The sequence below is a fragment of the Bidens hawaiensis genome, unplaced genomic scaffold (assembly GCF_021521415.1).
Source record: "Bidens hawaiensis isolate Kalapana, Puna unplaced genomic scaffold, B.hawaiensis_p1.1 tig00004839_1, whole genome shotgun sequence".
Classification (NCBI taxonomy): Eukaryota; Viridiplantae; Streptophyta; class Magnoliopsida; order Asterales; family Asteraceae; genus Bidens; species Bidens hawaiensis.
In genome coordinates, this window is record NW_027491303.1 from 626,628 (window position 1) to 698,716 (window position 72,089).

A 72,089-nucleotide genomic window follows, 5' to 3' on the forward strand; every position below is an offset into this window, starting at 1 on the left:
AAACTAGTATTTATAATTGTTTACAACCTAATGCATGTAAGGCCTCGTTACCGGTAGCCCTACTTTCGTGTTGGATTTACTCATAAACACAGTTCTAAATATCAGAGTTAATTAAAACATTCGCGGAATATAAAAGCTTTCATAAAACATTTCATAACAAAACACGTCTTGTCTTAAAACATCATTTTGTCTTTCAAAATGAACGAAACATTAAACTTAAACGTCTTGAGTCTTCCGATGCTAGCCTCTTATTCAGTGCCACGTGTCTCCTCAAGCGAGCTGCCTCATCCTACTCACCTGCGTGCATACTAAAAGTCAGCTACGCTGAGTGAGTTCTAGTTAATCATACACTATACAATACACATAAACTTATATTCTTTCATTCATACTTTCATACTTTCATACTTTCTTTTGTATTAACTTACTTTCATATCTTACGTTATAAAGAGCATTACGCCCTACATTCCTCGAGTATTATTAGGGCTCGGTACCCTCCTTCCTCGAGTATTATTAGGGCTCGGTACCCTTCTTCCTCGAGTATTATTAGGGCTCGGTACCCTCTTTCCTAAAGTATTATTAGGGCTCGGTACCCTCTTTCCTCGAATATTAGTAGGGTTCGGTTCCCTAGTTCTCGAATATTAGTAGGGTTCGATTTCCTCTTCGTTACCATACAACCATACATCATACCTCGAGTATTATTAGGGCTCGGTACCCTTTTCGTAACCATACAACCATACAACCATCATTTCCTTCTTTTATTAACTTTATCACGTTCATACACATAAGCATACATATCATACTTACCTTATACATAGCGTTACAACCTGACAGTACGTGCAATATCCGAAGATCGTTCACGTACCATCAAGCAATCATTCATACATTTCATATTATCCACATAAGGCATACACTTATTTCTTAGGATAAGCGTATTAACAAACATATTGAGTATGCACACAGCCCCGAAAACATAACACATAAATGGGGCTAGAAACTCACATGAATCCTGTTACGCTCTCCGTTAATAGTTATTCCCTTCTTGAGCTGTGCACGGCTAACTGTATAATATTTACACGTATCAATTAACTACTACTACTCATGTCATCTTTCTAGTCTTAACTACTACCCACAACGAACGGGGGTCCGGGGGCAGCGCCCCTGGCAGCGGGGTCTAGGGGCGGCAGCCCCTAGCAGGGTCCAAGGGGCAGAGCCCCTGGCTGGGGTCGAGATGCCAGGTCAGCTTGGAAAAATTTTATTTCCATTAACTGTCTTAACACATTTTTCATTAGGTTTTTAATTTATCTTCTAATCGAACTTGACTTAGCTTTAGGCGAACTTAGCTTTAGGCGAAGTTAAACCTTAGGCGAACTTAGCTTTAGGCGAAGTTATCAGTTAGGCGAACTTGGCCGTAGGCGAAGTTAAGCTTTGAAGGCGAAGTTAAGCTTTGAAGGCGAAGTTGCCCAGTTCACAGGCGAAGTTGCCCAGCTCAGCTACGGGTTTGGTTTTTATCAAGCATTTTGGCGATTTTAATACCCTTGTTATGGTTCGACATCACCCACTACGTTCCCTAACCATTTTCGGTCGTATATATATCCCGTATATACTATAAAGCTTGGATCTTTAAGTGAAAACGTTCAATACTACGTAAACTTTAAAGGTCAAGAACATACCTTTAGCGCTCGTTCGATCTTGGTTAGCTTGTTTATGCACTCTAGATCTCGTGTAATAAGATCTAATACCAACTAACGTTTACTCTCTCTCGGGTCTTGCTCGTTTATGGTGTGTGTGTGTGTTTGGAGTGTGTTAGAGAATAAGATGGAAATGAAATGAGGGTTTAGGGTTTTAGCTTGGTTTAGGGGATATTTATATCCCTTAAAGCCCATGGACCTAAGGCCCATTCTCATTTAACCCATCTCAATTAATCTAAGTCCATGATCCGTTCTTTACTCGATATTAATTAATTAATAACGCGAAATCACTAAACGTAACTTTCTTTATTCAACATTATAAATTTTAGGATGTTACAATGCAACGGGCCCAAAACCAGTGTTTATAATTATTTACACAACGGGTCGTGAACCGTTTTGTTTTCAATGAAGTAAATACAATGGGCCGTCTTATTATGTACAACGGGTACGTACAACCACAATATATATTATAATAAAAATATTTTTCCATCCACAAATGTACATTTCAATATACGTATTCTATTTACGTACAAAAACCTAATACGACCATATTAATATACACCAAATATAAAGCATGTTTTCATAATCTTGAATCGATGAAAGGGAAGTGTCTTCAAGTTCATCACCTATAATAAATAATGAAATAAATTACGTGATAAAAAATTCATAGACTAAAAATTAATTAAAGAACTATAATACTTATCTGATTTCGTAATGTTACATTTAATAGTTACATTGCTTATCCACTCACCAAAATCTGCTTTATAATAGATAATGAGATAAAGTTATAAAAAATTTGCTTTAAGTTCATCACCTATAATAGATAATGAGATAAAGTGCCTTATAACAAATTCATAAAGTATAAATTAATCAAAAAAATATAATAATTATCTGATTTCGTAGTGTTTCATATAAGGAAAATTGGAAATAAATAATCTCACCTTTTGTGTATTGACCGATAATAATCTCACCTTTAAAAATCACTAGCAATGGTCCCACCTTTTAACTATTTTTGTCTCACTGGTCCTCCGTTAAAAAATACTTAACGTCGTTACGTTTTTTCCCTAGTTTCAAACCAATGTTTTAGGGCTTTTGATTGGAAGAACGATACAAGTCGACTGATGTAAAACTTATCTCGAAATGGTGAACCAAATGACGAAACAATGTTTCAATTCGGGTGCTTAAATTTCCAATTAACAAAAATCAAACCATTTGAATCACTGTTTCGAAATAAGTTTATATTAGTCGACGCATATCGTTCTTCCGATCAAAAGCCCTAAAACATCAATTTGAAACTAGGGAAAAAACATAACGACGTTAAGTATTTTTTAACGGAGGACCGGTGAGACAAAAATTGTTAAAAGGTGGGACCATTGCTAGTGATTTTTAAAGGTGAGATTATTATCAACCAATACACAAAAGATGAGATTATTTATTTCCAATTTTCCTTCATATAATAGCTACATTTCTTGTCGATCCCCTCATCAAAATCCATATGTTGAAAAAGAATAATATTTTCTATACCAACTAAACATAATTAAAAAATGACATGTATAGTAATGAGTACCTGTAGCTTATAGAAACTGATGGAGATGTTTCATCATAATTTAAAACCTATATAAAAAAATAATTATATTTGTAAATAAACAAAGTATCTAGTAATATGGTATATATGCCTCAAACTCTTTGGATGTACGTAACTCTTCTCTTCAAATCAAATCATTCCATTGAACATAAATCTTTCAAGTATTCTTATCAATAAAGTTAAACTAAATAATTTACAAACATATATTTAACTTAAAAAAATTCTTAAACCTTAATTAATTATATCAATCTCATACGGTTTAGGCCAAAAGACGTACATGCACACAAACAAAGTTAATTTATAACTTATTTGAAATTAAAATGATCATGAAGACATTAATCTTGCATCATCATTATAATTCATAAAACAATTGAAAAAACTTCCCGCTTAGGTTTTGAAGAAACGGTGCCTGCGAATGGGAGGTAAGTGAGAAAACGAATGTGATTCTAAAAATGAATTCAAAATGTTTTTGGCGAAAATATAAACACTATGGCATTAAACATGGGTACAAAATTTAACAGGTGTGTATGATACAAATTATAAACAGCGGTCTCTAAACCGGTGTAAACTAAAAAGCTTTATAAAATAATCCACAACGGTTTCGTAAGTTTTAACATCAATTCCTTGTGTTAGTGAATAGTATGTTACTCGGATAATAATATTAAGAAATAAAAAAATTCATTGCATTAGTGAATAGCATCAAATAATATAAACAAATAGATGTGTTCTTTCAACATGCCACCGTATTCGGGCATTTTTACTCGGATAAATTCGCAACCAATAAGTGTGTCTTTTTGAACATGTCACTAGATTCAGACATGTCTATTCGGACAGTGTACGATCATACTATGAGAGTGGGGATGGGATACCAACCAACCATAAAGCAGTAAACACATAAATCAAATAGAAATCAATAATTTATCGAGCAACATCACAACCACGCATTAATGGAATTGTGTTTGAATGAAATAATAATGCAATAATAGTTTCTAGTACTCATAATGGCCCCCCCCCCCAAACAAAATAGAGAAAAAGGGGATGTGATTACTCAACTTAGAGAATAAGGTAAACATGGCGTAACGGGAAGGCGATTAAAGCGAACGCGTTTGTTAGTTCCACAAGGAGTCTCGACGATAAGCCCTAGTTTTAAAGATACAACTAAAATAAATATTCTAACGATATAAACGAATAAAACACAACATGATGATGGGTTTATAACGGATTTGGATATCGATAAAGCGTACATAGTTACAAATATTTTATATTAAATTTATAAAAGTTTGATTATAACATAAACAATCCAAATATTATTACAAATTTCTTTTTGGTTTTTTAAACAATAAATGTCAACTTAATATTACATATATTTATATATTAGACTAAAACTTGTTTTGAAAGCTTAACGGTGATTGGTTCGTTTAGACGAGTAAAACCACTTTAGTTTATTTAATTATTTATTTATTTACAAATTATATTAAGCTAAATAAAAAATGAAAGGAAACATAGATATACATATATATATGTGTATGTGTGTGTATGTGTATGTGTATGTGTGTGGAAACGCTTACACGATAAACTAATTTGAGGGACTAATGATGCTCGGCTCATTTAAACGATTAAGATAATATTAATTTTAATATATATGAAGTTTAAAATATAATAATAATACTAAAATAAAGAAAAATAAAAAGATAAAAACCAGGCCTGGGGGGACTCGAACTTGCGCCCCAGGCCGATTCACGGGTTTAACAAAGGTGCACCACCCAATTGCTCTAGCTTGTGTAATCAATGAAAACAGATTTATATAAACACAATATTGAATTACCCCTAAATCCTTATAAACCATAAATTCAACAAATCCAAAATTGAACTTATGATACCCTATGTCACCTAAAACTGATAGAGGGAATCAAAATCCGATAAAGAAGTACAAGTTAATTACCTTAATTGATTACAAATCGAAGGTGTTTGGCCACTTAGGGTTTCGGCTAAGACCTTGATCCAAAACTCGATAAAAAGTGGTTGCTAAGGTGAAATTGATTAGGGGTTTTGATTTGGGGTGTAGGAGTGTGTGGCGTAATTTAATTGCATACATCGTCTATTTATAGGGTAACAAGTCCAAATCAATTCGCATAAAAAGCTAATGAAATTTATTCAATACGATTCACACTATTTGTCAATTACCTAGAGTTTCCATGTCATTTGATCTCATGATGGACAAGAAACGCGTAAACGAATCAAATCTCGGGAATTTCGGCTTGATTTGATGCCAAAATTAATGAAATAGGGGGGGGGGGGTATGCTAATGGTGATGGTGGGAAGGAGGAAATGGAAAATTTTAAGCATTTTGCAATTAGGTCCATGGGGTTAGCTTGGTTAGTCGAGTTTGTTCAAAACATGGTTAAGGGTGGATTTTGTACATGAACGATAGTTATAATATTTTATAAAATAAACAAACTAAAACCGAGTGACTAGGGATGAGCAAAAATCGGTATGGTACCGACCGAACCGGCCGGTACCGAAATCGGTACCGATTTGGTAATGACAGTACCGAATCGGTACCAAGGTTTTGAGTTTTCGGGATCGGTATGGTACTGGTATCGGTACGATACGGTACGGTACCAATATTTCCCGAATTTTACCTTAAATACCGGTACCGTCCCAGTACCATACCGTGCCGGTACCGAACCGAACATTTCGGTACCGGTGCCAAAAATTTGCGATTTTTGGGATTGGGATTTTCGGTACCCGTAGCGGTACAGTATCGAGCTCATCCATACAAGTGACGCATAATAAAGTGAACAATAAATAACCACATAAAATATTAATTCGTCGATCTTATTTAATACGAATGTTTGAAAAATAAATGAAACAAAAGAAGAAGTAAACGGATCCGGTTTTTCGGGTTCAAAATTGACGAAAGCTACAGAGGTGGCTTTGGAAGAGGACATAGCATAATTGTTTTGGTCAAAAATTAACAACAGTGATTTCGTAACTAAATTAGTAATCGGGACTAGGTGCTTGTGTAAAATGAAAGTAAAAGTGCTTGAACACAAGGATTTGCTGCGCGGAAAAAACCCGTTATCCTTAGGATAACAAGTAAAAAACCCAGGGCGGTGAAAACTATCACCACCGGTTTATTAATAACAAAGGTGATTACAATTGTGGAGCTCAAACTTGATCGTGATTACAAAGAGTGCGAGTACTAGTAAGTTCTCGAGTGCTAGAGTGTGTGTTTTGATCGAAGTCTATCACTCTATTTATAACAAAAAAGAGTCTAACAAACTTTTCTATAATTAAAGAAACTATGGAGTGAGTCCAATTAGCCGTTAATCCCCTTAATCAACAAGTTTCCTTCCATGCCACAATCTATTAACTGCAGGTCCGGGTCTTTAGGCAATCATGGTGACATCTTTGACCTGGTAAACATGGAAAGGCTGCAAATAAATTGTTTCCCACGTTTCCTTTTTAACCATGCGCTAATAACTGCAGGTCCGAGTCTCCGGGAGATCATGACAACGTCCTTTGACCTGTTTAAACAAGGAAAATAGCGAACAAATTGCTAATTTATACAATATATTTTGGATACCTGTTACCTCAGAAGATATCATATCTTGAAGTTATCCTGAACATACTGCTGGCTGAGGATACCGAAAATCCAAGCCCTAACAATTGTCCCCAAATTTAACAGCTGTTGATGTGGATTACAGCTGTAAAATTTTTGAAGTTTGAATTCTACATGCTTGAAGGATCTCACTGAACGTGTCACTCATCTGCTACTATATTAAACCCTTGGATATCTTTATATTTATCCAAGATAAATATTTCCCAAATCATTCGGTTATCTTCATAGGTAATCCTCTTTCTCTCTTTGCTCTTCATCTTCAATCACCATGAGTAAAAAACTCAAGTTCTCCGTCATCAAGTTCAGGCTCAGGAGGCTAAGGCTGCTGGGTTGGAGACTCCCTTTTTGGATGTGGCAGCTTGGGAGAAGATTGTGGCGGAGCTGAATGGAAGAGCCGGGGCCGAGCACGGCGGATAAGGTGGCTGATGAGTCGGTGAAGGATCAACAGGGCAATGATGGCGATAAAGACAAGGCCTGAGCCCGGTTTTTATAAATGTTTGTTTGTGGTTTATGATGGTTGGTTGTAGGTTTGTGGTATTTTGAACAATTGGAACTTGTGTCTTGAACAGTTAGGCTTAAGATAACAGGATACATGGGTGGAGGGATCTTGACTTTTCAAGACGAAGCCCATGTTATCTTAACTTTTGAACATTTAGCAATGCGTGGGTGGAGGGATTTTTGCTTTTCAAGACGAAACCCGGGTGTTGTCTTTTTAATTTCCTGTGCTTATTGTTAGTAATAACATAATCTTTTGGCTTTAAACATTGTGTTCAGAAACTTTTAAGTTTTAGTTGGAATATTATATGTCTTCAATTTTTGAAATAAGTTACTGTTTCGAATAATGTATCTTCAAAACACGCTTCTTGAGTACTTTGAGAATTATAGTTTCAGAAAAAGTATCTTTTAAGACTTTGTATTGAAATATCCTGAGGATCATATATCCTGAACATAAAATACTTTTATATTTTTAGAAAACATAATCAAAAGACTTATTCGGAATTGATATAAAATATCTTAAGGACAATATATCCTTACGCCTTGTGTGAGTTATCACAATCAAACCAAAAGATCATATCTTGAAATATAAATTGAGTGATAGAACTTAGTGTAAGGAATACCTTCATGAAGATCATTTATAAATCTAGTTAGCTTACATATGATGTCCCCAATTGTTGAGCTTTTTGAAGTATCATGTTTCTGGAATTTTGCTAAGTTAAAACAACTTTGTAACATTCATAGATTTAGCGATCTGTCAAGACAAGTTAGATAATTCTAGTGACAAGGCCCATTAACTGGCGATAAAGCCTTTTTACTGGCGACTAGGCCTTTACTTGAGAGACATGAAAATGTCTAAGCTTGAGATAATACTAGGGAAGGTCCCAAACGCATGGGCATGATTATGCCAAGACTTTATATAACACGGACGTGTTATAAACCTTAGATAACATGAAAATGTTATAAACCATATGTGTGACACGTCTACCACTTATCTTAAGGATTCGGTATATAGCCAACAACAGACGGATTGTCAGCTGGTCTGGTCAGCATGCCTCGAACTATACCCGAATCATCGTGCGCTCCATGCGTCGTTAGAAAGGTGAAGACCTTTAAACCTTTTGAGATATCCAGGATATCATATTCGTGCTCCCCTGGCGTTTGTGGAAAGGTGAAGACCTTTAAACCTTGTGGGATATCAGGGATATCATATTCGTATGGGAGGTGATCAGCCTCTGACTGTTGTCGAGATAACGTATCCTTAGGATAACTGCAAAACACTAAGCTCTTGATGAAGGGTGGGTGTTAGCCTGGCTAACACCCCTCCGATGCTTAAGTCATAAACTTGATTTAGGGATAATAAAGTTAAAAAATGTAAGAATAGATAAGGGAACATACCTTCGTCTAGAGGATACAAACATACCAGTTAAGTACACTAACAAAAATACGCCTTGAGATGGATGGCATTCCAAGCCCTTGGTATAGGAACACCTTCCATAGTGATTAACCTGTAGGCCCCTTTTCCTGCCTCCGAATCAATCAGGTAAGGACCTTCCCACTTTGGAGCTAGCTTTCCATCTGCTGGGTTAGTGGTATTTTGAAATGCTTTTCTTAATACCATGTCTCCTAGTTGAAATCCTCGAATTCTGATATTCTTGTTGTATGACTTGGCTATTTTTTGTTGGTATGCAGCCATTCTGATTCTGGCGAGATCTCTGAGTTCATTAATGGTATCCAGATCTTCGGTAAGATTTTTGTTGTTGGACTCAGTATCCTGAATGCTGGTTCTTGTTGTGGGGATTGATGTGTTCTAAATTATACATATTATTATATAAATATTCCCTATACTTATAGATACTTTTGAGCCATATTTTTATTGAATATTATTATTATTTGATTCATATGTGAGTTTGATGATTTATAGATACAACGAACCAAACTGGAGCACTTTAACTAAACTTGAGACGAATGAGTAAATCAACTTAGCAACTATTAATCGATTTATTTACTTTGCTAATTGAAATATAAAGTTAACTTCATTAGTGAAAGTGTTTTACTTGTCTTTAAAGATAATTAATTTAATCATTTATGTGTGTCGTGAGTTTTTAAAGTTTTATTATGGTTGTAATTAACTAAATTCTCAAATTAATATAACTTTAATATTATTAATATGTAGAAATGTTAATGCAGGTACAAAATGCAAATTCTTAGAATTAAATGAGATGGGCCACCGATGTATGCAGCCCAAAAGTAATTGTTTATGAGTCCACTTATGAAGTTACATGGGCTTGAGTCGGTTAGGGAAAACAAGACGAGAAAAGAATAAATAGGAATTACTGGAGACAAGGGGTAGCGGATAAAAGGGACATAAGGCAGGAGAATTATTGAAAAGACTTTGGGAGCAGCCGTGAACGCAAGGAGAGAAAGAGAAAAGAAAAAGCCGTTGGTTCAAGCAAATAGCATCCGGGTTTAACACCGTCTCACCCAAACATTCTTATTATTTGGTTTGAATTTATTATTTTCGTCATGAATTTATTGTTTAAACCTATTTACTTTCTTTTGTTCTTGAATATGGTTGTTGGCTAAACCTTTAGACCGCCTAGGTTATGATGAACCTACTTTAATGTTTTGATTTGACTTGGGATTATTTATTGTTATGGTTTTTATGGTTTAGTAGAAGATTTATCTATACTAAATTGATGCGTATGGATGCTTAGGATTGTTTGATGAGTTTTATTCCATAGTTCTCATTGATTATTATTTGTCATATGATAGGTTGCTATTAGGTCAATTACTTTGTGTTCTTGATTATTTTATGGTTGATTTCATGATAAGATCATAGGAATAATATTGTCAAATAAACCTGAGTGTTCTGCTAACCTAAAATCTGTAAAGTGCTAGGTTATTGATAGATCTTTATTATTTAATTTTGCTAGATTTAGTTCTTCGTAAGGAGTCCGTCTAGGGTTGATTATTTATTATTGTCTATTAAGTCAATTAAATATTTTAAATTGCCTTTGATTTCCGCGCTGTAAGGTAGGATTTCGTTATGAAGGAACTAGATCATAATTAATTAGGTGACCGTAAGGGAACTTGATTTCTAATACTGGTGTGCGTTAAAACTTGTTAGAAACCCATAGGTGTCTCTTGAGAAGGGTCAGGGGTCCTGTTCGGGTTTTTTTTTAAGTATCTATTTTACGATCCCAGTCCATAACTAAATATTTTCCCGGGTTAAGTCATAACTGAAATTTAGGGGATTCTAGCCTAGGTAGTTTTCTCATCATCATCTTATTTTCACAACAAACTTTGTTTTCGTTTAAATTACTTATTTTTTTAATTAGTTTTTAATTATAGTATTAAATTAGTTTTTTAAATAAAAACCCCCCAAATAAATATAATTAATTAGTCGTGTTTTGTAGTCGAGTCTAATTAGCTAATAAACGTAATTTAGAGAGTCTCGTGGGTTCGATATCCGGACTTACTTAGCTTTAATAGAGTCGATCGGTTCACTTGCCGGTTAGTAGTTTAGTCGAGTTTTAGAGAGTCTAGAGTATTACTTAGTGTTTATTTTTAGTTAATTTAGTTAATAAATATTAAACTACTTTAAGCACATCAAGTTTTTGGCGCCATTGCCGGGATTTTTGGCGATTGCGTTATTAGCTTTGATTAGACTTTCTTGCTTTATACGTGCTATTTGCTTTATTTATTGCTTTGAGTCGTAGGAGTCTAATTTTAAGTGTTAGTTATTTTAATCTATTTTCAGTTTTTTATTTTCGAGTCTTTTATTAGAGTCTACCAATTTTGTTTTGTTTGTTTTTCAGGTACATGCCACATCTGCGTTCGCAAGGACCGCCGTTCGATTGTTTTGGACCTACTCCGTTGAAGTCCGAGGCAAGTTCGTCTGAAAAACAACCGATCACCATAGATATTTCACCGAAATCATCAACCACAAATTCACCACCACCAAGTCCCCATTCCCCATTTCATAAATGGCCATGGGGAGATAATAGGATATAATGGTTCAGCTGGTTGATGTAATATGCTGCTGTGTCTTTAGCAAGTATCAGACTTCTTGGAGAAATCCATTGCATCTCTTTTCATTGTGGCCAAAAGTAGCCTGTCCTTAGTATCTTGGATGCTAAGGCTCTGCCCCCAGTGTGGTTTCCACAATCGCGTTCATGTATGTCTTTGAGAACTTCTTGTGCTTTTTGTGCTTCCAAGCATCTCAAGTATGGACCTGCAAGTGATTTTTTATATAATACATTATTTAGGATAATATACCGGGTTACCTTCATTCGGAATGCTCTGGGATTTTCTCCTTCTGGGATCTCTGTAACATCCCGAAATTTCTAAAGTAATATTTATATATTATTTTGTCGGGTGAAATAAACGAGTTAGTGGAACGATAATAATAATAGCAAAATATGAAGACTTAGTAGGATAATTAGATGGGATTAGATATGGACCAAAAGGAAATATGGGCCTTCGGTCCATGGGCTTAAGGAAGTATAAATACCCCCTTAAACCCCAATCATTTCCATTCCATCCATTTATCCATCCTAATCTCTGCACACTCCGAAACACACACAACCCGAACCAAGATCCAAAGGCGAGGACCCGAGCTCGTTGGTGCTAGATCGTCGTGACGAACCAAAGCAACAAGACCAGCTCGTGTTCGTAGTTCGACTCATTTACGGTACGTTTATATCGAGAACTTGTTCGTTTAGGTTTGGATTAGTATAGAAATGATAGATCTGTGTTTGTATGGTAAAAACGAATCCAACAAAGCTAAACTTACTGAAAATGGATATGATTTGATGGGTTAATCGATTGATAAAAGAACCCGTAACCTATATGCCTAAATCGGACCCTTTAAACATCGATGTTAGGTCGATTTGATGGTTGGGGTTTGTAGGCGCTGGTCAGACGATTCCGTGGATACCTAAATCGAGTTATTTGGTTAAGAAACGAAGATGATTAAGGGATTTAAGGACGAACAGTACCTGCAGCTGGACAACTTCGCCTGCAAGCTAAGTCGCCTGATGAACTTCGCCTGCAAGCTAAGTTCGCTTGATGAACTTCGCCTGCAAAGCTAAGTTCGCCTGATGACAACTTCGCCTTCAAAGCTTAACTTCGCCTACGGCCAAGTTCGCCTAGCTGGTAACTTCGCCTAAAGCTAAGTTCGCCTAAGGTTTAACTTCGCCTAAAGCTAAGTTCGCCTAAGGTTTAACTTCGCCTAAAAGCTAAGTTCGCCTAAGGTTTAACTTCGCCTAAAGCTAAGTTCGCCTAAGGTTTAACTTCGCCTAAAGCTAAGTTCGCCTAAGGTTTAACTTCGCCTAAAAGCTAAGTTCGCCTAAGGTTTAACTTCGCCTAAAGTCAAGTTCGATTAGAAGGTAAATTAAAAACCTAATGGAAAATGTGTTAAGACAGTTAATGGAAATAAAATTTTTCCAAGCTGACCTGGCATCTCGACCCCAGCCAGGGGCTCTGCCCCTTGGACCCTGCTAGGGGCTGCCGCCCTTAGACCCCGCTGCCAGGGGCGCTGCCCCCGGACCCCCATTCGTTGTGGGTCATATAAAGATAGAAATACAACATGAGTAGTAGTAGTTAATTGATACGTGTAAATATTATACAGTTAGCCGTTCACAGCTCAAGAAGGGAATAACTATTAACGGAGAGCGTAACAGGATTCATGTGAGTTTCTAGCCCCATTTATGTGTTATGTTTTCGGGGCTGTGTGCATACTCAATATGTTTGTTAATACGCTTATCCTAAGAGATAAGTGTATTCCTCATGTAAATAATGTGAAATGTATGAATGATGGCTTGACGGTACGTGAACGATCTTCGGATATTGCACGTACTGTCAGGTTGTAACGCTAAGTATAAGGTAAGTATGATATGTATGCTTATGTGTATGAATGTGATAAAGTTAATAAAAGCAGAAAAGGATGGATGTACGGTAACGAAGAGGGAATCGAACCCTACTAATATTCGAGAACTAGGGAACCGAACCCTACTAATATTCGAGGAAAGAGGGAACCGAGCCCTAATAATACTCGAGGAAAGAGGGTACCGAGCCCTAATAATACTCGAGGAAGGAGGGTACCGAGCCCTAATAATACTCGAGGAATGTAGGGCGTAATGCTCTTTATAACGTAAGATATGAAAGTAAGTTAATACAAAAGAAAGTATGAAAGTAAGAAAGTATGAAAGTATGAAAGTATGAATGAAAGAATATAAGTTTATGTGTATTGCATAGTGTATGATTAACTAGAACTCACTCAGCGTAGCTGACTTTTAGTATGCACGCAGGTGAGTAGGATGAGGCAGCTCGCTTGAGGAGACACGTGGCACTGGATAAGAGGCTGGCATCCGAAGACTCAAGACGTTTAAGTCTAATGTTTGTTTATTTTGAAAGACAAAATGATGTTTTAAGACAAGATGTGTTTTGTTATGAAATGTTTGATGAAAGCTTTTATATTCCGCGAATGTTTTAATTAACTCTAATATTTAGAACTGCGTTTATGAGTAAATCCAACACGAAAGTAGGGCTACCGGTAACGGGGCCTTACAATCTCGTTATCCTGAAGATACCGTATTATGGGATTGGTCCAAGATGCTGGATTATCCTTAGAATTATGTGTTTCTAAGATTTCGAGGTTCTCCTTTGTTGCTGGAGTCAAGATATGCACAATAGGTATCTTGACATCTCCTGGTATCTTGAGAGCTGATGCCAAGTTTGCTAAGGCATCTGCTTCAGTGTTCTCTTCCCTTGGTACTTGCACTATGTCAAATGTTTCGAAACACATAGCTAATTGCTTAACTATTTCTAAATATTTCGCTAAGTTTTCTGCATTCGCTGCATAAGAGCCATTGAAATGGTTAGCTAATAACAAAGAATCAACGTAAACTTGAAGATACCTGACCTTCATATCTTTAGCTAATTGCAAACCAACTATTAAGGCCTCATATTCAGCCTCATTATTAGTAGCATGAAATTCACAAGATATAGATAAAGGTATTATGTCCCCCTGTGGCGATTTTAGCAAGATACCTAGACAATTTCCTCTTATGTTGGAGGCACCATCGGTATGCAAAGTCCAACTTTCCTTGACGTTCAATTGTTGAACTTCCTTTTCAACTTCTTCTAGTATATCCTGGCTAAAATCAGCCACAAAGTCGGCAAGTGTCTGAGATTTGATGGCTGTTCTTGGCTCATACAAGATATCGTATGCACTAAGTTTCACAGCCGATTTTGCCATCCTACCTGACATTTCTGGTTTTCTCAAAACAGATTTAATAGGATAGTTAGTCTTTACATGTATAGCATGAGTTTCAAAGTAATGCCTTAGTTTAGTGGAAGCCATTATAAGTGCTAAAATTAACTTTTCAAGATAAGAATACCTGGATTCAGCATCTAGTAGACTTTTACTTACATAATATATTGGATGTTGTTGACCTTCATGATCCTTGACCAAGACGACACTGATTGCACTCCCAGAAACGGCTAAGTATAGGGATAGAGGCTCACCATCAACTGGCTTCATTAGAAGTGGTGCTGAGGATAAGTATTCCTTCAGGGATACCAATGCCCTTTCTTGTTTTTCTCCCCATTCGAACTTCTAATTCTTCCTTAGGATATCGTAGAAGTCTTTACACTTCTCTGAAGATCTTGAGATGAATCTATTGAGAGCAACTATTCTTCTGTTCAACCTTTGGACATCTTTGACATTCCTTGGTGATTTGATATCCAGGATAGCCTTGATCTGCTCTGGGCTTGCTTCTATCCCTCTCTTGGTGACCATGTATCCCAGGAATTTTTCTGCTTTGACCTCGAAGTGACACTTGGCTAGATTCAACTTCATGTTGTATTCATCCAGGATATCAAATGTTGTCACCAAGTCTTTGAGATGGTCCTCGGCCTTTTTTAACTTTACAACCATATCATCTATGTAGACTTCCATCGTGTCCCCCAGTTGGTCTTTGAACATCATGTTGACGAGCCTTTGGTATGTTGCACCTGCATTTTTAAGTCCAAAAGGCATTGCAGTATAACAGTATATACATGTGGGAGTCATGAAGGCTGTGTCTTTTTGATCTGAAGGCTCCATTTGAATCTGTTGAAATCCTGAGGATGCGTCCATGAAGGTTATCAGTTCGTGGCTAGCAGTTGCATCCACCATCGAGTCAATGTGTGGGAGTGAAAATGGATCTTTTGGGCAGGCCTTATTCAGGTCTGTGAAATCCACGCATACTCTCCATTTTCCATTCTTCTTCTGGACCACAACTAGATTGGCCAACCATATGGGATAATGGATTTCTCTTATCATTTTAGTCTTGAGAAGCTTCTGCACTTCTTCTTATATGATTGCGTTTCTCTCAGGAGCAAACTTTCTTCTTTTTTGTTGTACTGGCCTGAAAGATTTGTCTATACCAAGTTTATGAGTGATTATAGATTTAGATATACCTTTCATATCTTCATGTTTCCAGGCGAAGGTAGAAGCTCTCTTCTTTAGAAAGGATATCAATTCCATCTCAATATCCTCAAGAATACTTGATCCTAACAATACTTTGACTTCAGTATCCTGAGGATCCAAAGATACTTCCTTTACATCCTGCTCTCTTGCTTGCAGGACCTTCCCTGGATGTTTCTGTAATTGCTATGCTTGAGTAGGCTTTGTAGTCCACGTCATTGATAAAACATAACATTCCTTTGCATCTTGTTGATCACTCTCAATTTTGATGACTCCCCAAGGACTTGGGAGTTTCACACACTGATGGTAGGTTGAAGGTACTGCCTTCATGATCCAGGGCCTGCCTAAAATCACATTACAACAAGATAAAGAGTCAATAACGCAAAACTTTTGTAGGGAGTTAGTTCCCTCAATATATATTGGAAGTTTGATTTCTCCCAAGGTGTTCTTGTTTTTGCCACTGAATCCGACAAGGACTGAGGATTTCGGGATAATTTCGGTTTCCGAGATATCCATTTTCTTCAAGGCATCTATCTGGATAATGTTTGCAGAGCTTCCTCCGTTTACGAGTATCCTGCGCACAAAACAGTTAGCTATACATAAAGTGATTACCAAGCCGTCGTGGTTGGGATCCACAAGGTCACATCTATCCTCCTCATCGAAGGATATGATTCTTTGAGTTGTCAATGTGGAAGTGCGGAGAGGTCTTTCTCCGTTATCCGTCTTCGTCTCTCTAGAACGTTTCTTGGCTGCTGAATACGAGGTCCCACAGATGTCAGATCCTCCTGAGATAAAGGATACCACCTTAGCCCCGGGTGGTGGAGAAGGTGCCCTTTCAGGTATCTTAACAGGATCCTGACTCTTGTTCTTATTTCTTTCAAATAGTTCCTTTAGGTGTCCCTTACTGAGAAGGTACCCTATCTCCTTCCGAAGTGCTATACAATCGTCTGTCCGATGGCCAAAGTCTTCATGGAATGCACACCATTTTAACTTGTCTTTGTTTGATCCGGGCTTCTCATTCTTCTTAGGCCATCTGGCCTTGTCACCTAAATCCTGCATGGCACAAATTACACCACCAATCTTAAGGTTAAAGCAATATTCGGATATTCTTCGTCATCTTCGTCTTCTTCAACAGCGTTGATCTTGCGATTATCCTGCTTGGAATAAGGCTTTGGCCTAAAGAACTTTTGGGGAGAGTCTGATTTCCTGTTGGTAGACTCGTACTTTGGGATAACCAAACCTCCATGAGCCTTCTTATCATCTTCCAGCCGAATGTATCTCAACGCCCTGTTTCTGACTTCATCTAGATTCCTGCATGGAGTCATGACGAGGTCGTTGTAGAAAGGAGAATCCTTCCTAAGTCCCATCTTAAAGGCTTCAACAGCAGCTGCTATGTCAAGGTTGGGGATTTTCAAAGCATCCCTGCTAAATCTGATAATGTAATCCCTTATGGATTCATTGTTATGCTGAACAATTCTATATAAATCACCTGTCATTTTCTCAAAAGATCTACTACAAGAAAATTGATTATTAAACAAGTTTATTAAATGAGCAAAGGAAGTGATAGTATTGGAAGGAATACTTAATAACCATTTGAGGGCCAGCCCTGTTAGTGTTGAACCAAACCCTTTACATAGACAGGCTTCTTTGATTTCAGCGGGGATAGGGTTGACCTCCATCCTTTCTCTGTATTGATCTACATGCTCCTCAGGATCTGTAGTGCCGTCGTAAAGTTTCATGTTGGGCGTCAGGAATTTCCTGGGGATCTCCACATCGCATATGGGCCAAGTGAACCTGGATAATTTGTGACTGCCTACCGAAACTTCAGCTATGGGACGGATTATCCCCGGGATACTGGAGATCATATCCTTCATTTTCTGTAATTCCCTGGCTATATTGGGGAATATCCCCTTATCCTGCACAGATCCATGGTTAGTATATAAATTAGAATTAAGTAAACTGTTACCGAGATTCTGGTTAGGACTCTGGTATCCTAAGCCTGGGTGGTTAATTCCTCCATCAATGGTATCCCCAGGATAAGGTGGTGCTTGCATAGGGATGTCATCTACAATATGCACTTCTGAGGACACCATAGGGGATCCTGATGAGAATATGCCAGCTGGCATGGTTGAGCGAGGCTGCATGTTGATGAAGCCTGGCCTCGTTGGTCCAGGTAACTCCGAGGATACCAAAGGAAAAGTTCCCTGGTATCCTGATTGCTGCTGCGATGGAATCCTTGCTGATTGTATCCCCAAGGATCCGGGATTCTAAAGGATAGATGATCCTGGAGAATCAAAATCAAGGACCCTGGGCATGATTGGAGTGGCCTCCTGCCCTGGTTTCTTTTTGATTCCTTCAATCTCCTTGAATAGCCTTGAATTGGTCTTCTCTTGCTGCTCTATGTGCGTTTTGACCTGTTTTATCAAAGCAAAAATATAATTGTTAGAAATAACCGGGTCTACCCGTGTAGAGGATCCCGCGAATGGTGGAAGTTCTCCTTTGGGCTGAGTATTTTTCTTCGGCAGTGGTGGAGGTCCTGGGTTGACACTTGAAGCAGTAGTGACCACTGGAGCAAAGACTGAACTGGTTTTTGGTTGTGAGGCCATTGTAAAGAGAATGAAAGTGAATGAAATAAACGGATTTAATGGATTAAAGCACCGTTAGCCCCACGGTGGGTGCCAAATTGTTTTGGTCAAAAATTAACAACAGTGATTTCTTAACCAAATTAGTAATCGGGACTAGGTGCTTGTGTAAAATAAAAGAAAAAGTGCTTGAACACAAGGATTTGTTGCTAGGAAAAAACCCGTTATCTTTAGGATAACAAGTAAAAAACCCCGGGCGGTGAAAACTATCACCACTGGTTTATTAATAACAAAGGTGATTACAATTGTGGAGCTCAAACTTGATTGTGATTACAAAGAGTGTGAGTACTAGTAAGTTCTCGAGTGCTAGAGTGTGTGTTTTGATTGAAGTCTATCGCTCTATTTATAACAAAAAAGAGTCTAACAAACTTTTCTATAATTAAGGAAACTATGGAGTGAGTCCAATTAGCCGTTAATCCCCTTAATCAGCAAGTTTCCTTCCATGCCACGATCTATTAACTGCAGGTCCGGGTCTTTAGGCAATCATGGTGACATCTTTGACTTGGTAAACATGGAAAGGCTGCAAATAAATTGTTTCCCACGTTTCCTTTTTAACCACGCGCTAATAACTGCAAGTCAGAGTCTCCAGGAGATCATGATAACGTCCTTTGACTTGTTTAAACAAGGAAAATAGTGAACAAATTGTTAATTTATACAATATATTTAGGATACCTGTTACCTCGGAAGATACCATATCTTGAAGTTATCCTGAACATACTGCTGGCTAAGGATACCGGAAATCCGAGCCCTAACAATAATGTTATACATAATTTGGTGAAGGGAGGATTTGCATAAGGAAATTATTGGAGAATTTTGAAAATGGCAAGTTGATATGTGCAAAGTGATCGATTATATATTTATTGGAGGAGCTTTGTATGTTGAAATTTTCAAAATAATCGATCTTATATGTAAGGCACAGAGCCCGAGTGCCCTACTTTAGTGTTGAATTTACTCATAAACTCAGTTTGTTATAGCGGAAGCATAAACAATTTGCATCGGAAATTAAAACTTTTACATAATAACTTCTATCTCTAGCTAGATCTTCAATATGGATAGTCTCTCACATGCACCTCAAGCTTGCCACGTCATTAACAATACCTGCATTCATACTAAATTCAGCTACACGTTGAGTGAGTTTTAACGTTTCTTTTTTTTCATAAATTATGGTTTACAAATAAATCGCATCCTTCAAACATTCATACATAACATAACACTTGACATTCATTATTTACTGGTTTCTATGCTGGTCTATCAACCCATCCATAACTATTCTCATACACACTTACTCATAACCGAGCCTCCTATTGTTGCGTATAACCAAGCCATACCTAGTTCCAGGGATTTTCCATCCTAACTTGTTGCGCACGCATGAAGCCCGAAGGCTCTACACATGAATATCTACACATAGTTCTCTATATAACATTCTTTCGCATCTACATTCATATTATTATTCTACACAAGTGTTGGTAGGACTTGCTCCCTATCTTCTTTCTATTCTATCAACTAACATTTCGGTATATATAATTTAAGAGTTATCCGTTCTACTAGTATCCGTAGCTGGACCATACATTCACACAATGTGTATCTATGCATTCATTAACTATCGTGCCATGAAATCATACTAGTATCCATAGCTAGACCCTACTTTACGCAACGTGTATCTATGCTTTCAATAACTATCATGCCATGCAATCATACTACATATACGCACGTATTTAATAGCTACCATACTTAGTATCCCTAATGAGACCACCAATTCCTTGTATCCATAATTGGACCATCTTACCATAGTATCCATAACTGGACCACATTATCCTTTGTATCCATAACTGGACCATCTTACCATAGTATCCATAACTGGACCACATTATCCTTGTATCCATAACTGGACCATCCTACCATAGTATCCATAACTGGACCACATTATCCTTTGCATCCATAATTGGACCATCTTGCACATATCATTCTATCAGTCAATACATTGTATCCATAACTAGACCACGTTACTATCAAAACACGTGCCCTGAACATAGTATAGACTTTTAGTCCTTTATTGTGTCTGTGCCCGTGCTTTCCTTTCCATAGCACACTATCATTTCCATAAATGGTACGTCTGTCTATCGTATAAGCACTCGCATACTATTCACGAGTATTCATAAGGTGCTAAAACCCCTGATGCCCATATCACGACTTACTCACATTCTTCATACAGTCTTAACATAAAGTAATAAGACACGTTTACTCTCTTTTAAAACATATCACATTCATCTGTTATTTTCTTTCTTGAGTATGCATACAGCCCCAAAACGTTTTTAAAGGTAAAAAGGGGGCTAGAACTCACCTGAAGTCGGTTCCTCTCGGAGTTAATGTTGATACCTCGCTTCAGTTGGGCACGGCTAACTGTTAAACAAGTTACATACAATAATTATCTAGTTCTAATTATCACTCACTTCTAGGTTATGAAACCCTTAACCAACGGGGACCATGGGCAGTTGTAATAATTACTTAGTTACGCCCGACTCAACTCAATTCCTTTTGATTTGAATGACTAGACTCAAATCAATTCTATTTGAGTTGAATGACTAGACTCAAATAAATTCCATTTGAGTTGAATGACTAGACTCAAATCAATTCAATTTGAGTTGAACGGCTCGACCCAACCCCTTTCCAGTCGAGTCGAATGACTTGACTCGGCCCCCTTTTTATTTTCAAGCCCTTTTTCCTTTTCAGCCACTTTCTCACGCCCCGCTATGCCCGTTTTTTTTGTTAGATCGAGTTCGGGTTCATAAAATCTCCATTTCATTGCTTAACCCGGCCCAAACATCACGTGTTTGTACCACCTCAACCCAAGTAACTTTTTTACTACAAAAGTTACAGTTTTCTTGCTTCACAAGGCCCGATTTGCCTTAGCCATTGAATCTTAACACAAACCGACATAAAAAACCTAATCTTTAATCTAAAACATACCTTTTAAGAACTTGGTTAGGTTTGGATCTTGAACCTCACGTGAATTTAGGCGTGGTTTTTGTTGCTTGATGTTACTTGAAAAAGAATCTCTTTGTTCCTCTTGATTCTTGGATGAATAAGGGAGGAAGAGGGTTTGTTTGTGTACAGAGTGTGTGTCTGGAGATAGGAGATGGAAAAATGAGAATGGTTTAGGTTTTAGAGAGGTTTAGGAGTTTAAATACTCCAAACTCATGGACCTTAGACCCGTAACCATTCTTAAGTCCATACATAAATCCTAATTCTACCACTCAATCCTTTTTTTTACTTAACAATATTTAAATAACGACACACATTAAAATAATAAACTTCCTTTATTTATTATTTCCAAAAGACGGATGTTACATTATATTAATTGATATGATTTTCTTATGGTTGCACCTAACTTATTTAATCGATATTAATTCTTATTAGTTGGCAGATGGACCACCTACCTGTATTAAAAACCATTTATTATAAATATGATTCTCTTCTATTTATTGATATGATTTTGTTATGGTTGCACATACCTTATTAAAAACCATTCTACTTATAATAAACCACTACTTCTTTAAACTTCTAAAATGATGGACAACGTCTTAAAAATCATTCGATCAAACTCTAGTGAGGTCCCTCAATAACGCAAGAATGTATGAAAATTGTAATGAAACTTCTTCTTCTTGATCTTTTTTTCTTGATCTCTTTTTCAATTTGATGTCTGAAATATGTAAGAATCAAGAAAGATGTCCAACGAATATGTATGTGTATTTGTCAAGGAAAATGTGTTAGGATAAAGGTTGCATAAGGCATCCTTGTATAGGCCAAAAGGCCCAAAACACAAAGCAAATTTATTAAAAGCTGGTGGCCCGATAGTCGATCCTCACGGTCGATTGGACGCCTAGCTCTCACAACTTTGTGATTTTTGTATCGAACGTTGTGAGATGCATGTCGTTGTTCTCTTTTATCACTTAACTAGATTTTATCCCTTTATTACGGGGGTTATTTTACATTATTCGTTTTTAATATTTATATATGTATATTTGGATTTTAATTTTATTTACTGTAAAAAGTTAATAATTAATATACTTGAGGTTTGTTGATGAAATGGTTTCACAAATAAATGATAATGTTATAATCCGGTTTAAAAGCTATCTGGGTTTGGTGATATCCATTACCCGTTTATTTTCTTTATTATAAAATTGTTTCTTAATTATAAATATTATCTTTTTTTTAAATAAAAGAGGATATTAATTTTTTGTATATCCCTATTTTATAGGATTTTCATATCAAATATTTGATAAGATTATTTTTTAATATAATGAGATGTTATAACCCGTTTAAGAGCTATCTGGGTTTGGGGAGACCTTTACCCGTGAATTTGGGTCAAATGCGTGAGAAGCCTTCATTTACAAATAAAACAATCTGATGGCTTGAGAGAATGATTGTTTTACATTTTTCGTTTTTTAATACTTATTTTTTGGATTTTAATTTTCTTTATTGTAAGAAAATTAATAATACACTTAGGGTTTGATGATAAAAGTGTTTCATAAGTAAATGATATGTTATAACCCATTTAAAAGCTATATAGATTTGGTGACCCATGACCCGCTTATGTTTTTTACTATAAAATTGTTTATTAATTATAACTAATATCTTTTTCTTTTTAAATTGGATGTTAAATTTTAGTATGTCCCTATTTTATAGGATTTAATATCAAATAATTGGTAAGATTTATTTTTAATTTAATGAGATGTTATAACCTGTTTAAGAGATATCTGGTTTTGGTAAGACCCATACCCATGAATTTGGGTTAAATCAATGAGAAGCCTCCATTTAAAAATTAAGCAATCTGGTGGCTTTCATATAAGGGAGGAGTGACCACATCGCAACACGTAGGATTTTAAGGGTTTCGTTTATATATATTATAGATAGATTTTCAAAGGTTTTATTTGGTAGTGTGTATATCTCTTCAACACTTTGAAAGGGTAATTTTGCCGTAAAATTTACAAACTATCTCCAAAAAAAGCACAGCCTTGTTTGGTTTAACACATTCCCTTCACCACTATTATAATTGAAGGGAACATTTAAAAAAATAATAAAAAAATCATAACTCAAAATAAAAACAGAACAAAAAAAATAAAAAAAAAAACTAAAATGTTTCTCTCATCATTCCCGTTCCAAAAAAAAAAAGACGAAAAGACACAATGCCGAAAAAAAAGACACAATGACGAAAATAAACAAAAAAACACAATGATAAATAAAAAACAAAATAGATTGCAAAATCTAGCACGACGCCTAACAAAATATGACACAATGCTGAGTAATATAACACAATATAAAGAACAAAATACACAGTCAATGACGAAAATAAACATAGAACAAAAGACACAGTCAATGACGAAAATAAACATAAAACAAAATGAAAATATAAAGACATATTTATTTTTTTCCTCAACATTGTGTTTTTTTTAGAACGAGGAAGACAGTGAAAACATTTTTGTGTTTTTACTTTTTTCGTTTTTTATTAAATTTTGAGTTATGATTTTTTTATTATTTTTTACAGGGGCGGGGGTTGCTACAAATCATTTCATCGTTCCCATTTTTGTCCATATTTATAGAATAACTTGAATGTAATCAAAATTCTTCATTTTGTGTAAAAAATATAGTAAAACTATAAACAATTTAATCTATCTATATTATTAAAGAAATAAGTTTTTGGACACTTTTCTTCTTCCTATTAGTCAATTCTTATAAATTGCATATATACTATGCATTCTTAGATTTTCTTGAAATTGAAATAATTCAAAACTAAAATATATTCAAAACTTAAATTTAAATAATTTAAATCTTCCGTTATGTTTTGCAAAACTGTTCTACAATAATAGCTTACTAGGTTATTAACCCGCATACCACACGGGTGAAAATTAGTAAAATTGTCAAGTAAACATATATGTTTATTTATTTAAAGATATATAAAAATTTGTATTAATATGAACAGATTAATTTATATGTACAAGTAAAATCAGTTTCTAAGTAATCATAATTTTGAAGGAATGATTAATTTATATTTATTAATATAACTGTTAGTAAAATCAGATCTTATTGCACTTTAATATGAGGTTTTTTTTAATTTAATATAGAATTATTTTAATAGTAAGAAATTATAAGATTGCAAGTTATTTATGAAAAATAGTCAAGTTAACCAATAGGAAAGGGCCATGTGCCCAAAAAGGGTATTGCTTTAATATAATATATAGAATAGAATATAGATATAGATTTCTGAACTTGATTCTGAGTCGTTGCATAAGAAAATAGTTATGTGTTAAAAATAATTTAATTTAATTACTTATAATTTAGATTGTTTATAAAAAATATTAAAAATAATAAATGATGTTTTAAAAATCCACCTTGACTATAGTAATGCATTTTAAGATAATGCATTGACTATGAATTAAAGATAGTTAATGTATTGACTATGATTTAAAAATATGTCTAATTGCCATATGATATAAGTTAACATTCAATATGAATTTAGAATTATTTAAATGTGAATAAAATCTAGGAAGACTTGATAATTTATTTTCTTTTTAAATTATTTAATTGTGAAGAAAATCAAAAAATTGATTGTTATATATGGAAGTAATAGGGTTGGACTAATAAGAAGAGACAATGTGTCCAAAAACTCTATTGTTTTAATAGTATAATTAGATTATATTAGATATATAGATATAGATATAGATTTTTGAACTTGATTATGAGTCGCAACGTAAGAAAATGGTTATGTGTTAAAAATAATTTAATAACTTATAATTTAGATAGTTCATAAAAAATATTAAAAATAATAAATGATGTTTTAAGGTTCCACCTTGGCCATACTAATGCATTTTAAGATAGTTAATGTATTGACTATGAATTAAAGATAGTTAATGTATTGACTATGATTTAAAAATATGTCTAATGGTCATATGATATAAGTGACATTCAATATGAATTTCGAATGACTTAAATGTAAATAAAATCTAGGAAAGCTTGATATTTTTTTTTTTTTTTGAATTATTTAATTAAGAAAAAAATCAAAGAAATGATTGTTATGTATGGAAAATAAGAAAATGCCATGTGTCCAAAAACTCTATTGCTTTAATAGTATGGATAGATATAGAATAGAATATAGATATAGATATAGATTTCTGAACTTGATTCTGAGTCGTTGCGTAAGAAAACGGTTATGTGTTAAAAATAATTTAATTTAATTATTTATAATTTAGATTGTTTTTAAAAAATATTAAAAATAATAAATGATGTTTTAAAAATTCACCTTGACTATAGTAATGCATTTTAAGATAATTAATGCATTGACTATGAATTAAAGATAGTTAATGTATTAACTATGATTTAAAAATATGTCTAATTGCCCTATGATATAAGTTAACATTTAATATGAATTTAGAATTATTTAAATGTAAATAAAATCTAGAAAGGCTTGATATTTTATTTTCTTTTTAAATTATTTAATTGTGAAGAAAATCAAAAAAGTGATTGTTATATATGAAAGCAACAGGGTTGAACCAATAAGAAGAGACAATGTGTCCAAAAACTCTATTGTTTTAATAGTATAATTAGATTATATTAGATATATAGATATAGATATAGATATAGATTTCTGAACTTGATTATGAGTCGCTGTGTAAGAAAATGGTTATGTGTTAAAAATAATTTAATTTAATAACTTATAATTTAGATAGTTCATAAAAATAATAAATGATGTTTTAAGGATCCATCTTGGCCATTCTAATGCATTTTAAGATAGTTAATGCATTGACTATAAATTAAAGATAGTTAATGTATTGACTATGATTTAAAAATATGTCTAATGGTCATATGATATAAGTGACATTCAATATAAATGTTGAATTATTTAAATGTGAATAAAATCTAGGAAAGCTTGATATTTTATTTTCTTTTTGAATTATTTAATTAAAAAAAAAGCAAAGAAATGATTGTTATATATGAAAATAAGAAAATGCCATGTATCCAAAAACTCTATTGCTTTAATAGTATAGTTAGATGTTTGTTTATTTCATATGATAATGTAACGGTCTTGAATAATCATAATTAAGTAGTAAATGCATTTTGTGGTATTTGAAGTCAATACAACAATTGTCTATCATTAATTAAGCCACAAAAATAGTATGATATTGGGTATCAAATGTATTTAACACAACCTTAAATATACAAATAATTATCTAAATGCAATTTCTGGATTCATTAGTCATGTGTTGTCAATTAAAATTAAATATTCAATTAATTAGTAAATGCAATTTGTATATATTTTCTAGAAAAAAATAAGGCACACCATATGCATCTAATTATATGAATACGGTTATTTACTTTCTATATAACTTCAAACAACTTTCCATTGTAATATAAATTTTTATTAATTACCTTACTTAAACCGATTCCAATTAACAACTTTGGTATTTTCCTAATTTGAGTATGGAAATGTGGATACTATATAAATTTATACATTTTATTGAATCATATGCGTTATGCAATACACAATATGGGTGGGTTAGACACTTTTACAGAAGTTAATTTCTGATCATTTATGCCGATTCAAGTTAGCCGATAGTCTTCATATCCAGTAGAGTAAGTTGTGTTATTGTTGTTTCCTGTGTAATGTTTCTAATTTCCGTGTCCTTAATGTCTTTATGAACACCAAATATAAAAAACCTGTAATTGTCACAAAAATTAATAGTATTTGGTGTCCCGATTTTCTAATTTTTCTGTTTTGTGTACTAAAATTCTTCATTAAGTCAACAAAATTGGAACATCAGGCTCTATAGTATTTCGTATGTTGTTCAAGAGAACCACTTACTAGCATTTTGAAATGTAACATTTTAGTTTAAACGTGTTAATACACTATTATATTTAAATTTATTTTGGTATTAACTAAAATAAAGTAAATAAAAATTAATTTGTTGTTAACTAAAAATTAGACACATGTAACAGAAAAATTTAGATGATTTTTAATATATTTATTATGAATTACATTTTGATAAACCGATTTTTAGTATATTGAATGTATGTTTACATAATTTTTTTTTATATATTTTTTTCTGAAATGATACGAAACATATTGTCATGTATCCAAACTATGTTATTTTCTTAAAACCAATTAAAATACATATTTTAATTAAGATGTGTATTCGAATAAATATATGTTAATTAGAGTCGTGTTTCTCCACAATTTTTTTTACTTAAATTTTGTTTACTCTATTTATATTGTTTCCATATTTAGCTAACAAAATTCACAAATTAAGATGTGATCCATATAAAAATCCAGTTTTTTGGTTTTTAAGTTGGATCATACCAATTATGCTAAATAAAATTAATAAACTAAAATTACTTCAACTCATAGATTGGTTTAAATGTCAGCGTGCCAATAATGATACTAAGGAATATTGATCAAAGGAACAGCTTGTGTAACGGAACTAGATTGCGAGTAATTAATTTGGGTAGACGTTTTATTAAAGTAAAAGTCAGGTAATAATACTGGTCATCGCACTTATATAACTCATAGTGGTCTAACCTCTTTAGATAAGAAACTTCCGTTTAAATTGAAGAGAAGGTAGTTTCCAGTCGTAGTCTATTTTGCAATGACCATTAACAAAAGTCAAGGTCAGTTTCTAGCAAGAGTTTGCATATATCTCAGAGACCCAGTGTTTACACATAGACAACTTTATGTAGTTTTATCAAGAATGAAGAGTAGAGACGGTGTAAAATGTATTAGACAAGGAAGACAAAGTTACAAATAAAACAAGAAATATTGGTTATAAGGAAGTCTTTAGTAGCTTATGAATCTTACATTTTCAACTTTTGATTGTGTTTCCAAAGATTGTAATTTGAATGTTATTTGGGTTTATCTTTATATTTCATAAGAATTTGTTATCGTACCAATATTATTTACAATTTAAAGTATGTTGCCGTCCCGAATAACATATAACAACTTATGTTGTCCTTTCAAATTACATGTGTTTGTTCAAAAATTTTAATATTTTCATCCGTGTCATACACGGGTCAGTAACCTAGTTATGGTAATATAGCACCATTTTTAAATTTGTAATGCCAAAATCAAGTAAAACCGTTTTTTTTCTTTTTAATTAAAATGACAAAAATGGCATCACATGTTTGGCATGTGAGAGGCTTTTTGGTTAAGTTTTAACACTCCTTAGTGTTAATGTCTTGATATATTACAAAAAAAACTATGTTATTGACCAGTGTACGACACATGGGGAAATATAAAAATCATCAAGTAAACGCATATATAATTTCAAACGACAAGTTATTTTTTAATATATTTTTTGAGACATCAACATGATTATTAATTGCAATTTATATTCATGAACAAACAAAGTATTGAAATACATAAGTTTACAAAGAATGAGTTACATAGCAGAATGTTTACGAAAAAAATTTAAAACTTTAGAACATAAACTTCATAAACTTTAAAAAATAATATTAACGGAAAACAAACAAACTTCACTAACATCCAAGAATATAAGCATTTGGGAAAGATTCCCGATAAGCATCCAAGAATGATTGAGGCTCTTTTCTTCGTATGCCAGGAAGACAGTTGATGACATAAACATTCATACATCAATCTAGCAAACATAGTGACTAACTGACTAAGAAAACTGTTTTTACATTTCATGTGAAAAGTCTTGCACCCTAATAAACTGAAACACGTCCAAAGCGCATTTAAGAACCATAACCAAATCGAAACCTTTTTAAAATGACATGTTTTGACCAGAATCAAACCATTATGTTTTGAGAATGACTTATTTTAACCCAAAGCAAATCGTTATCCTTTAAAATCGACCCATTATAACCCAAACCAAATCGATACGATTTTAAAAAGACCCGTTGAAACCCGAATGAAATCGATACTTTTTATATTGGCTCTTTGACTAAAACTAAATAACTGATACCCTTTTAAAATGACTCATTTTGACTTGAGCCAAAGAAAATCAAAACATTTCTAAAATGACTCATTTTCATAAATATAAATAGAAATAACACACTTGAAGACTAAAAAGAAAAATGAAGGGTAACACATAACGTTCTTAACTTTTGAAATCATTTATACTAAATGCGAATTCATTATTACTGGTTATGAAGATCCAAAAAAAATATAAACCTTCAATGACTTCAACCCACTTGAAAGACGTTGAAATTCATGTGAACCTTTCACTTAATTTGTGAATCCTTCATATTATTTCATTTTTCAATAGACACTAAAACCAAACACCAAACACCAAACAAACTAAATACAACTGAGACGAAACTAAATTGGAAAAAACTAAAGCGAAACCAAAACCGAAAACCTAAATAAAACCAAATGCCATAAAACTAAAATGAAAACCGAAATGAAACTGAAAAACTCAAACCGATAAATCTGAAACCGAATCAAAAACAAAAACTGTAAAAACCAAAACGAAAAACTGAATAAAGTTAAACCCACCTAAAACGAAACTAAAAAAACAAAATCTAACCGAAACGAAACAAATTTATAAAAACTAAAAACTGAACAAAAACCAAAAACCGAAATTAAACCAAAATAAAAAAAACTATCATGTGAAACCTTGAAAAGAAAAACTCAAACTCACTAAAGAACACATATAGTATTAATAGTATAGTAGATTAAGTTGAATGTAATGTAATATAATTTTAAATTATTTTATTAAAAAGAAATTGTGAGAATACGTATTATTTCTAGAAATATTGATAATGTAGTAGATAAAATATAATACCAAAACCTGTTATTTGAAAACGTTAATACCTCAAACCTTTTATTTTTTTCATAAAACATAGACACCAACTACGTAATTAGCTCCTTATTTTACAAGCATGTGATTACTTGTTTGTTAGGTATTTAAGTTGCTTATTTTAAAATTGAAATTACATAAATTTATAACAAAAGTGCATTCTTTATATGAGAATTCAGAAACGAAGGAGGCAAAGCTTTCATGTAAACTGGTTGTTGTCTAACAATTTGTTGACATCTATTTATTTATTTTTTAAGTTAATCGTTAAATATTATATACTAGCTTTTAGCCCCCGTGTTACGGGGGTTTATGTAGTTTTTTGTTTTAGTAGCTTTGCTATTTTACTTTTCGTAGTTATTTGTTTTATTTTAACGTATTTTTGTTTTGATTTAATAAATACATTATCAGGATTATTATATTTTTTTAACGTTTAGCCTCTTTCAATTGAGATGGGTAAGTTTATAATCGGGTTAGAGTGAGTCCTAATTCTCGAATAATAAACACCACTAATGTGGTATAGTCTCAATTTCCTCAAATTAACTTTTGGTATCGAAAAATTCCAACAAAACACCATAAAAGTTTAGGTGTTCATATTAAAGTTATTATATAACAATTATCAAACAATGAAAGTTTATTTCATATATCAAGAATAACAAAGATGATTTCATACATTTGATCATTATAGCATACCTAGTGGCATATCTCACGAGCTATGATCACCCTTTTCATTGCATGAGTGTTGAACACCCTTCCTAAGAGCCTACTGCATAAACAACAAACTTATTAACCAACAACAAATTATTAAATCATGGAATAAAATAAAACAACATGGATTAATACATGTAATCACACAAGACCAAATATGTATTACTTGTTGCTAAACAAAAAATTTCAACTATTAAGCAAAATTATCCACTGAATCACAAAATTTGGCAGCTACTGCTGACTTTTTTTTGCCAAGCCTTTTTAGTCATATTTGTCACATTTGAAAACGAAAAATAGACAAAAGAGAAGATATGGTCCCCGGTGTGTGTTTCATCCAATTATGAATATTCATATGTTTATTAAAGAAAAAAGACTGCATCATAAGTCATAACAGTTCAAAATCCAAATACAAACCGTAAGTCATCACGAGCATGAACTCCTTGACTATCCTAGCTTTAACTGAACGTGTGGTGATGCATGCATTGATCTAGAGGTATTCCAACTCAATTGTTTCTATCAAGTAAGGGTTCCTGAAAATTGTGTTCAGTTCTTAGCTGTTAGCATTTCAACATAGTGATAAGTGAACATGAGTGACTCTTGCTTATTAAAATATAAGTTAGGGCTTTCGTCCCCATATTTTGAAAGGATAAAAATATAAAATTGTGTTCTAGAACTAAACAATTTAACGAAAATATGAAGAAACAAAGTATAAAAAACCCAAAAAGTCTTCTAAGATAAATACTGATGGTCTAGATTCATTTCAAATTAAGTAGATCGTAAACTTTAGATATCAAACATGACTTAACATACCTCATGAGGAAGACCTGTACGTGCAACCATTGCATTTCCATCTCCTGTGCAAGCGTGATCAGAAGTTGCAGAGAAATCCATTTTTGAGATTTTTATAATCCAACAAACAACCCCATCTCATAGCCCTCCGTAACTTTTCTTAATTATTGCTTCCTACACAATGATTGGAAATAACTTGTTTGACACAAACCAAATTGTTGTTTTTTATAAAAACTCATTTTGACCGGGACTCATTCTTATAATAGGTCGTTTTGACCCGGTTCCAGTTTGACCCAAACCCGTTTTGACCCGTTACCTCATCCAACCCAACGCGCCAGTTTTGCCAGGCTTACATATGGCCACTGAGTACCACAAGCATGGAATACTTTTTCATTCTAACAGAAAATAAAAATACCCTTGTTTTAGAGAATTCCGCTTACACACGGCACATGTGAATACGAACAATACAAGGGTCATCCGGGCATAAATCTGCCGGGTAATAGAAGTTGTTGAAGCGTACATTAAAAGGTTTATTTTACATTTTTAAACAACTAAAACACCGTGAGCCATTTTGATACCTTCATTTTTAAAAACGACTTTTAACTCGAATCTATATTGTTAACAACCTGTTTGACCAGGACCAAATTGATACAAGTTTTAAACAGCTTGTTTCATCCCGAACCCATTTTGCTTAGAAACAGTATTGACCTGAACCAAATTAATATTTTTTTAAGACAACGTGTTTTGACCTGTACTCATTTCGCTCAGAACCCGTTTTAATCTGAACTAAATTGAGACTTAGAAAAAAGACCATTTCAACCTGAACTAATTTAGCTCAGAACCCATTTGACCCAAACCAAACAAATATATTTTAACACAGCCATTTTCGACTCTAATCAATCTGCTCATAACCCGGTTTGACCCGTTAACCTGTCGAACCCGACCCACCCGTCTCTGGATGGTAAAAAAACACAAAATTTAAAAGACTTTGAAACACAAATTATATAAAATTGGAACAGTTTATATAAACCCATCTACTTCTTTAACTGTTTATCAACTCTATCCGTGTAACTTTTGCCTTTAGACAGAGCATCTTCAATTGTAGCACCCTTAAAAAAGGAGATCGTAATTTCCTTATGAAATTCCATCACTTTGTATTATTAGCACCAAAAAGTAAACATGGACTGTTAAAGTAATCATTTATTATTGCCATCTTTTTCAATTTCAAACCCAAATCAACTAAGGCTGAACTCAACTAACTGTAACTGAGAGTTAATTATGATTATAGCCTACTGTTTTAACAATAAGCTTATCTTTCAATATAATAAAGAAAAGAGATATCGGTCACTGCTAGAATTATTATTAAGTATTAGGAAGAACGACAATTAGATATGAAGTTGAATGTTTTAACTTTTAAGCTATAACATACCTTAATGAAATTTAACGCATAACAATTTTGAGATGTTGAATGTTATAATTGATGATCAGATTGCTGAATCCAAACGATTGCCATCTTGTTTTAAGATGTCCATGGAGAAGAATGAGGATTTCAATTATAGGTTTGTTGGAGAAGAAAGCCGATGAAGACCGAATCAAGTAAACAATAGCAGGCATTTTGCTTTAGGGTTTTCGGAATTAAGAGAGAAAACCCGTGAGGTTGAGGGAGATGGTTAAGATTTTTTTTTTCCAGAAGTTATGACCCATGTTAAACGGATACAAATGGGTTAAGTGGCCTCTATTTAAAAATCAAGCAATCTGATGGCTTTCACAAAAGGAGGGAGCGATCACATCACGACACGTAAGATTTTAGGGTTTTCGTTTATATATATTATAGATTTTAAATACCCGAATTTTGGTAAATTTCAACTAAGACAATCATCGCTCCTTTGTATTATACTAGGAGGATGTTCACATGATGCTGTGAGAAACACATACATTGGTAATCACGTAACATGTTAATTTTTTAAAATTAAAAAAAAGACTATAGCAATGCCCTAATCAATTTAAAAAGGAAAAAAATGTTCATTGTTATGGTGTTATTAAAAAAAACTATAGACATATGAAAAGTTATAATCGTTTAAAAATCGTGCAGAAGGTAGATTAATAATGAAATTAAAAGAAAAAATGCATAGGTAAAGATAAAAGGACAAAAGTGTAAGTTGTCCAAAATTTTGGTAAAGATGAGATGATATAAGGTGTAAGGGTGGGTGGGAGGGGTGACATGTGTGAATATATATATATAGAAAAATTTGAATAAAAGTTCCACACAAATCGAGTTTTAAAAATAGTTTTTCACCTACAACTAAACTATACGTGAAAGACAAGTGTGCATATCATTTGTAATAAAGTGTTGACAAGAACCGAGTGTCAATCTATGGATACGGTAATTTTCTAATACTAAATCTTGTAAATGACTCAAAGAAATATTGATTTCAATTTTTTTACTAACTAAACTAACACACAATGAAAATAAGTGGGAAAAAATATGAGAAATAATCAATCCAAAGAAACTACCTAGACATGAATCCACTTTATTAACATAATAAAATAGCAATGGCATGGTAAAACATCATGAATATAAAAATAATTACTAGATCCCAATCAAGCAACCTAATACTAACATATATCCAACATGATGTGTTTCCAATCAAGAGATAAATATAGACAAAATTGTATATCAAAACAACAAAAGCTCACAATCGAAGGAAAGTTAGCATAAATTACATTCCAACCATCTAAAATCATGTTAAACTAGCCAAACTCATGGAATCAATATCAAAATATGATTCTTTAAACTAGCATGTCATCATTATGTCAAGAATCATAATAACACTCTTCAATTTCCCAACATCAAGTGAAAGGTTCCATACTTGTTAACAATTTCACAACCACATTAGTTTTCAGTAGCAATTCCTAACATAAAGATGTAAGCAAAGCAAGCATAAGCATTCAAAGTTTACAAACAAACACATAACACATAGTTTTCCAGCATGAATGATCAAACGTTTGTAATACTAACAAGGTCATTCAAACCAACGAGCATAAGAACCATTGATATCAACTCATAAATTTCTCATAATCTTGAAAGAACACTAATTTACTAAAATCATACTTAGATAGAATGTCACATTAGCAAGAGCTTCAACATTTTCTAGATAGTAAGAGTATTTTGCCCGTAAGGCTTAACTAAAATCAAACTCAAAATAAGCTTATAAAAAATGTTCTTGAACAAGTAAATGCAAACCTAAATAAAGCAAAGATTGAAGAATGGAATGAGGGATCTTGTGTTCTTGGAAGCCTTCAAAACTCACTTGAAATCTCCTTTAATTTCTGCACTTGGTTAAGAGATAATTCCCAAGACTCCACCTTGAAAATGAAGGAAAATGGGTGTTTATAAAGTTGTATGGACAAAGAGCACAGTCATGCACAACAAGTGCATGGTCGTGAACCAATTTAGTAAGTCAACGTCTCGCTTCCGTCCGACCAAATTTGTTGTTACCACTTTTAGTTAAAGTCCAAACAGCTTTTTGAGAGAAGGTGCATGGTCGTGCGCGGCCACAGCAAGAATCGTGCATCTTTGAGAACTCCTGGTGCTAGCAACGGCACAGGCGCATGCACTACCTCCTTGGTTAGAGTCCGACATGATCGTATCTGCACATGACATTGTCATGTCCGTCTTTCTTGATCAAAACTAGCTCGTGCACTGTTTCCTTGGCTCGGCACTATCGCACTCTTCTGGTGCACGGTCATGCCCTACCTTCGCTAAGTCAGAATTTTGTCCCGAAACGTCATCTTTTCGTCATTTTTTGTCGGGCATACGCCCGAACCTGAAAATTCGCAAACAACTCAAATATGTACAATGTCAAACGAACTTGAGTGGAGTTTTCTATAAATATTGGGGTTAATTTGAAGTTAAAAATGTACACTTTGTGTTGTATCAAGACGCGTTCACGGGTACCCTTCCCCCATCGGGTATTATTTGATGCGTGATAACACGCCCATACCAGTTCAGGTAGGGGTTGCAACAATTACATTCGGGTATTGCTACTCGTGAAACATAGTCATTTGAAAACGGTAAAATAGCCGTTGGGAATTAAAAGAAAAATTATACGTACACACAAACGACGATTATGATGATATCTTTCCCGCTAATAGTAGCCTTCAATTTCTCTATGATCATGTCAGAAGATAAAGACAAGGCAACATCTAAAAAAGATACGAACCACGTAATCATGAAAATGTCACCAAATTCTAATGGAAGATTATTTCGTTGACAACCCAAAATATAATGAAGGGATATTTCGAGCAAAGTATCATGTGTTGATACATTTGTTTTTTATAAATTGTAGGTGACATAGAACAAGATATGAACGGTTTCAAGAGCGTGTAGACAACATGATGAAAAGTGTTTTACGGTTACATAAATGCACATCGGTCTTTAAGCAACTTGCAACCAGTAGTCCTTCTAACGAATACGATGAGTATTTATGCATGCATTAAAGGACTTCACATGAATGCCTACAATTTTTCTATAATGTCGTAGCTCAGTTATGCGGCGGAGAGCTTTTACGTAGACCAACAAGACACGACATTGCACTTTTGTATCAAGCACATGAGGAAAAACATCACCTTCCCCAGATGATGGGTAGCATTGCGACATTTCGTTTGGTGAATGTGTACTAGCGAGTTGCGTGGCCAATATATGAGACATGCTCATCAATACCTGACATCGAGCGCGAAGCAGTGGTGTCAAATGACTTGTGGTTTTCTTATTTCTCATCGAAGGAAATGTAACTGCTCCAAAATGCCCATTCCAAGTAAATGAATGAGAATACAAACGTGGATGCTATCGTTATTTTTTTCTTGGGGGGGGGGGATATTGGATTTTAATAATCCAAACTTTGGCATATTGGCCAGTATTAATCACAACTTAAGAAATTTCCTTGGTTAATCCCAACTTTCACCCTATTGTCCTCCACCGAGTCTTTTCCTAATGGAGACTAACCCGGTTAGTTTTATGGCACAATATGCCATTAAACTTAAAAACTCACCACCACCATCGCCGCCACCATCATTGCCACTGTCACCACCACCGCCACTGGCATCACCATGCAGATTATTGGTTTATAAAGGGAGGGTTTGAAAATTTATATAATTATTATAATTAATATATATAGTAATAAAAAAATAAATAATACATGTTATATAAAGTTATAAATAAAAAAAGATATAAAACTAATTATATATATATATGGAGAGGTATAGTTTGAAAACCCTATTGAGTTGAGAAAACCCATGAAAACCCTATGTAACATCGTTTTTTTTGTTACATGTAATATATGTTGTTACATTTAATACAAAACATAAAAAAAATGTTTTGCTATTTTTTTTTACATTTTTTTAGTAATTTTTATATATGTTTTAGGAGAAAGAAAATGTAAATAAACTTTTATATTTTTTATTAACTTTAATTGTGGACCACAAGATTTAATTTTTAATTAAAAACATGTGGTTGATAATGGGTTTCTAGAGTTTTCATAACTCAAGTGGGTTTTTATTCTAACCTAACCCATATATGTGTGTGTGTATATATATATACTATATAATAAATAAAGTTTTCTAAATGCCACATGACATCACCAAAGTATTTCTTACAAAATTTTCCTTCCTCTCTCTCATATTAAATGCATTCTTTCTTATTAATAGTTTTGCATTTAATTTTTTTTCTTTTTTTAATTTTTTGTTTTCTCTTTTTAATAATTCTTTCCTGACTTAAAAAATTAAATACCAACATAAATATGTTATTTTGTTTATCTAAATATATTGTATTAGTTATTAATATTAGATTTTATAAGTAATCAGTTTTCACATTGATTGTGAAATTGTAAAAATTAAGATTTTAAATATATTATATTAGTTAATTAATATTAAGGTTTTATTTTTATAAGAAATGATATTATTGTATGAAGAGGCAAGATTAACTTAAATTTAAAATTTCAATAAACTTTTACTTATTAAATATATGTGATTATTAACTAAATTATAAGTTTTTTTCTTTCAAACCCTTAAAAGACAAATTCACTATTGATGTATTCTCAGTTGTTTATGTTAATTTAAATGAGGGGGTTTCTTTAACGTACAAACATGGTTCAGATTAAAACAATTTATGATTAGAATGAGTTTTGGCCCATGGGTTGGTTTAAAAAAGTATCCATTTACAAATTCTTTTTTTAGTTGACCATTTAGAGTATGTTTGGGATTGAGTTTGAAAATGCTTATTAATGTTTTCAAAAAGCCAATAAGCTAAAATATGTTTGGTAATCACGAAAATCTTTTTTATTTTAGTTTTTTGAAAGGGCTAAAAAGCAGTTTTCTAAAAGCTCAAAATCCTAGCTTTTAAAAATGACTTTTTGAAAAAACAAATAAGTCAATAAGCATTTTTCAAACTCAATCCCAAACATGCTCTTAATCAACCTATCATTTATGTTAAGTTTATCATCTTAAAAATCCACAAAAAAATATAAATACTAGACTACATGTTTTTAAACACAAATGTTAGACAAATTGACTTTGTATCCTTTTATTATTGAATATTTCAAATATATATATTTGTTTAGTGAATGAGTTGTCCTTGCATAAAAAAATGAGGTCGTTCAAGAAATTAACAAAAGTCTGCTATTTATGTTTCCAGGAGATGAAAAATATTACTATTCTTCATATAGGATCTATCAGACATAAAATGATGCGTTACAAGAAAGTATTGGTTTCCAGATGTTTTAAGTGGCCTCAAAATCTAAGGTTGTCAAGTCATAGATTAGTCATAAAAGGCGATGATGAAGTGATGTTGCTTAAAACATTAACTAGAAAATTGGTCTATGCAATGAATCTAAACTGCATATGAAAATACCTTATGATAATCGTGCTATAGAAGTCGAAATCATATCCAAAAGTAATATTGGAACTTACACCTTTATTTTAAAAAAAAATCCTACACCTTTAGATAAAATAATTAATTTCAAAGAATGAAATTTTTACTTTATTTTTGTTTCGCAATAAATATTAATAAAAGCCAAGGCCAATCGATATTGATGGTTTGTTTGTTTTTAGACAATTCATGTTAGCTCATGGTCAGTTATATGTTGCATTATCTAGAGTTAAAAGCAGAAACAATGTGAAACTATTAATTTTTGGTATAGAAAGTAAAGTTACAAATAAAACTACAAATATTATGTATAAAGAAATATTTAGATATTTATGATTTTTCTAACAACTTTTTATTTCTATATTGTGTAATGTATAATTTATTAAACTATATAATATATCTTTATATTTGTTGAACATATTTTTTGTATTATACATTGTGTTATTATTTAAATAAATTTATTTATTTTAACCCGTGTGCTACGCGTGTAGCTAACCTAGTATATATATATATATATATATATATATATATATATATATATATATATATATATATTACATGTAACAAAAAAAAAACGATGTTACATAGGGTTTTCGCGGGTTTTCACAACTCAAGTGGGTTTTCATTCTATACTTTGCCTATATATATATATATATATAAATTAATTAATAAAGAGTAAACGAGCTGACATTAAGCTTCAAAAACTACTTATGAGCGGAGCTCGAGCTTCAGAAATATAGATAGAAGCGAGCCGAGGCTCAAGCTCTGTTTAGGTTAAACGAGTCAAGCTCGAACCTAGTCGAGCCCGGGCTTGGCTCGTTTGCACCCCTAGTTGGAGAAAAAAAAATAAACCTGGTTTATAATGCATAGAAATTTTGTTTTACCTATTAACTTGAAGAAATGACATATTTTGCCCAAAACTAACTGGGTTGTCTTCGTTAGGAAAATGCTCAATTGAGGCCAATATGACAAAAGTTGGGACTAACATAGGGAATTTCTTAATTAAGTTGGGATTAATGTTGGGCAAAAGACGAAAGTTTGGATTATTAAAATCCAATATCGCCCCCCCCCCCCCTTTTCGAAGAACCTTCATTAAAACAATAGCAGGTCACTAGAAACTGACAACATAGTCGATAATTACAACAATTAAACAACTAGTAGTGCTAGTGAATAGGACTAAAATGACAAGAAAACGAAACCATAAATATATCCAGACGAGAAAAAAAGATTTTGAATGAAAAGTGGGAAAAATATCAAACCACTCGACAGTTAATTTAATGTTTTACATAAATTATATATACAGTACAAAGTTAAATTTAAAAGTTATGACTGGATGATTTGGCTGATATAATTTATAAATTTTTGTAGACTTACTATAAATTATGAGCTGGTGGGAGAGTGGTAAGGGAGAGACTTGTTATTTTATGTAACTCTGTTTGATTCCTACCTTCAATCATTTTTCAATGTCACTGGGTGATGATTGGAGAATGAACGAGTAGGCATTTAATCACTAGTTCGATTCTTGAACTGGACATGCTTTATCTCACTGCACTGTACGTCGTGCCGTCGGGCAAGTGTTCACGGACGTTAACCTTAGGTGAGGCTCTTCCCTAGTTCGGAAAACTGGTGCATCCCGATATGGTGAATTTTACCAATAGCCCGTTTGAAGGATTCATTGGCCATTAAAAAATATTTTTGAATTGGTAGATTTGTTTATTTATTTATTAATTTATGTAATTCGTTTACAAGTCACAAGTCAACAAAAAATCATGTTAAAACATAAATACATTATTTTCTCGTCATGGTTCCCTCTCTCTAAGATCTCCCTCACCTTTTCACATTCAGTTGTTAACAGAGTTTGAAACTCCTCTAGACAAAAATCTAACACCTTGTCTCCACTCACTACTTTCTCTCTCTACATAATACATACAAACTGGTCTCTATATATATACATAATACATGCATACCAATCTTTTATAATCCATGGTATTTTCATTCTTTGCAAAAAATGGAGTTTCATCTTGGTCTTGCTCTTTCTTCATCTGCATCCTCTTGTTCTTCACGGTTCGATCCCAATCGTAATGCCGAGTACATCCAAGAATCTAAGATCTCGGTTCATGATTCAAAAAAGAGAAAGCATGATGAAGATGATGATGATCATGGTGATGATGATGATGATGATGATGATGATGATGATGATGATGAAGAAGTTCAGTCGAATTATGTCTTTGTTCATCAAAGGTAAAGAAAAAAAATTTAATTTAATGAATTTTATGTTAGCTTCTTGTTAATGTTGTTGAATTTCATGATATGTGCATATGCTCTAAGGATTTAGAGAAAAAGAGAGCTTATTATTAGGTTATATTCTATTGTTAAAATAATAGGTACAGGCATATATATATATATGGTTTTTAATTATGTCTTTACATTTAAAATTGGTTATGTATTTAACGTCACTCTGTGTATATTATAACGCATGAGTTTTAATCACATTTTTTACTTAAAATTATTAGTTATGTAATGAACCACATGTATGCTAATCAAAAGAAAATAGACACAAGATTTTTTATTACGGTTTTTTACTTAAAATTGGTAAGCTATATATATATATAATTGTTAAATCATAAGAAAAATATAATGCGTTTTCTTGTATTTTACGGTTTAATTTTAAACTTCGGTAACTTTTTAGGGTTAATAAGCAAATGTTTTATTGATTTATTTTTATAGGAATGATGGTGGTGCGATCGGATGGCCACCAGTGAAGTTATGTAGGAAGAAACTTTGCCACCAGAAAATGGGGACCGGTGGTGGTCAAAGTGTTATGGAAAAGTCAAAGTCAACGTACGTTAAAGTCCACATGGAAGGTGTAGGAATTGCAAGAAAGGTTGACCTTAATCTACACCAATCCTACCAAACTCTTGTACTCACCTTGGCCAACATGTTTGATAAACGTAAGTTTTGAGTTCTAGAATCTGATGTTTTTCCTCTTTGTTACAAAATCTGAATATGAAATGTCAAACAAGTTGAAGTTAAGTTTTAAATCGGTTTAATTATATTTAAAAATGACAAATAAATAACTTTTATAAAAAAAATTATTAGAGTTTGACTTTGAATGCGAAACTATGGCTGAGTTGGACATTGTTTGGGAACACAGGTTTAGAAGATGTGAAACTGACTTACCAAGACAAAGAAGGTGACTGGTTGCTCGCTGGTGATGTGCCTTGGGGGTAATTTAGTCATTTCCTCTTTATTTAGTTTCAGTTATGTTATTACAAGGTTTTGAAACCTGATGTCACATTAGATCGCTGGTTGAGCCAACCGATTTTTATGTCTTCATTTTGAAACGGCCGACCAAACCATTTATTTTATCAAACATGTTTGGATAATTGATTTTTGGACAAGTTTTTATTCTTAGGATGACAAAATTTTGAACTTTGCATTTGTTTCTTTGGACTCTTTATGTTTAAAGTTCTATATTTGCGTAAAATCTTTATTTTGCATTTTCATATTGATTAAGGCGTTATTCAGTTTTATTTTTATTTTTTATTTTTATATTTTTTTAGGTTAACTAGTAAAACATTGCGTTAATGTTTGTTTTCTTTTTCATGTAGAGGATTTAGTTCTGCTAGATCATCTTATGGTATCTTTATTTTTTTGTATTTTACAGATCGTTCATTAACACAGTTCAACGTCTGAAGTTGCTAAGAAAATAAGAAAGACATTTGATCTAGCTTGCACTTTTTGGAATGAACTATGAGAAAGAAAAAAAGGTGTATACAAAGGATGTTTGAATTGGATTCACTACATAAAGTTGAAATGACAAACAAAAGTTAGGAATATATGGAGTTACTTTTCTATTAGATTTGGATTGCCTTTAACAACGAAAGTGAAAGTTAAGAGTTTCAGTTGTTACATTATGTTAAATAAAATAGTTTGTAGTATGAATTAATGAGTAAGTAGTTTGTATATTTAAATCTAATAATTTGCCATTAATTCAAAATAGAGTATATTATGCGGCAACTTGTTTGATACATTCCTAACTATTTACTTGATCGCAGTATTTTTTATTTTTTTTTTTCATTTACATCAACTAGTGTTTAAAGTTTTGTTAATTAGTGTGAAACAAGCATTTGCCTTTTCACTTTAAATATATATATATTAATTACAACTCCGTCTTTTTCTTCCTTCCTTTAGGGCTTAGATTAGAATTAAAATCGTTGGTCTGCAGGCCTCCCCTTTCTTTCGCCAATATGCAACCCCCTCGATCTCCAACTAAACCACAACTTGACCGTTGATTGTTTGCACAATGTATGGATAAAATATTGTAGAAAACTTTAAAGTTGACATGAAACATTACATGCACACCATTATGCATTCAAGAATAATATAGGCTAAGGGGTAATTGAAGTATGTTCATAAAACAGTTTGATCACTCTAAAACTTATTTAGAAAAACCTACATCTTTTAGAATTCACTTAAAAGGTTGTATAAAATAGTTCAAATCTTATACAAATGAATCTAGGTATTAACTGTCTCCTGAAGACATCTTCCATATGAAGATGGTTCTCAAAGTCAAATTAAGACAGGGAAATATGCCTTAATCTTTTAAGAAGAGTCGTATTTGTAATTTGAACGTAAACCACTTAGTCAACATTATAGCTATTAGTATTTGGATGAAATAATTGATACGGATTATATAATATGATTACGATTTAAAGAGATTATAATATTTAACAATAAAAATATACTAAATAAAAAGATGGCATTTTCGGTAAATGGCATTGTGTAATTTGTGTATACGTATAGATATTTGGAATGAAAACATATATTGTTATATTTAGTATGTAGAGACAAAATAAAAATAAGATGTAAATGTATATAATTTGTTTCATTCCTACAAGTATACGAGTAACAAATCATCTAATGAAAATTTGTCGCACGTTTTAGATTATTAAAATTCGATAGGAAACCTAAACAAACGGCTAAACAACACCAAATACTTTTAATGGCTAATGGAATGACAAAATAATTTGTTTCATTCATATAAGTATATGAGTACCCATTTTCGTTATCTCATAATAATGTTTCCGACCTTTTTTTTTTGACATCTTACAACTTTATTTTTTGTTACGCTTAGAATTTTTTTTTACACGAGACACGCTTTTGTAATACCCAATGGGCAAATTGTACTAGTCAGTTACAAATCTCAAACATATAAATTCCAATAAATTTTTGAAATTTATATCCTAAATTATGGGTTAATTTCACCTTTATTTGTTATTCAAGTCTTCTTCAAAGTACAGTAAGCGTGATTAACATGTTGCAAAAAGTGAATACAAGTAGGAAAATTAATAGATTGCTTTTATCTCCGTATATCATGTTTTCTTGTTCTCAAACGTAAGACCACAAAGAGACATGCTATAATTAACTTAACTTTTCCTAGGCAAAGATTGTCCACTTATGTGAATCTTTACTTTAGCAAATTAAATATTTTACAATCAAATCATCAGTTATTTATTAGAAAGGATTAAATAGCAAATCCTTATTAATGTATTTTCCATTTTAACCCATATCCAACCTAAATTATTCCTAAGAGGACGGGAACTAAAGATTATTATTTAGTAATAGAATAGACCAAACCCAATGGTTATATTATACGAGACGTAATTCCAACCGAATTATTTTGATAATTGCGCATCATATTTATTACAAAGTTAAGAAGCGTAATTCCAACTGGTTTATTTTACACTCACCACTCTAAATCCTAGGACCAAATATAAGTAACAACAATGTAACATTATAACATACATATATATACATTACCTTCCTGTACACTATAAATATCCTCTCTTAAGGTTACGAGTCGGTCAGCACGTCATTGTCCTATACAGAGAAGACGTCGGCAGCCCCTCTTTTGGTCTCCATATGATGTGGTCCAGTTTGCTACAAAAGTCCTTGTAAAACTGTCATAATAAAATAGAACTTTAATTTATTTGCATTTTCTCCTAAAACTTTGTTTCAAAAATAATATTATAAGAGAATGATGCCTTGTGGTATTCAAGAGTATCTCCAGCAGCCTTCCTAACATCAACCATAAAAAGGAATGGCGCCACTTCATAGACCTTCATTAAAAAAGTTTTTAACATGTGTTTGGATCGGTAATCAATATGTGTGTGTGTGTATACCAACCTCCAAAACAACAGCAAATTGTCCAACCCGGTTCATGGATGCACCCTCCAGCCGAGTCTGCACAACATAGCAAGTTTACTTTATCTAGTGAGTTGAATAAGAATGGTTGTAAAACTCCCGACTAGGCGGCCAAGTACTCCCCGAATACTCCCCGCCTCGGCCGAGTACTCCTTAGGTATTTTCCGAGTAATCCCCGACTACTCCCGAGTACTCGCGACTCCCCAGTCGACCGCCTAGGACCGTCTAAAGACTTTTACAACCTTACAGACAACTAAAGGATAAGGGCTTTGGTTCTTGTAGTTACAAGAATGGTTTTTTAAGTGGTAAATTGCCCAAAAGAGTTCATATGTACCTTGTAGCCACGTGTAAAGACCTTGAAACCCAATAATTCTGCAGCCCTAGAAATCGCTGAAATAATATCTTTAGCTGGCTTGCGGGAAACAAAACGAGTTTGTCGTTTTACATGATCCTGTAACAGAAGAAGACCAAACAATTATACATAACCTTAAATGCCATGTTGGTATTTATGCATAAGTTACAAGCACATAATGCAAAGTTTTCGAAGTTACATTTAAGTCACACTAAAAATTACAAAGCATACCCCTCCACTTTAATTAAAACTACAACTATTTACGCATAAGTTACAAGCACATAATGCAAGTTGTATAAAGTTACATTTTAGCCCCCCTTAAAATTATAAAACATGCCCCTCCACTTTAATTAAACCTAACATTTAACCCTGGACTTTTACAAATGTTTTTTTCTTTTTGTTTTGGCAAATCATTGATTAACAAGTGTCCTATTTACAGGATTTTCCTGTTTGTTTGTTTGTTTTTTGATTTTTCGTTTATAACTTTTAACTTAAAATGTTTATATAAAATTCCGAATATACCGTTGCAACATGCTTATTTTTATCCATGTTTTGATGTAAGTTTCGTTTAAAACAGAGTTTGCTTGATAATGTACAAGTCGTCTACGCACTTATGCACACATCGTTGAGCTGTATACATAGTCGCAACGCAGGGGGTGAGTTCACATAAGGGTTTTGATTTTATTTTATGAAGTTTTGGGTACGCTAATTTTTTCGTAGTTTAGCTCGCCGTAACGCATGCGGATTTAATACTAGTTCACGTGCATTTACAAAGTAAAAGTCATTGATTTGGATATGTAACAGCAAATAGAAAGTGTAGAGATACCTGACGCCTATCAAACAAGGCAGATAAATTTAGTCCTTGAGAAAGGGTAATCATCTCAAATGCATTCATTGTTAAAGGAGCAACTTTCTCCTCGGATCGTTCCGTTACGTATTGATCCTATAAAGTCATGACCACCAAAAACTATATGTTTAATTGTTGAACAGTTTTAGATCTTAATACAAGATAGCGCATCAATGAGCTTGCGCTAATTGCAGTCTGCTTATTTAATCTATGAGTAAGATATTTAAAAAAAATACCAAAAAAGATAACAACCTCAATGTCATTTTAGATCTTAATGCAAGATAGCTCATGAATGAGGTTGAACTAATTGGAGTCTGCTAATTTAATCTATGAGTAAGATATTAAAAAAAATACCAAAAAAGATAACAACCTCAATGTCATCGAACACAGCACAGACATCATCCAAACTCACATCAGCTTCCTCTCCCTGCCTGGTTGATACATAGTTCATTTGGAACCACGGATGCTCCCTTATCCCGTCAATTGTAATACGCTGCATTAATAATATTTATGAAAACATGAAACAAACTTCATGTTCGCAATCCAAAATGACAGTAGATGGCTAAAAAAAGTCATAGTTAAAAACATGTGCTCACAGTTTCAGGGTTGGGATCCAGTATCTTGTCTAATAGTGACTTTGCACCAGAAGGAAACCAGAACGGATATGAGAACTCAGCAGCACTGACCTGCGCAGAGATAGGCATTTATCATTATATACTGCTGTTTTGCATGCTCAGGTTGTGCTTATTGCTTATCAGCGTTTCTTTTACAAAATAATAATGAATCTTCACCCAAATGATCTTACATGCATGTTTACAGAAGTCATCGACAAATGACAGCTAACCTTTCTATACAAAGTAGGAAGATCTGACTCCTCAAATGGAAGATATCCTGTCAATAGAACATAGAGGATGACTCCACATGACCAGATATCAGCAGCAGCACCATCATATCCACGCTTCTTTAAAACCTAAAACCATTGAAATTACCACAGAATCATCCTTAGAAATTTGATGCCAACAAACCAAAAGATAATTTCAAAGGCACTGCAAGAATATCAGACAATTTGAACTTCAACAAGCACGGTTAATTTCCCGGTTTCTTGATTTAACAGCGTTAAATTAAGAAACCAAATCTTTGAAATGTTGGACATGAGATACATGATATCTCATTTTAATTCCTAGACCAATGGGAGTTATGAGAAGGTTATCAACTAGACAACGATTCCCCTTTTAGTAGAATCTAAAGAAGGTTCTTATATTCCCGATATTATAAATAATAGCAAACTGAAGATGAAACAACAACAACCAACAACAACCATACCTAGTATAAATCCTACCAATAGCAAAACTGTTAGCAGGGTCTGGGGAGGGTGGGATGTAGGCAAACCGTACCTCCATCCCAAGGGATAGAGAGGTTGCTTCCAGAGAGACCCCCGGCTCAAAAACCATATGCATGAGATCAATAATAATAGTTGGATAATTTATATGGATAATTTATATAGCAAACTGAAGATGAAGCCACCACTAATCTTGGCCTGGTTCAACTTTATATGGATAATTTATCTCCATTAGGTATTTATTGCAGAAGTTGGACTAAGAAAAAGGAGGCATTATATCATTAAATGATCAATGGGATTTCTTCAAGTTGGCGTACCTCTGGTGCAATATAATTTGGGGTCCCACAAGTGGTGTATAGAAGCTCAACACCCTGCATAATAGTATTAATTAAAAACAAGAGAAACCAAGAAGACCGTTAGCAGACAAAAAAACATGCATACTTCATGTGGTAGTGCACTGAGCCCAAAATCAGAAACCTTAAGCCGTTCTCTAGAATCAAGGAGGAGATTTTCAGGCTATATATTACAAGAATACTGTTAGCATATGCAAATGAGCATTCTAAATGAATTCACGCACCTTAAATGATTCATTTATGTCTTAAAACTTCATTTCTCACCTTTAAATCCCTATGGTACACACCCTTTGAGTGACAATGTGCAACTGTGTCAATAAGCTGTTGAAAGTATCCTCTAGCTTCATTCTCTGAGAGCTTTTTCTTATGAACCTTGCGTGAAAAATAGGAAGAATAATGTAAGTGAGTATTGACATCTGTCACTGATCTATCATAAGTATTAAGTAAACCTTACAATTCTGTCAAAAAGCTCTCCTCCAGTGACAAACTCGAGTATTATATATATCTTTGTATGGCTCGACAAAACCTAACAGAAAGAAAGGCTTGGGTCAGTAAAAAATAATAATCAGCATAAAGTTGGTAAAAGTATATATCTTAAAGATTTCTAGTATACCTCATGAAGTCTCACGATATTGGGGTGTCTCACTATCTTCATTATTGATATCTCTCTTTTTATCTGCAAATCAAGTGATAAGCTGCTTATGAGGTATAAATAATTAAGATCTTTTAACTTATCATGATGATGATCAAAATTTGATACAAGCTAAAAGCCTAAAAAGCCATAATTCACCGAAAAAATCGAGAAATCCGAACCTGATCCACCATTTTATGCTTGAGAATTGTGGTTTTAGCCAGGACCTTGACAGCAACGGCCTCACCGGTCTCGGTATTCTTGGCAAACTTGACCTTTGCAAACGTGCCCTCACCAATCGTCCGGCCAATCTCATACTTGCCGACCTTCTTCGTCACTCTCTTCATCGCTTCTCCTCGAGACTCAAAACAGCATATAACACCCACAATTTCTCTAATCACTGATTGAAACAATTAAAAGGAAAAAAAAAAACAGCAAATCAACCATCAATTAGTTACAACAACTATTTGTGAAAATTACAACCACAAATGATCATTCTGATTCCTTTATAGCCAACAGTTTAGAACCACTTTACAGCTATTTATCGACATCAGAATCTAGACCTAACTGAATACTACTTTCGAGCATATAACCAATTACCTCTTCTGAATGGAATAATAAAAGCCAAATTACGATTTCAATGTCAAATTCGACCCAATTAATAATAAGAAGAAGAAGAAGAAGTAGGCAAAAACAAACATATATACAATTGAATGAATGTTACTAACAAGTGGCCGGAGCGGTGATCGGGTTCGTCGTCGATGGATACAACGAGTACGCAACCTTACAGCGGTTGTTAATTTATATGGGTGAGTAAATGTGGGCCAAATGAATAATAAGGACCAAAGTTAATAATAATAATAATAAGAATAATAAGAAGATGCGGTGTCGTGAGCCGTGTAACTATACACGTAAAACCTATCAAAACTACGTAGTTTTGATTAAAAAAAACTCTAAAAACATAAATCGATTACATAGAAAAGCACGTACCTGCTCTTTGCTCTCTGCCTCTCTCTTATGCTTCATTGCAAACCACAAACGATCGACGCTTAACAATTAACAAGGACGAAGACTGATGCAGTAGGCCACAAAACAATTAATCGTGCTCTTATAATCAATCAGGTTCTGATATATTATGATTGTATCTCCTATTTCTCTCTATTTACTTGATTAGATCAGCAAACCATGAACGATTGACAATTAACTAATCCACGCTCTGATTCTATCTTTCATTTATTGATTATCAGTATACATGTTTCAATATTTTTCTTTTATTGGTTCTGATTCTTTCTTTCACTTGTTGATTATCAGTTCACATGTTCCAATATTTTTCTTTTATTGATACATGACATCCACACCATAATGGATATAGTAACGGTTCAATCAGAGAATGAAGCTTTTCAAAGAAATCTTATCGAACATATTGATGCAAACGATTATTTGGTCACATAACGGTTGCGATACTGAAGTAGAGGAAACAGAAATCGTGGACTTGGATTCTGGGGTTGAGAAAGAAGTAACAAAATAAAGTAATTGGGTAGGTTTTTGATACTCCTGATGACGCATATGAATTCTATAACGGTTATGCGTTTTTACATGGTTTTGGAATACGCACACGTGTGACTCATAAAAATAAAACAACAAATGAGGCTTATCGAAGGAAATTTGTATGCAACAAAGAGGGTTTTAAAGATTTGAAGCGTGATGGTTTTGCAGGAGAAGCTAAGAAACGTCATAGGGATTTAAGGACCGGATGTGAAGCGTTTCTTCGTATTTCAAAAGGTAAAGATGGGAAATGGTCCGTTGATGCATTTAACAATGCACACAACCATGAACTAACTGTTAGTCCAGCAAAGGTAATGAAACACAGGTCTCATGGGAAGTTTCATCGCTCACTGGCTTGCAAATCTTTGATGTTGGAACTTGGTCAATCCGGGTTGAGAGCTAGTCAAATCAAGAAGGTCAAAAATACTATGAAAAATCCAAGTGAAAATGATGTTACATCAAAACAATGTTCTGATATCTTAGGTGAACAACGAAAAAAATACAAGGGTAAAGAGTTTTATGGTCTTATTAAACATTTCCAAGATAAATTACTAGAAGACCCCGACCTTTATTTTGTTGTGGATTTATTTAACGATGGGTCTCCTAGAAATATTTTTTTGGCAGATAGGAGATCAAGAGACTCATATATGAAGTTTGCGGACGTTGTTGTGTTTGATGTCACATATATGACCAACAAGTTTATGATGCCATTTGCTCCATTTGTCGGGGTGAACCATCACCGCCAGTCCATGCTTTTTGCTGGTGCGCTGTTGGAGAATGAGAAACAAGAGACTTTTGAATGGTTATTTCAAAATTTCTTAAAGTGCATGTTTGATAAGCATCTATTCGCAATAATTACTGATCAAGACAAAGCTATTGGAAATGCAATTAAAAGAGTTTTTCCAAAAACCCAACATCGTTTCTATTCATAGTATATAAAGAAACATCAGATTGAACATCTTCGAGCACTTATAGTTCGTTATAGTGACATTAAAGAGCCATACAAGCAGTGGATAAAGAGTAATACTGTTGAAGAATTTGAAAATCAATGGAAAATTTTATGTGGTGAATACCAATTTGAAAGTGGTAGTTGGATAACAGAGATGTATAATCAACGCAAGTATTGGGCTAAAGCATTCTTGAAAGATTGTTTTTTTGCTGGCATGACACCAAGAACTTAAAAAACTTCTGTTTTTTTACTTTGATGGTTTTTGCAAATGTTTCTTCATACTTGTTTATGATTCTCGCCACCCATCTCCATTAAGATAAAAGCACCACTTTTACTGCTCGGAATAGACACAGCCCTGCAAACACAAAAGATTTCATTATACATTATTACATTTAATATAACTAAACAACATCTTGCAGTTAGACATACACATAGTCTTCAAATTGACGTTAACAGCACAAAACTTTATATAATATGGGTTTTTGACCCGAACCGAACCCACACAAGAATGTAAAACCAATCAGTAGTTACTAGTTTCAATTTAAGTTAAAAAAGTGAAAAAGATATTGACTTTTGATTAAAACAGTGAAGTCAAAATTGATGGAAAACATGAATTCATTCATATATACAAAGACAAAAAAAAAGATTCCATGTAGATACAAAATAACATATTTTTAAGTCTTTAAACTTTCACAATCTGACAAGATTCATGTCAAAATTCTCTTTTAAACTCTCAAGTTTGACCATTAAAGTCAAATTATCCCCAATTTAAAGATTGTACACTTAGCTGTATTACAACCAGTGTTGTAAAATCATACCTATTCAGAGATTAATTGGTAACCAGCCTCAAACTGATGCAATTTAATTAAACCTAATCGGAACCATTAATCAGTACTTGGTCAAACTCTATCAAATCGATCCAAAACCGGGGATTAATTAAGCTTGTGATTTAAGAACGTAATTGGATTATCAATTTCAATAGGTAATACCAAAACCTAGCATAACCGAAAGAATCATACACACACAACAGAAAATATTATTACCTGTAGAGCCTTCAAAATTGAAATGGTTGGTTGGATCATCAATATTCGTCTTCAAAATTGATATTGTTAATCGTTGATCGTTTGTGGTTTGCAATGAAGCATAAGAGAGAGGCAGAGAGCAAAGAGCAGGTACATGCTTTTATGTGTAATTGATTTATGTTTTTAGGGTTTTTTTAATCAAAACTACGCAGTTTTGATAGGTTTTACGTGTATGGTTACACGGCTCACAGTACCGCATTCACTTTCCCCTAATAATAATTATAATATAATAATAGCAATTGGATTTTTTATACACACCGCTGGTATGTATAGAACACCGTTCCATGACCGATTGAGCTTTGCATTCTTAAAAGATAAGTAAAGGGTAATATTTAGACGAAACAAATAAATTTAAATGATTAGAAAACGTACCTAAACTGGCTGCTATGCATCCGCCTCATCCTTTACATCCGGACCCTCTACTGCCTCGACATGCACCTCCGGTACCTCCAATGGTGGAGGCTCGACCAGTGGCACCGAGACGTACGACAGAGCTCCCAACCTCGTAATGGGACGATCGTACGTCCCCCTTGGGCGTCCTCAAACTGCTAGACAAACATGTCCTGAGCACTCAAAGGTCTAGCCCGCACGGGGCAACCGTTGGGATCTTCAAATCAGCTAGCCGCGCACCCTGGCCCAAACTGATCGCAATTTGAGTCAAGTATGGGCCACCGAGCAACGATCCTCGCCCCTTCCTGCACGGGTATGTGGAGAAGTAGTTGGCGAAGGCGCGAACGAGGTTGTAGTATGTATGCATCAGGAGGCACCGTGAAAAAAAAAAGGTCTCAGAGGCTGCATTGATTAGCACCCTGCCAACGACCCTGTACTAACGAGGCAATCAGCCTGTGTAGGTACCTGTAAATTGGAATATAATATAATATAATATAAGGTCGTGACCGTGTGGATATATACTCTCCCATTATTATTAATAAAAATAAATCTAGAAGGGGTGAACCTGGGGTTTGTATTTCACTTTCACTACAAATTAAGAAGATAACACCCTCATGGATCCCATTAGTCTATTTATTTCACTTTCGGTACACTGTAATAACTAAATGTAATAGTTGTAGTGTTGTGTAGATGATATTTTGGACTCCACTATTATTAAATATTGATTTTTATAATAAATAAAAATAACATTAAATAAATCATATCATCATCGTACTCAGTATATCCCACCAATAGCAATGCTATGGTAGGGTCTGAGGAGGGTAAGATGTAGACAGCCTTACCTCTATCCCATAGGGATAGAGAGGCTGCTTCCGGTGAGACCCACGGCTCGATAATAGTTTTGCATCAAGCCTTGGACATAAGGCACATAGCACTCAATCATCGGGACACCGGCTGATCGGTGCATGTGCCCTTGTCTTTCGGCTATCAACGCCACCACATGATGCCTGATTAACCTTCCGCCACTTTTAACGTTATTTTCACGAGATTAGTAAAATAACGTCAAAATTAGTGCAATTTTACTTTTGCCCACCCGAGGGTTCACACATATATACATTATATGCGCGCACCGCAAGCAGGGCGTATAACATTAAATAAATAATAATGTAAAATCAATAATATACAATCACCCAGTTAACTCACATAGTAGGAGCTGGGACATGCCTACTTGACCTGATTCTTATATACTCAGTTTATTCTTATGGACTCGTTTATTATAATACTATTATTATATTTTACAAATTATATTAATATTTTATACCATGTTAAACAAAATCCTGACCAAGATTAATGAAGTTTCAAATTTGGACATGCCTATGATATTAAACAACCTTAAAGACAGTACAACACACCTGAGAAGTTAGTTAAAAAGATGGACACACAATACTACTTCACATACAACTCCATCTATATAGTTGGCCTGCCATGTTGTTGATACATCGTTTTGCGTCTTGATACATCCGTTTTGCGTCTCAGTCTTTGTTTAATGTATTTGGGAATAGTTTAATGTATTAGGGGTATTTTGGTAATTAATGTACTGACTCATTCGTTAGGGAATGCTAAGGAATGAGTCATGCTTGTTTCGTACCACATTCGTTAGTGATGTTAACGAATGATGAATAATGTATTAGTCATTCGTTAAGGCTTGTATAACGAATGACTAGACGAATGGGAGGCTCATTTGTTAGGTGTGTCTAACGAACGAGACACGAATGGCCCATCATCTATATACATCCTGTAAACTATTTCTAAATTATGAGAGTTCGTATTATATTGATTTGCATCATTACTCTGCTGAAATTCTCTCTCAACACACGCAATACACACACTTAACGTATTCATTCCTAAACATAATCATATCAATGACTAGATCTTAATAAGACGAATCAATCGTGGATTCTAGATGTGTTGTGAAACACACTTATTTTCCGCACCTTTTATCCAAGTTTTTATATTATAGTTAATGTATTTTAACTTATTTTATCTAGGTTTTACCTAGTTTTATTTATCTTGTAGGCTACGGGTTAAAGAAAGAAAAACTGGACTTCGTGAGGAGCTATAAGGCATTGTACGCATACGATTTCAAGACAAAGCTCAAAGCCCAGCCCATTTACATCATGGATAAGCCCAAGTCTTACACTAATAATAATATAAAAAAATCAAACCCTAACCCACTCTAGACCAGTCCGATCGGGATTTTCAGCAGCCAAGGATAAGAGAAAAAGTTTTTTGCAAGCTAGGGTTCTTGAGTTATGGAGGCTAAGGAAGAAGAAGGAGGCAAGAAAAAGTGAGTAATCGGGGGATCAAGCGTATTCTTGAGAAAACGGTTGGTTCGAATCGTCGAGATTGGCCCGACAAGTTGGATGATGCGTTGTGGGCCTTCGGTACAGCCTACAAAACTCCGACCGGTTCCACACAGTTTCAGATGATTTATGGGAAGGCCTGCCACCTGCCTGTTGAGTTGGAGCACCGTGCTTCATGGGCCCTACAGAGGGTCAATTTTGATATATCCACCGTGGAAAGCACTCGCTTCCACCAGCTGTACGAGTTAAAGGAGCTGAGAGATCACGCTTACGCGTAGTCGTTTAGGTATAAGGAGCGGACGAAGGAACTGCAAGATAGAAAGTTGAAGGGGAACAAGCAGTTCAAGTGTGGGGATTTGGTCTTATTATATAATTCCCGGTTGAGGTTATTCCCGGGAAAGTTGAGATCCCGATGGTCGGGACCGTTCACAGTCACTGAGGTTTTCCCGTATGGCACTGTTGAGATAGAGGATAAAAGCGGGAATTTAAGGTGAACGGTCATAGACTGAAGCACTACATTGGCAAGCTGACAACTGATCAGACTATCGAGGTATTCTACCTTGACTCGCTCTCCAAGACGAAGATGTGTTGGATGCATCACTCGGGAGACTGCCCGAGTTGTAGAGTTTGTATTTCTGTTTTGTGTGTGCTATTTGTTTTATATGTTTTTGTCTATTTCAGGATGTTCCAAAATGAAACTGCTCGTAATAAATCTCCATTCGAGTCGGTCGATTTAAGGGGTGTTCTATTATTAACATGAAAAAAAAAATCATAAAAACCAAAAACACAAAAATATGTTTATTTTGTTTATGTTTTTGTTTTCTGCTTTGTATGCCGCTACATGCGAGCGAGTTTAAGTATTTGCAGGTTATATTATGCGCATGGTAGCTACGATGGTGTTTTGGAACTGGTTATCCTGATGGTTGCGGCCGTGAATGAAATGCTATACGGTCGCTTGGTTGCTACACAGCTGTTGAAGATTCTGCACACAAACCAGGGGAGTAACCCGTTCTTTGTTTTATTCTTGTATATTATATTTTTATTTTTGTTTTATTTTATTTCTTTTCCTTGTTCTCATCGAGGACGATTTCGTTCTAAGTGTGGGGATGGGATTTATTTTACTTAGTTGTAGAAAAATTTAAAACAAAAAAAAAAAGAAAAATTTGAAAAAAATTGTCCCTTGAAACTTGTTTTCTCTACGTTAAACAGGAAATGAGATTATTACCGAGTCGTGTTTGTTTTATAACTTCTTGGTGTATTTAAAAGTATATATATAATAAATAAGAACAGTGCCCATTAGACCCGCACGTAATGTTTTGTAACCGAACGGTTTAGACTCAGTATTCAATGTGTCGATAGGCTCAACCTTTGAGAATGAAAGGGTGGTTTGGTTGTTGACCTAATTGAACCTTTTAAATTACCCGACTTTAATGGGAAACATCTTTGGGTTTTGTTTGTTTAACTAAACTCGTAACAGGACTGGAATGAAAAGCCGAGTCATACTCAAGCCTCGAGTCACATGATCACCTGTATAAAAAAACCTATCTTTTTGTATACGTACTTATATGCATACTCTTATGTATATGTATCTATTCCTGCGAATAGCAGAAGACAGTTTTGCTCGGCCATCTGTTGCGCGGTGGCACAGACCTGGGCCTTGATGCAGTCTGTAATATCGTACAACATGGTGAAATTTTTTTAAAAAAAAAAAAACCAAAAGGCAGAAAAAAAAAATTCAAATCAAAACCACCATGAAGGAAACTACTGTCGGTCGATCAAGGACCAAGCTAGATTTTATAGGTTGTACATGAGTCGAAAATATGTTGATCATGTGGCAATAAGTTTAAGTTAAATTGGGGTGATGCGGCCCGGTAAAACCATAATGGAACGTGGTGAAGTGACAGCAGGGCTTTTAAGTGTGGGCCCCGCTTAGTCATAGAAACTAATGAAATTGTCACGCCTTATTTGCCTCGGTAAGTATTAGGGGCATGGGTTTAAGCGGACAGCAATACCAGCAATCAACCTGATCTAGCTCATTAGGTGAACGTTGAAAGAAATATTTGGGTAACGGGTCACTTATTCTAATACTTAAAATAATAATAATAATAAAAAATAAATAAATAAATAAATACATAAAACCAAGAGTTGTCGATTAAAGTCGGTTATGATTCTGTGTAGAATTCTTTTTCAGGGACGAAAAAATCTTAAGTGTTGTGATGTTTGATGTGCTGTAAAACACACTTATTTTTCTCCCCCTTTATCTAAGTTTTTATATTAAAGTTAATGTATTTTAACTTATTTTATCTAGGTTTTACATAGTTTTATTTATCTTGTAGGCTACGGGTTAAAGAAAGAAAAACCGGACTTCGTGAGGAGCTATAAGGCATTGTACGCATACGATTTCAAGACAAAGCTCAAAGCCCGGCCCATTTACATCATGGACAAGCCCAAGTTTTACACTATAATATAAAAAAAATCAAACCCTAGCCCCCTCTAGACTAGTCCGATCGGGATTTTCAGCAACCAAGGAAAAGAGAAAAAGTTTTTTGCAAGCTAGGGTTCTTGAGTTGTGGAGGCTAAGGAAGAAAAAGGAGGCAAGAACAATGTTTGGGAAGGTTTTTCGTCAATTATTTCAGCCACGAGCAGCCCCGAAACATTACTTATCCTTTCTCTTTTAACATTGTTCATCATCTTAATTTTCTTGTTCAATTGGTAAGTAGTTTTGTGATTACTTTGAAGGTTGAATTGTTTTTGACTATTATTGATTGTTGAATGATTGAATTGATGATTGAGATGAGTTATATAATGTTTTTATTGAGTATTCATGGCTGTCCAAAAATGATTGTAGGCTAAACTTGTCGGTTCTACCTAGGAATGATGATTATTGTTAGTGTTTGATAAGTTTATTGGATTGTTTGGTTGATAGACTTGAATTGTTATTGTAAAGTTTGGTTTAGACATGAAATAGGTTGTGTTTGATGGCTGAAAATTTTGTTAATTCATTGCTTAAACACCTTGTGTTGGTTAATTAGTTTTGTATTGATTGATCGGTGCTTGTTTGATTCTAGACTTTGTGTTTAGGGTTTGTTTGCGGTAGGTACAACTGTAGTGTTTTGTTGCTTGAATTATTGGTTAAAGTACAATGGTTAGGCACCTTCTTAGAGAACGAGAGGTGATAAGAAGTAGGGTTGTCTCATTACCTTTGCATGCTAGAAGAAGGATTGCGCGAGAGCGAGTTCGTTTCTTGTCCGGTTTAGGTGTTTTGAGCGACTAGTTGATCTATTTTGGTTTAAGTTAAATTGTTCCTCTATCCTAGGTTGTGTAGTATTCATTACCATTAGGGTCGAGTGTTGGTGAGACCGAGAGGTGAGTCAACATTAGAACACGTTAACAATTGTTTTCCGGTTTGGTCGTTTTAGCCGATTAAGAGTAGTTAAGGTTCGTTGAGTGAGACCGAGAGGTGATCCATGAGCCCGAGCGATCCTTAGTCATGTCATTTTTAGGAAACAGTGTCCTAATATCATTCAATCCACTTGCTTGTTAGGCCTACATTTTGATTCAAACCTAGGTAGACGTTTTTCTCCATCCTAAGTCAACACAGTTAGTTCTCAGTTAAGTTTTCTATTTTTGGTAACTTTTGTCAGTCAGTCGAGTTAAATTATAAAAAACAAATCAAAATCAATTAAATATTATTCTTGGGTAGGTCTTGTCTAGGGTTAGTGATCGTTAGCGTTTATACGTGTCCTCGTGTTCGATACTTGGACTTCCTAGGTCTATACTACTTGTGACCGGTACACTTGCCGGTTTGTGTGTGGTTAGGATTTTCGTGTTAAATTTAAAGCTTAGTTGTGAGGGTCATTTATAGATACATCGTCCGACGCACATCAAGTTTTTTGGCGCCGTTTCCGGGGACACGGTTTTAGGCGTTTTGAGAGCGACTCAAGTTAGGATTTACCTTGTTTGCTACTTGTAATTATTTTTGTTTTGTTTTGCTTATTTGTTAGAATAGTTTGGCTACCTTTATCGATTTTTATAGTTGTATGCGACATATTCGATCTCGTGGACCACCTAACACTGAAGTATTTCCCAAGCCAGAGAGAGAGAGTTTCGTGAGAGACGTCGCACTGTTTCACCATCGTCCACTTCTTAATCCGTTGGTAGTCGATCCCCTTCTCCTACGTTTTCTAACTTCGAGGATAGGGATAGGATTATGGGCGACAATCCACCACTAAGGAGGACAGTTGCAGACGGGCCCGTCCGCGAATGCTGGCGCGAGATCCAGCATCGCACCACCTGCCATTGCAGTTATTACAAGATGGCAGATTCCATCGAACATTCTGAATACCATTTCACACTCTACTCAGTTTCACGGGTTACTTCACGAAAACCCGCATTCTCATCTCACTTGCATCGCACGTATCTGCGACACTTTCCATCTTGCCGGCGTATCCGAAGACGTCGTTAAACTCCACGTCTTTCCGTTTTCACTCGTTGATCATGCGAGTCTGTGGCTCTAGTCCCTCCCACAGGTCTCTATTGCTACTTGGGCTGCCATGTAGACCCAATTTCTTAAGAAATACGATCCTCCGGCTAAGGCCGCTCATTTGCGTAACCAGATTCATTCTTTTCAGATGGAGGACACCGAGAGTTTCTACGAGGCATGGGAGCAATTTAAAAATCTGTTAGCGTTATGCTCGAACCACGGCTTGCAAGATTGGGCGGTTGTCGAGGAGTTTTATAATGGAGTGACGTGCGCGACGCCGAACATGCTTGACACGGCGGCGGGAGGAAATCTGTTGACGACGAAGGATCCGGATGAGTGCATCACTTTGTTTAATGGGTTAGCTATGAGTGGATACCAGTGACCACCCGCCAGAGGTGGTAAGACCGTCGACTCCATATCACGCGGCATGTATTCGATGGACACGAACACCGCACTTACAGCACAGGTCGAGGCGCTGGCGAAGATTATGAAGGACTTGTAGACGAAGAGCAAGTTGTGCGAGATATGCAGAGGAGGGCATGATACCATTCAGTGCCCAGTCAGTTCGCAGGAGGAGGCTGTAGACTTTATAGGCAATCCAAACAGAAATCAAAATCTTTCAATTCTTATAACTCAGGATGGAGAGGCAATCAGAATTCCAACTGGTGAAGCGGGAATCTGTCCGGTTTTCAGCAGCGTCAGATTTTATTCCAGGATACGGGTGAAGGAGCGAGCAGTTGGGAGAAGAAGCTCATTTTAGAGAAGATGATGGTGCAGCAGACGCAAATGTTGTCACAGCTTATGACACGAGAGGATTCCCGTCATAAAGAGACCCAGGAGAAGTTTTGGGAGCATGAGTCATTCATGAGGAATCAGGGAGTGTCGATTCAGAGTCTTGAGTGGCAGATGGGAGAGATAGCCAGTCGTTTGAACGAGAGGCCGCAGGGTACGCTACCGAGTAATACCGAGCAAAACCCGAAAGGATTCGAGAAAGCTGTGACGACGAGGAGCGGTGCAGGGGCACGAGATTAGCCCATGATATAGGAGAGGTTTAGAGGAGGAATAGTTGAGGAGCCTACAGTTGTTGATAGAGAGGAGCAGGTGGATGAGGAGATTCATATGGAGTCTCCGCCGGCCCAGGTGTATTAGAGGAGCAGCCCAGGGAGTACAACACAGGCCGAGAGACAGTAGTTACCGAGTGAGCCACCGAGAGTCTACAAACCTAGAGTGCCATACCCCGGGAGACTCCGCAGAGATAGAGATGAGGAGCAGAACTCCAAATTCCTTGATCTTTGGAAGCAGCTTCATCTTAATATTCCATTCCTTGAGGCACTGACTCAGATGCCGAAACATGCGAAGTTCCTTAAGGATATTCTTTCGAATAAGGAGAAGTTAGCTGAGGTCGCTTCCATCCCTTTGAGTGCTAGTTGTTCTGCTGTCTTACAGAGGAAGTTACCGGAGAAGATGTCCGATCCAGGGAGTTTCACGATTCCCTGCATCTTGAGTGATGATACAGTGATTCATGCGCTGGCTGATCTTGGTGCCAGTATTAATCTTATGCCATATTCCGTGTACAGGAAGTTGGGTTTAGGCGAACCGAGGCCTACCAGGATGAGTATCCAGCTTGCTGATCGTTCTGTGAAATACCCTCGAGTGGTGGTCGAGAACATGCTTGTTCGTGTTGACAAGTTCATATTCCCGGTGGACTTTGTCATTCTGGACATGAACGATGATGATAGTGTACCGCTTATCTTAGGCCGACCATTCCTTGCCACTGCACAGGCGTTGATCGACGTCTGCGAGGATAAGTTGATCTTGAGAGTTGGGGATGAGAATGCCACCTTTGACGTTCGACAGTCACTTAAACACCCCAAGTCTGCTGATGACTCCTTGTACTTCATTGATACCATCATGGAACATGTTGGGGAGTTTTTTAGTGAGATCTGTGGAGGATCTGCTTCCGACACTCAGATTCTCGATAGGGACATTCCAGAGGTTGAGATGGTTGCCATGACCAGTCGGTCAACGGATAATGACACCGAGTCACATTCCCCTGAGTCTGAGGTGTTTGCTGGGATCTTAGTAGACGATCCGATGGACCGACCTTTCGTTGAGAGTCCCATTCCTTCCTTAGAGCCTAAGGATTTGCCCGCCCATTTGGAGTACGCGTTTTTGGACGAGGAGAGGAAGTTGCCGGTTATTATTGCATCTGCGTTGATGGAGGTCGAGAGAGAGAAGTTGTTGAGGGTGCTGAGAGAGCACAAAGAGGCCATTGCATGGAATATTATCGACATTAAGGGTATCAACCCTTCGTTCTGCACTTATAAAATCCTCATGGAGGATAATTTCAGATATGTCGTTTAGCCACAGCGGCGGCTTAATCCGAAGATGCAGGAGATTGAGAAGAAGGAGATTATCAAACTCCTTGATGCGGGGATCATTTTCCCCATTTCTGATAGTTCGTGGGTTAGTCCAGTCCAAGTGGTTCCTAAAAAGGGTGGCATGACTGTCGTCACCAATGAGAGGAACGAGCTTATTCCCACTAGGACTGTGACCGGTTGGAGAGTCTGCATTGATTACCGCAGACTGAATAATGCCACAAGGAAAGACCACTTTCCTTTACCTTTCATTGATCAGATGTTGGAGCGTTTGGCAGGTCAGCAGTATTACTGCTTCTTGGATGGTTTCTCTGGGTACTTTCAGATTCCGATTGCTCCCGATGACCAGGAGAAAACCACGTTTACCTGCCTATACGGAACGTTTGGCTATAGACGTATGCCGTTCGGACTGTGTAACGCTCCAGCCACATTTCATAGATGCATGGTGGCTATATTTCATGACATGATCGAGGACTCCATGGAGGTGTTCATGGATGATTTTTCTGTGTTTGGGAGTTCTTTTGATCAGTGTCTCTCCAACCTTGAGAAGATGATGGCCCGATGTGTTGACACCAACCTAGTCCTTAACTGGGAGAAGTGTCACTTCATGGTACGCGAGGGCATCGTTTTAGGGCATCGTATTTCGAGTACGGGGATAGAGGTCGACCGAGCGAAGGTCGAGACCATTTCTAATCTTCCCCCACCCACTTCTGTGAGATCCATCAGGAGTTTGTTGGGTCATGCCGGTTTCTACCGTCGGTTTATTAAAGATTTTTCTAAGATCGCAAGACCCATGACCAAACTTCTGGAGAAGGATGTCCCATTAGTGTTCTCTGAGCAGTGTATCGAGGCGTTTGATCTTTTAAAAGACAAACTCGTTAACACCTCGATCGTGATTTCTCCCAACTGGTCGCTTCCTTTTGAGTTGATGTGTGTGATGTGAGCGACTTCGCAGTCAGAGCGGTTCTTGGACAGCGGAAGGAAAAACACTTCTATCCGATTTACTATGCTAGTCGGACCTTGAATGGTGCACATGATGGTTACACCACCACCAAGAAAGAGCTTTTAGCTGTGGTGTTTGCGTTCGATAAATTGAGGTCCTATCTAGTTCTGTCCAAGACGATTGTGTACACGGATCATGCTGCTATTCGTTATATCCTCAGCGAACAGGATGCTAAGCCTCGTCTTATCCGATGGATCCTGTTGCTTCAAGAGTTTGATATTGAAATCCGTGATAAAAAGGGGGCCGAGAATGTGGCGGCCGATCATCTTTCGCGTCTTGAGGGAGCTGAGTTAGGAGAGCCAGGGGTCAGGATTAATGACCTCTTCCCGACAGAGAGTCTCATGTTTGTTACAGCTCATGATGAGGGTTTTCCATGGTTCGCCGACTTCGCGAAGTATCTTGCGGATGGGTACTACCCGAAGATGCCTTACCAGCAAAAGAAGAAATTCTTTGCTGATGTTAAGTTTTACCTTTGGGACGACCCGTATCTCTTTCGTATAGGTGCTGACCAGCTGATCAGAAGGTGCGTTGACGTTAAGGAGGGATGGCCGATTTTGGGCCATTGCCATGTTGGACCGACAGGAGGTCACCACGGTGCGAGTTTGACAGTGAAGAAGGTGTTTGATTGTGGTTTTTATTGGCCTTCAATTTTTAAGGATGCGTACGCATTTGTTAGGAGTTGTGATCGTTGCCAGCATGTCGGCAACATCTCGTCGCGAAATGAAATGCCCCAAAATGCTATTCAGGTTTGTGAGGTTTTCGATGTGTGGGGCAATGATTTCATGGGACCGTTTCCATCTTCGCGTGGGAACAAGTACATTCTCGTGGCCGTGGATTATGTTTCGAAATGGGTTGAGGCCAAGGCCTTACCCACGAATGATGCCCGAGTTGAAGTCCATTTTCTCAAGAGCCTTTTTGCTCGTTTTGGTGTTCTGAAGGCGTTGATCAGTGATAGAGGTACTCACTTCTGCAATGTGAGGATGAAGAAGGCGTTGCGACGCTATGGGGTCACCCATCGGCTTGTGACCGCCTACCACCCACGGACTAGTGGGCAGGTGGAAGTGAGTAATCGGGGGATCAAACGTATTCTTGAGAAAACGGTTGGTTCGAATCATTGGGATTGATCCGACAAGTTGGATGATACGTTGTGGGCCTTCCATACAGCCTACAAAACTCCGACCGGTTCCACACCGTTTCGGATGATTTATGGGAAGGCCTGCCACCTGCCTGTTGAGTTTGAGCACCGTGCTTCATGGGCCCTACAGAGGGTCAATTTTGATATGTCCGCCGTGAAAAGCACTCGCTTCCACCAGCTGCACGAGTTAGAAGAGCTGAGAGATCACGCTTACGCAGTCGTTTAGGTTAAGGAGCGGACGAAGGAACGACACGATAGAAAGTTGAAGGGGAACAAGCAGTTCAAGTGTGGGGATTTGGTCTTATTGTATAATTCCCGGGAAAGTTGAGATCCCGATGGTCGGGACCGTTCACGGTCACTGAGGTTTTCCCGTATGGCATTATTGAGATAGAGGATAACAGCGGGAAATTTAAGGTGAACGGTCATAGACTGAAGCACTACATTGGCAAGCTGACGGCTGATCAGACTATCGAGGTATTCTACCTTGACTCGCTCTCTAAGACGAAGACGTGTTGGATGCATCACTCGGGAGATTGCCCGAGTTGTAGAGTTTGTATTTCTGTTTTGTATGTGCTATTTGTTTTATATGTTTTTGTCTATTTCAGGATGTTTCAAAATGAAACCGCTCGTACTAAATCTCCATTCGAGTAGGTCGATTTAAGGTGTATTATTAACATGAAAAAAAAATCATACAAACCAAAAACACAAAAATATGTTTATTTTGTTTATGTGTTTGTTTTCTGCTTTGTACGCCTCTACATGAGAGCGAGTTTGAGTATTTGCAGGTTATATGATGCGCATGGTAGCTACGATGGCGTTTTGGAATTGGTTATCCTGATGGTTGCGGCCGCAAATGAAATGCAATACGGTCGCTTGGTTGCTACACAGCTATTGAAGATTCTACACACAAACCAGGGGAGTAACCCGTTCTTTGTTTTATTCTTGTATATTATATTTTTATTTTTGTTTTATTTTATTTCTTTTCCTTGTTCTCATCGAGGACGATTTCGTTCTAAGTGTGGGGATGGGATTTATTTTACTTAGTTGTAGAAAAATTTAAAACAAAAAAAAAATAGAAAAATTTGAAAAAAATTGTTCCTTGAAACTTGTTTTCTCTACGTTAAACAGGAAATGATATTATTACTGAGTTGTGTTTGTTTTATAACTTCTTGGTGTATTTAAAAGTATATATATAATAAATAAGAACAATGCCCATTAGACCCACACGTAATGTTTTGTAACCGAACGGTTTAGACTCAGTATTCAATGTGTTGGTAGGCTCAGCCTTTGAGAATGAAAGGGCGGTTTGGTTGTTGACCTAATTAAACCTTTTAAATTACCCGACTTTAGTGGGAAACATCTTTGGGTTTTGTTTGTTTAACTAAACTCGTAACAGGACCGGAATGAAAAGCCGAGTCATACTCAAGCCTCGAGTCACATGATCACCTGTATAAAAAAACCTATATTTTTGTATACGTACTTATATGCATAATCTTATGTATACGTATCTATTCCTTCGAATAGCAGAAGACAGTTTTGCTCGGCCCTCTGTTGCGCGGTGGCACAGACCTGGGCCTTGATGCAGCCTGTAATATCGTACAACATGGTGAAATTTAAAAAAAAAATGCAAAAGGCCAAAAGGCAGAAAAAAAATTCAAATCAAAACCACCATGAAGGAAACTGCTGTCGGTCGATCAAGGACCAAGCTAGAGTTTATAGGTTGTATATGAGTCGAAAATATCTTGATCATGTGGCAATAGGTTTAAGTCAAATTTGGGTGATGCGGCCCGGTAAAACCATAATGGAACGTGGTGAAGTGGCAGCTGGGCCTTTAAGTGTGGGCCCCGCTTAGTCATAGAAACTAATTAAATTGTCACGCCTTATTTTCCTCGGTAAGTATTAGGGGCATGGGTTTAAGCGTATAGCAATACCGGAAATCGACCTGATCTAGCTCTTTAGGTGAAAGTTGAAAGAAATATTTGGGTAACGGGTCACTTGTTCTAATACTTAAAATAATAATAATAATAATAATGATAATGATAATAATAATAATAATAATAATATTAAATAAATAAATAAATAAAACCAAGAGTTGTGGATTTCAAGACAAAGCTCAAAGCCGGACCCATTTACATCATGGAAAAGCCCAAGTCTTACACTAATAATAATATTAAAAAAAAATCAAACCCTAGCCCCCTCTAGACCAGTCCTATCGGGATTTTCAGCAACCAAGGAAAAGAGAAAACATTTTTTGCAAGCTAGGGTTCTTGAGTTGTGGAGGCTAAGGAAGAAGAAGGAGGCAAGAACAATGTTTGGGACGGTTTTTCGTCAATTATTTCAGCCACGAGCAGCCCCGAAACATTACTTATCCTTTCTCTTTTAACATTGTTCATCATCTTTAGTTTTCTTGTTCAATTGCTAAGTTGTATTGCAATTACTTTGAAGGTTGAATTGTTTTTGACTATTATTGATTGTTGAATAATTGAATTGATGATTGAGATGAGTTATATAATGTTTTTATTGAGTATTCATGGCTGTCCAAAAATGATTGTAGGCTAAACTTGTCGGTTCAACATAGGAATGATGATTATTGTTAGTGTTTGATAAGTTTATTGGATTGTTTGATTGATAGACTTGAATTGTTATTGTAAAGTTTGGTTTAGACATGAAATAGGTTGTGTTTGATGGCTGGAAATTTGTTAATTCATTGCTTAAACACCTTGCGTTGGTTAATTAGTTTTGTATTGATTGATCGGTGCTTGTTTGATTCTAGACTTTGTGTTTAGGGTTTGTTTGCGGTAGGTACAACTGTAGTGTTTTGTTTCTTGAATTATTGGTTAAAGTACAACGGTTAGGCACCTTCTTAGAGACCGAGTGGTGATAAGAAGTAGGGTTGTCTCATTACCTTTGCATGCTAGAATAAGGATTACGCGAGAGCGAGTTCGTTTCTTGTCCGGTTTAGGTGTTTTGAGCGACTAGTTGATCTATTTTGGTTTAAGTTAAATTGTTCCTCTATCCTTGGTTGTGTAGTATTCATTACCATTAGGGTCGAGTGTTGGTGAGACCGAGAGGTGAGTCAACATTAGAACACGTTAACAATTGTTTTCCGGTTTGGTCGTTTTAGCCGATTAAGAGTAGTTAAGGTTCGTTGAGTGAGACCGAGAGGTGATCCATGAGCCCGAGCGATCCTTAGTCATGTCATTTTTAGGAACCGGTGTCCTAATATCATTCAATCCACTTGCTTGTTGTTGGTGCATGTCGTGTAACAAATGATCTTTTGTGTTTGTTAGAATTGAGAGCAACGGTCAAAGGGGAGACTGTTGGTGCATTTTGTGACCGTCGCTATGCAATTCTGATCAGCGGAAACGAAGTACGAAGTTAGAACAACTTCGCCATAGGCGAAGTTATAACAACTTCGCCGTAGGCGAAGTTGTAACAACTTCTGCCATAGGCGAAGTTATCACAACTTCGCCATAGGCGAAGTTATGAACAACTTCGCCTACTGACGCCTACTGAAGTTTATATGTATATATATGTGTGTCTTGTTTAGGTTAAGCATCCAGAAATCAGAGTATTGTGTGATAAGTTTAATTAGCTAGAGAGAAACCGAGAGAGTGAGCCGTGTGGGACGGCCCGAGGTAGAGCTCACCTCGGGTCGGCCGTGTCATTTGTTTTCATGTTTGGTATGTAAGTGTTTTGATTATTATATAAGAATCTACAGATTTGATTATCCCGTTCTTGTATTTGTTTGTGTATTTGTTCGTGTACGTGTTTGTGTTCTTCATCTTGTACACCATTAACGAGTCTAGGAGGATTCCGCACTCCTAGACCTCGTGCGGATCTCGTATCGATCGGCGACGCCCCGGGGGGACCTACATGTGGTATCAGAGCCTTAGGCTCTTATGCTATGGTTCGAGATCTGCGTTTTGGTGATTCTGGCATGTTTCTGTGCGTTTCTGGCCGAACAGCGCCGCAGGCGAAGTTATTGTTCATCAGGCGAAGTTGCCGTCACTGTTCGGAGGGTTTCAGCGAAGATATAAGGTCTGGCGAAGTTATGGACAGGCGAAGTTATAGCCAGGCGAAGTTATGAACAGGCGAAGTTGACTTTAGGCGAAGTTGACTTCTCGGCGAAGTTAAAAAAAAAAAGAAAAAAAAAAGAGTATATGGAGTTTTCGTCTGTATGGCCAGGTGTACACGATTATTGTGAGACCGGAGATGTTGTTCCGTCAACGAGTGAAACTTGTTATCTCTGGGTCTTACGTGTGAACAAATACGTGTCAACTCTGGATATGGAGTTGAGTTTGTGAATGGGATATTGATTGAAACTGGATATTGACACATATTTGGGTGTTTGTGGGCAATGAAATTGTTGTTGTTCGAGGTTGACCAACTAAAGAAAGTCAAATTGAACTGAAGGTTTTTGTCATTACTGGATTGCGGTCAGAGCATATTATTTATGTTATTTTCAAGGCGTTCGAGAATTGGATCCTGAAACGTGATGCTTATTTATTAGAGTGAAAATTCTGGAACAAGTTGGATTTAATCGGGAACTAAAGTGTTTATGTTCTTGATCGTTATCCCTGGTGATTGAAGATGCTTCGGATTAATTAATGGTCATGTGTTAGATTCTGTCAAGGTGGTTTTGTGATGAAATTGATCACTTGATGTTGAGTAGTTGAAGATTAAACCTTATCGTATGCCGACGAGTTGGTGAAGTTGTGGAGGAAGCCCAACTTCACGTGTTGGTGAAGTCAGATGGACTCACGTGATTGGTTGAGATGATCTATTGGCACGAGGATGCATGCATTTCAAAGACCTCAATCGTTATAGTCGGAGAAGCTTACACTGAAGGGAAGATCTGATATGGAAGACGCTGGGTGATTGGTAGATTTGTGAAGCTACATGACAGATTCAGACACGGCTGGTTGACTGCAAACAGAAGATCATCAGTTAAGAGGGGGACTGTTGGTGTATGTCGTGTAACAGATGATCTTTTGTGTTTGTTAGAATTGAGAGCAACGGTCAAAGGGGAGACTGTTGGTGCATTTTGTGACCGTCGCTATGCAATTCTGATCAGCGGAAACGAAGTATGAAGTTAGAACAACTTCGCCGTAGGCGAAGTTGTAACAACTTCGCCTAGGCGAAGTTGTAACAACTTCTGCCATAGGCGAAGTTAGAATAACTTCGCCATAGGCGAAGTTATCACAACTTCGCCATAGGCGAAGTTATGAACAACTTCGCCTACTGACGCCTACTGAAGTTTATATGTATATATACGTGTGTCTTGTTTAGGTTAAGCATCCAGAAATCAGAGTATTGTGTGATAAGTTTAATTAGCTAGAGAGAAACCGAGAGAGTGAGCCGTGTGGGACGGCCCGAGGTAGAGCTCACCTCGGGTCGGCCGTGTCATTTGTTTTCATGTTTGGTATGTAAGTGTTTTGATTATTATATAAGAATCTGCAGATTTGATTATCCCGTTCTTGTATTTGTTCGTGTATTTGTTCGTGTACGTGTTTGTGTTCTTCATCTTGTACACCATTAACGAGTCTAGGAGGATTCCGCACTCCTAGACCTCGTGCGGATCTCGTATCGATCGGCGACGCCCCGGGGGGACCTACACTTGTTAGGCCTACATTTTGATTCAAACCTAGGTAGACGTTTTTCTCCATCCTAAGTCAACACAGTTAGTTCTCCGTTAAGTTTTCTATTTTTGGTAACTTGTGTCAGTCAGTCCAGTTAGTCCAGTTAAATTATAAAAAAAATCAAAATCAATTAAATATAATTCTTGGGTCGGTCTTGTCTAGGGTTAGTGATCGTTAGCATTTATATGTGTCCTTGTGTTCGATACTCGGACTTCCTAGGTCTATACTACTTGCGACCGGTACACTTGCCGGTTTGTGTGTGGTTAGGATTTTCGTTTTAAATTTAAAGCGTAGTTGTGAGGGTCATTTATAGATACATCGTTCGACGCACATCAAGTTTTGGAGTGGTATATGAGCCATGCATCTGATTGATTGCGTTTAGGACCTGATTTAGCATCAACTGATCTGTAGTTTGAGATCTAATTGTATTAGAGTTGTACGGAATTGAATTCAGACTGTTCAGACCTTATAATCGACGATTTGAAGATTATAACGATGATAATTGATATTGAATTGGATCTAGGGTTGTTTATAATGGTCAATTGATAGTCTGGACTCAATTAATTGTATTTTTGGTGTTTAGAGTTGATTTCGGATTTAGCGGGAACTATTCAAGCTTCAACGTGTTGTTTTAACTTTATGAGTTAAAATTGAAGGAGATTTGGACTGAATTGTGAGTGAATTGGTGTTCGGAATTAGTTTGCGAGTGTTTTGATAGTAGTATTGAGTGATTTGGGCTGGTTTGTGGTAGTTTGTATTGAATTTGAATATGGAAATATGAATATGTGGACGCACTCATTCGTTAATTTCTTGAGAAATTATGAGTTCATTCGTTATTGTGTTTAAATTCATTCATTAAATGGTTTTCAGGTTGTTATAACCGTTTTCACAACTCATTTGTTATAAATCAAAGACATTCATTACGAGTTCATTCATCATTCGTTACACTGTTTCAATCTTATTCATTGCTCATTCATATGAACAGTGTCGTTCGTATCATTGTCCATTCTTTTTCATTCGTTAAACTTGAAAACTTTTCATTCGTTACCTAAGTTTCAAAATTTTCAATTTTTCTCCTTTAAACTTTCAAATTGATAGTTTAAACTGTTGAGTTTTACAAAATGACAAGCCATTATGCTTTGACTTCTCAAAATGCTCTTATGCACCAGATATTAAACAATGATTTTGAGATCGGGTCTCACACTAGATACCCGAGGCTCAATAATCTATGTTATTTTCCAAAATGGGAACCAAAGTTTAAGGCACATTTGGGAGCTGTTCATCCCGAATGTATGCAAAGTTACACTTATGAACCTTTGTTGGTTGATTCTCCTAGTAATGGTAAGGTGGATAAGCTCTTTATCGGTATGAAAACCGAGGAAAATAAAGCATATGAAGTTGAGAAAAAGGCTATTCTACCTTAACAATGGCTTTACCTGAGCATATCTTTCATCAATTTAGTCATTTTAAAATATGTGCTCCCTTGTATTAGCATTTGAAAGCAAGGAGCATGGGTAATACAAAAGAGAGTAAGAAGTTAATGCTGAAGTTTCAGTTTTAAAACTTCAATATCATACCTGGAGAAACTGTTGGTGAATTGTTGATAAGGTTTTGTCATTTGATCGCTGAGCTAAACAGATTTAATATGTACTAGGATGACACTGATCAAATTGATACATTGAAGAATGCTCTTCCTTCTTTCTACTCAACTTATCTAATGGTTCTTACTGAAAATGGGTATTTCAGAAATGAAAGGATCTCTGCTATGGAGTTTGTACATAAATTAGAAGAAAGGGAGTTTGAATTGAAGTGCCAAAGTTCATCTAAGGGAAGTGAAGATCCAACATTGTATGGTGGGACAAATCCGGTTAATAAAAGTGCATCTGTTTCGATTACTGCTTTTTATTCTCAAGCAACTCCAGAGATTCCTCAAGAAGTTGTGTTTGAATCTAATGTATCTCCAAGTTCATCTGGTTTTGGTGCTAGTCCAGTTTGTAATGTCACACCACCTAATGTAAACATGAAGAAAGCATAACAACATTTTGCCTTCATATGAACAGTTGGTGGTAAGCAAAATTGCTATAAGTGACTTAACCGATGAGGATTATGATCAGATTAATCCTGATGATCTTCAATTGATGGATTTAAAGTGGAACATGAAAATGATTGTTAGAAAGATTAAAAAGTTTATGGTGAGAACTGAGAAGGATTTGCATGCTATGATTAAGAGAATTGGGTTTGTCAAGCTGAAAGTTAAGTGTTATAATTGTCAAGAAAAATTGACCACTTTGCAAAAGAATGTGATAAACTGAGAAAAGAATACTCTCCTGGCGAAAGGACTCAAGATTGAAACTCAAACAACAGGAAGTTTCACAACTCTAAGTCTAAGGAGAAACCAATGGGAGTTGATTCTACAAAGCCAAGTGGACCATAGGAAATGATAACTCAAGAAGGGATTGACTGGTCACAAAGGTTGTTGGGTAATGTATCTATTGAATTACAACAAGCTAATGTGGTTGTGATCAGTAAGAATGAAAAATGTGTGGGTGCTGAGGATGAGGCTGTGACTGAAGATAGAGGAGATTCTGAAACTCGCTCAGACATCTCAAGTTTTGATCAACAAGGAACATTCGCTTGCATGGCCAAGATTGAATAG

General features: G+C 35.4%; 3 protein-coding genes across 3 annotated transcripts; 2 read left to right on the plus strand and 1 right to left on the minus strand.

Annotated features, from left to right (window-relative positions):
- The first annotated feature begins 40,479 nt into the window (after positions 1-40,479).
- LOC143628222 (auxin-responsive protein IAA31-like) lies at positions 40,480-42,534 on the plus strand. The gene is made up of 4 exons (XM_077097865.1): positions 40,480-40,975; positions 41,462-41,685; positions 41,889-41,961; positions 42,402-42,534. Exons 1-4 carry the CDS (start codon positions 40,743-40,745, stop codon positions 42,445-42,447), a joined length of 576 nt encoding a protein of 191 aa, XP_076953980.1. The 5' UTR covers positions 40,480-40,742; the 3' UTR covers positions 42,448-42,534.
- Positions 42,535-44,455: 1,921 nt separating this feature from the next.
- LOC143628223 (CBL-interacting serine/threonine-protein kinase 24-like) lies at positions 44,456-48,825 on the minus strand. Its single transcript, XM_077097866.1, has 14 exons — positions 48,646-48,825; positions 48,446-48,508; positions 48,287-48,358; positions 48,097-48,204; positions 47,921-47,995; positions 47,797-47,850; positions 46,985-47,110; positions 46,737-46,826; positions 46,511-46,633; positions 46,120-46,236; positions 45,276-45,392; positions 44,924-44,980; positions 44,782-44,856; positions 44,456-44,697 (listed from the first exon to the last, which is right to left on the minus strand). Exons 1-14 carry the CDS (start codon positions 48,808-48,810, stop codon positions 44,602-44,604), a joined length of 1,338 nt encoding a protein of 445 aa, XP_076953981.1. The 5' UTR covers positions 48,811-48,825; the 3' UTR covers positions 44,456-44,601.
- Positions 48,826-49,825: 1,000 nt separating this feature from the next.
- LOC143628204 (protein FAR1-RELATED SEQUENCE 7-like) lies at positions 49,826-50,940 on the plus strand. The gene is made up of 2 exons (XM_077097850.1): positions 49,826-49,906; positions 50,005-50,940. The coding sequence occupies exons 1-2, from the start codon at positions 49,826-49,828 to the stop codon at positions 50,938-50,940; spliced, it is 1,017 nt and encodes a 338-aa protein (XP_076953965.1).
- Positions 50,941-72,089: the final 21,149 nt, after the last annotated feature.

Excerpts from the sequence above, each read along its gene's own strand:
- LOC143628222 (XM_077097865.1), top strand. The coding sequence starts at position 40,743 with ATGGAGTTTCATCTTGGTCTTGCTCTTTCTTCATCTGCATCCTCTTGT. Across the intron at positions 41,686-41,888 it reads GGCCAACATGTTTGATAAAC|GTTTAGAAGATGTGAAACTG; the intron begins GTAAGTTTTGAG and ends TTGGGAACACAG. Across the intron at positions 41,962-42,401 it reads GCTGGTGATGTGCCTTGGGG|ATCGTTCATTAACACAGTTC; the intron begins GTAATTTAGTCA and ends TGTATTTTACAG.
- LOC143628223 (XM_077097866.1), bottom strand. The coding sequence starts at position 48,810 with ATGAAGAGAGTGACGAAGAAGGTCGGCAAGTATGAGATTGGCCGGACG. Across the intron at positions 47,996-48,096 it reads TGTACCATAGGGATTTAAAG|CCTGAAAATCTCCTCCTTGA; the intron begins GTGAGAAATGAA and ends TGTAATATATAG. Across the intron at positions 47,851-47,920 it reads TCAGTGCACTACCACATGAA|GGTGTTGAGCTTCTATACAC; the intron begins GTATGCATGTTT and ends ACTATTATGCAG.
- LOC143628204 (XM_077097850.1), top strand. The coding sequence starts at position 49,826 with ATGGATATAGTAACGGTTCAATCAGAGAATGAAGCTTTTCAAAGAAAT. Across the intron at positions 49,907-50,004 it reads TTGATGCAAACGATTATTTG|GTTTTTGATACTCCTGATGA; the intron begins GTCACATAACGG and ends GTAATTGGGTAG.